The 72,089-nt window shown below is 43.7% G+C and overlaps 1 protein-coding gene and 1 long non-coding RNA gene across 2 annotated transcripts; one reads left to right on the top strand and one right to left on the bottom strand.

Annotated features, from left to right (window-relative positions):
- Positions 1–4,449: 4,449 nt before the first annotated feature.
- SOX9 (SRY-box transcription factor 9) lies at positions 4,450–9,701 on the bottom strand. Its single transcript, XM_063961146.1, has 3 exons — positions 9,085–9,701; positions 7,725–7,978; positions 4,450–6,728 (listed from the first exon to the last, which is right to left on the bottom strand). The coding sequence occupies exons 1-3, from the start codon at positions 9,513–9,515 to the stop codon at positions 5,965–5,967; spliced, it is 1,449 nt and encodes a 482-aa protein (XP_063817216.1). The 5' UTR covers positions 9,516–9,701; the 3' UTR covers positions 4,450–5,964.
- Positions 9,702–13,780: 4,079 nt separating this feature from the next.
- LOC135057985 (uncharacterized) lies at positions 13,781–52,129 on the top strand. The gene is made up of 3 exons (XR_010244509.1): positions 13,781–13,864; positions 32,448–32,641; positions 52,043–52,129. It is a non-coding gene; the product is annotated as an uncharacterized LOC135057985 (long non-coding RNA).
- Positions 52,130–72,089: the final 19,960 nt, after the last annotated feature.

The raw sequence follows: 72,089 nt of genomic DNA, 5'->3' as shown, positions 1-72,089 counted from the left end.
CCTCTTTCCTCTTGTTATCTAAGCCCTCGTCTCGACACATTTCACTCGCAGCTCTCCCCTACTCAATGACCATCTTTAACCTGCTAGTAAAGGCTCATCTCCATCTATGGCCACCAGCCTCTAGTAGTACGATGATCACTCCCTCAATACTTACATCTTAGCTGTATTATGTCATGAGAATGTGTGGTGCTCTATGTTATCTGTACTCTATTTCTGTTATTTATTTACTGTAATGCTAAGTTTTGTCTCCCTGTACTGTCTATTGTACGGCGCTGCGAAACACATGTGGTGCCTTATAAATAAAATTTAATAATAATATATATATATATAAAAATATATGCAATTACAATAAACCTAACTTTGCCTAATAATTTGCATTCACTACATAATTTAACTGCTATGTTTCATGATGTCCTGCCATGGATGGGGATGGCAGCCCTCAGTTCAGAAACAATCATCTTGGCAGTTGGTTATTAGGACCATCACCTAGATTATCAGAAGACATTTAGAATTAGATACCAAATAAAACATTATTTTTCTTTTTACACGGTAGTACAGTATACATATATGCGATTACCTACACACAGTGCAGGAAGCTCAATTGTGAGTAGATGCAATATTCAATACAATGCAAATTGTTAATCCGCTGGAAAGAAGTGACATAATTAAGGCATGAGGTTCAAAGTGTACAGGAAGTTTATTTTAGTAATGGACAGAGATACTGGTGGATACAGTTATTTTGAAAAAAGATGTCATTCCTCAATGATTAGCCTAATATTCTCCATTGTCGCTATTTTGCTTGTGATTTTAAAATGAAAGTAGAACTTGCAGATGTAGTATGAAAATGGTCTTCTAAACTCATTTCTCTCTAAAGTCTATAGAGGCTTTAGAAAAACTTTTGCCACACCACCAATAGTATTGTGCATTTGTAATAAAACAAGCCAACAATGTTTTATTCATGTTACAGAGAACATCTCTCATTTGAGATAATTAGCTGATTAAGGATACATAGTGGTTAGCCGTACTGCCACACAACACTGAAGTTGTGAGTTCAGTACCAATATGTGTGGAGTTTGTATGTACTTGTGTTTGCATGGGGTTCTTCTGGGTGTGCTGTTCTCCTCCCAGACCATCTTCCCTGGATCCCTATCACCCACAAGGCAGACAATGGGGTCTATGTACTAAGCCTTGGAGGGAGATAACAAAAGTGGAAGAGAGAAAGAACCAGCCAATCAGCTCCTAACAGCCATGTTACAGGCTGTGCTTGAAAAATGACAGGAGCTGGTTGGCTGGTACTTTATCTCCGTCCACTTTATCCCTCTCCAAGGTTTAGAACCTAGACTGTAATATGTGATCTAGGAAGCAAATGCTTTTCTATACTGCTGCAGACACTACTTCAAGTGTGTGTGTGTGTGTGTGTGTGTGTGTGTGTGTTGTGTGTGTGGTTTTTTTTTTTTTTAAATGGACCATATCAAATAATGTCTGTCAAATTTCACAGACAATTTCTGTAAACTCCAATTTCCATTATTTTTGTTTTTAAACTACTTCGAAAAATGTATATGTTGTTAATTACAGCTTAGCACCAGGCTTCTAATTTTTTGTAAAAAAAAAAAAACCATGAAGAAAAACAAAAATAATGTTTTTCTGCCATTTGATTCTACTTTCAGTCAACCCACATTTGTTTCGAATAACCATCCATAAATCATACGGTGAGGTCCTCTTCCTGTTACTGGCAGCGGCCGTCTGCGCATTTGCATTGGGGATTCGCATTCAGAAAGACTTTTACATCCCAACATCTGTAATCCTAAAATCAGGACCCCATGCACACCTTCGGACAGAAAAGGGGACGTGGTCTCATGGGGATGGGACATAGCATTGCAGCACGCTTACATTTTCATCACTCTTGGAAGTGCTGCCAAGCTGCCCCTAGAGACTCTCCCTGCACTGTGTACATGCCGACATCTATTGAGTGGTTGTGTGCTGGCTCCCCTCCTAACCCCGCCCCTTCCCCCAAAGGAACACTGTGGCTTGTGGGTGGGACAGTAGAATAGTCCCCTAAAAGCAGGACAGCTGGGAGATATAGGTAATGTGGGAGATATAGGTTATGTCTGATTGTTAAATGGCGCCTTGAATTAAGTACTAATTACATTACCTGAGCAAAGACATGGATCTCCTTAAACCTGGACTGTTAGGGTTCCTTGAGATGAGCTTGGGAAACACTAATAAGATGCGAATTTTGTGGAAAAGTATCTTACACATCACATTCGTGAATATAATGTAAATACATACTTACGTACATCAGCCAGGGAACGCAGAGGAGAGCAGCATTTCCGATCCTTCTGATGTCTCTATCACAATATAAGAAGTCAAGGGATTACTGTGGAAGAGATAGAGTTCTGCTATAAAAACTGGTGATAAGTGTACAGTCTTGACAAGCCTTCCCTCCTCTGCTGTGACAATTCCCGCCCAGACTTTGCAGCACGTTCCTGTCACATGTGCATTGCAGCAGCACCAGACTGCACCTCATTACTGTGCAGCATAACGTGTGTGAGAGCACTATGGAAAATAATGTGTCATGTAGAGCAACCATAAGTTCCTCATAGTGAGGGTTTTTTCTTCTGCTACTACATAACAAACGTCGATTACAGGGTTAAAAGTGTCACATGACCTCTCCTGGCCAATGGCGGAATGACAATGCAAGGAGCATTAGCATGTGGCAGACTATTACAGCTCTGCCAATATAACAATATTGTCAGTGTAATGCTATCCTGCAGACATGTTCATTTTCCTCTAGATACTTCCAGCGGCATAACATATAGGACATTGACAACAAGTCATAGAATATAGATTCATTCAGCAGTGTTTTGCATGTGGACAATAAGATAGAGTACTGCTCTGATGCCAACCTGAATATACCAACCTTCTTTCTTCTTGCATGTAATATAATATCAGTGGGCATTGTATCTGCATTATTTCTATTCAAATAAATTGCTCCTTGAAAGACAATGTCTTATAATTCTCCCATTGTTTTATCCATTATAGAAATAAAATGTAATTTGTAAACCTTTTGCGAAGTTTTGTGTAAAAATGTTGCTTTGTAGCGTCAGGCAAATTTTGTGCTTTGTGATTATTTTGCAGCTAGGTGGCGCTGTTTTACATCAATCTGCATTTTTGAAGAAAACCTTTAAAAAAAATGCGTATTGACTGGATACATTGGCCCTTTGAAATGATATTAAAATTAAATTGTAATTGGCTATTTCACACCAATGATAGAGTGGTCCTGAGAAAAAGGTGTGATTTTCCTTTGGATCCTAAGGGATTCTTTAAGGTATAGTGCCACTACCAGCTCTCATTTTGCCCTTTTCAGAAAGAATAGACCCAAGTTTAGGCAGTTATTGGAAAATAGGTCAGAAACATTGCAGAGTATGCAAGAATGTAAATCGAGAGATAAGCAACCTGTCACACTCCAGCTTTTATGGGACTACATGTTCCATCATGCCCTTTTTAAATGAAAGGAAGACATGGTATTTTGAGATCTGTAATTTAAGAAAACTGATAGCTCTAGTAAAATATTAAAGAAAAAATACCTTTGTGACTCTTTAATTGCAGCCATTGCATCCATGTGTGAGAGTGTTCTACACAACTTGCTGGGGTTAGAGGTTTCACAAATCCTGTCCTAGAAGCTTGTAGGTGCTCAGGCACAAACTAAACTGTACTTGTAGTTACAAATGTGAATGCAGCCTGTCAATGAATCGGTAACCAAGCAAAAAGCATGAATGAGATGTTGCTGCTATACCTTTGTAGTCAGTTCTACCTGTAAAGTCACTGGTTCATGAATATTATTAAGTATACAAAATGTCTGCCTTCCTTTTGTACAGGCAACAAGGGCCTAATTCATGTTTGAATGGAAATGCAAGAAAGCAGCTGTGCAATTCCATGTAATTAAAATGCAGCAGGAGGCATCTGTAGAAGATTTGCGAGATCCGAGTGCTGCGTCTGAGGACGCAGCCTCTGATCACCATTAGTTGCGATTCACAATGTTTTTAGGAACCAGTCAGCCTGTGTAAGCTAAAGCTTGCTCAGGCTGGCCACCGGATCTGGACACCTGGGTCCATTAAGTCTGCGTTCGATCACACCTTCAAAACCGGCGACACTCCCCCTCCTTCCCCCGTTTTGAAGAATGATGCTACGTGCCGCCCCACCTCCACCCCCATACACTGCAGTGTGTCAATCATGCTGCAGCTGACAGGGAGCTGCGAGCGATATCGCAAGACCACATGCACAGATAGGGTCTGGTACCTGCACAGACCCCACGCCATAAGATTTTTCCATCGGGTTTATGTACAAATCTGAATTAGGTCCCAAGTACACATACACTCTCCAGGTTGCTCCAACGTATTGCACAAGCCATTTTCTTTAAATTACAAATGCAAGTATTCACCAATTCACTTTAGTACATTGTATTATATTTATTGCAAAACCATAATACATAAAAGGATAAGTTTCACAAAAAGACAGAAAATAGAAAAAACAAAAATTGCACAAAAAATAATGAACAAAATGATACACAGACTTCCAAAGTCAGTGTTGTACACTCTTATTTAACTTAAAATAATTTTTTTAAGGCCTGCTTTTTGTAATGAAGACATTCTTTGTGGAGTGCTCTATGAAATCGCATTTACAAATAAAATTACATTTTGCAAACAAAATTTTCATCTTTTTTTAGCAAAAGTTAAAAATCATTTGCCAAAGTCAAACTGCATTTTTTGTCAAAATAGTTATTACTGTATTGTGACTAGACTAATTTTTCTGTGCATCAATTTTCTAGATGATAATGGGAAAAAAAAACGGTTTAAACATACATGGCTGTTTCCATGTTTGAAGAATTACAAAACTTGTTTAGTGTTATCACAGTTCTTAAAACCTTAACAGAATTGAAAAATAAAAATTGCTCAGGGAATTAATTGGAAAATGTAACTCAATAAATGCTTTGCTATTTTTATGCAGATTAGAGCATCTGATATGTTTGCAATTAGACAAAAAGGAGGAATTTACAACACAAAAGAAGCTGGAAATATCAAATAAAATCCATAATTTAACAAAAAGCGTATTTTCCAAAAGATGGAATCAGCAGCATGCTAATATATATCTTTTTTGTACAAAAGACATTTTAAAAGTTTGGGAGTCTTAATGTAGCATTTTGTTTTCAATATTATTTTATTATAAAATAAATAATTTAAGAATGTGACATCTGTTGCAAAATCTGCAAAAGGCAAAATTTCAAACCAACCAGTTGGTTGCTGGTGATCATTAAAATTTGCAGAGGGCACTTGTGTCTAGGTTGGCACAAACTGTTTTAGGCAACATGTGAATTATCTTAGACCAGAATTTTTAGTTATTGGCACTTGGGAATAAATGTTGAAATACAATTCCTACGTCAAGGCAACTCACAACAGTAAATCCAATTATAACCCAACTGTCTGGCTGAATTATGGCTAAAAACGTACTGCTCAATAGTTAAACAAACATTGTATAAGGCTAAACGTTTTATTTTTTTTACAAAAATATTTTTTCAATTGCATTAAAAGATGAATGTAAGACTAGCTGAGCAGTTGTAGGAAAAATTCTTACAATGTGTCTTTTTCTAAAATATAAATGTATAAACTCCCATATAAAGGAAATAGAACATACACAGTACATACTAAAATATATCAGATTGAGACTAGTCCTCACAGAGGATAAATAATTACAAAGTCTCTTCAAGAATCAAGTCGCTGGTATCTAAAGTATCTTCTTTCTTCATCTGTGTATACAGGTGGCAAGAATTTACTATTTAGAAGCATTGTACCCATTCTTGCCGGCTTCCAGCAGAGGGCGATCAGCCTCACATATGTCATGGGCACTACTTGACTTGTGGTGGATTATGAACAGTCTATTGAAAGTCATTAGCCTATAGTTGTTTCTCTATGGCCTGGTTAGCTGTGTGTAGACAGGTTGCTCCCAGTGTTGTGGACTGTGTGTCTGGGGAATAGATGGGACCCCCGTCGTGTCTGCAATGGGAGTGTACATGGGACGCTGGCTTGGGTTCATGTAGCTGAATGTTGAGTACAGGCTTGAGCTCTGGCCAGCGGCATGACTGTAGTAGGAATTAGAGCCCTGGTGCTCGGTGTAGTCGTACTGTGAGCGTGTGATGGTAGGATATGAAGAGCTGTAGTGTTGGAGGTTGAAGGAGCTGTAATTGAGCTGCTGTGGAGAGTGCTGCTGCTGCTGCTCACTGTAATGACTTGGGCTAAGCTGCTCGGTTTTGATGTGTGTCCTCTGCTGGGACTGGCTCTGCTCACTGCTTAGAGTTGACAATGTGTGCTGTTGCTGGGGCTGTTGCGGCTGCTGTTGAGGCTGTTGCTTGGGCATCCAAGTGTGTCCAGCACCTGCGGCGGCGCTGTTTGTATTGCTGATGCCATAACTGCCTGTGTAAGTCACCTGCGTGGAGGCGACTCCTGGATGGCCGTTGGGTGGCAGGTATTGGTCAAACTCATTGACATCAAAGGTTTCAATGTTGGAGATCACCTCACTGCTTAGCTCTCCGATATCCACATCACGGAAATCAATGTGAGGGGGTTGGCGGCCGCTCTCCTGTAGGGGGCGACCTTCACGTTTAAGATCTGGCTTCCCAGGCTGCACATCTGTTTTAGGAGTAGTTGGTGGAGTTGGTGGACCCTGGGACTGACCTGCACCAAAAGGGAACAGAAATGTTATTATTTAACTTATAGCATGTTAATATAATCATAAAAACCATAAACTGCATAGTATATTTAACTATGCTTAGGTATAGCTAACACTTTATGCACCAAGTTTTTAAATGTGTATCACACTTTTTCAATATGTAAGCCAATAGATGAAGACCATAGGGTTAAATAAAGTTCCAGTATATTATAAGAGTGTTTTATACACTTTATATCTCAGCTCCCTAAAGCCCACAAGAGTCTTATAAGCAGGTGCCATATAACTACACTGATAAGACTCATAATTATTAACTCCAGATTTGTACAGTCAGGTTATTGTAACAGGCGCTGGGCAGACACTGTTCTTGACTTCAAATCTACGGATCTACTGAAAATAGGGCAGATTAAAATTACACTTAAGCACCCAACAATGTTACTAAACATATGGCATCTGACATTTTAACTGATCCATGATTAAACTACAGAGAACCATTATACAATTAACAAACAATCCTATTTATTATGAAAGGTGTATGTCATGTATACAGCACAAGCATCCTCATACAGCATAGGCAACAGAAATATGTCAATGGGGGATATTCAAATGTTTGAAAAGTCAGTTGGGTGTCTGTTTTTTCCTATCTAATACACAGGAAAAAACAGACACCCAGCTGACTTTTCAAACATTTGAGTTCCCCCATATATGTCTATGCAGACGGTCAATGCATCATTCACTGTTTTTGCATTCACTTTACAGCTGCCATTTGTACAAAGAAAATTCATATTGAAGACTACTTTTTAAAAATGGAGCAAAATGAATTTCAGCCAGTTATAAGATACAGCACTGACTTTTGCCCAGAAATGCTCAGAAAACTATACTATATAATTATATAATCATTTTACCATTACACTGAGGTACGGTAGTAGATTAGAAATAGATTAAACTGGCAGCATTTTAGATTTTGCAGATCAATACTACAAGAACGTGAGTAATCTCAGTACCTGAGTGTTCCCCTGGGGAGTGGACTTCACTCATACTGGAGGCAGAGTGCGGAGAGTCAGCCTGCAGAGCTTTGAAGATTGCATTTGGTGAGATGTGGGTCTGCTCAGAGCCATCCTCCTGCTCAGACTGGCCGTTCTTCACTGACTTTCTCCGGCGTGGCTGGTACTTATAATCTGGGTGATCTTTCTTGTGCTGAATTCTCAGTCTCTCAGCTTCCTCCACAAAAGGGCGCTTTTCACTCTCATTCAGAAGCCTAAAAAATGCAAAACAAAAGTTAGACTTCTTATGTACAGTATACAGTGTGTGAAAGAGAAAAGGTAAGATATTAAAAACACTGCTGCTCATCTTTAAATTACACATGTTGCGCTACACACTAACATATCAAATTTACACATACAGCACCATGAACAAATGCTTAGAATTCAGATCTACATGTGAAATCAAAACTTCACCTAAACCCAAAAGCTGCAAAATAGTTACGTAAAACAGTCTATTGCCTCGTTCTATACTGGTGAATATGAATTGTCCCGAAAGGGGTTAATGCAAAGGTCCGGGCCAGTCTTGCCAGCCTTTGCAGATAATTTGCCTATTTGCTGGATGGGCAGAATCGTTGAGCAGAAACATAGAGCATGAGTCTAACATACAGGACAATCATATAATGATAGAATTAGCCCCCTTGGTGTGGGGCAGGAGGAGAGACCTCAGGCTGTACATTGCCTCCACCTCAGCCCCCCTGCAGCCACAGACACAGCAAGCTGCCCCACAAGGGATTACACATCACACTGTTACAAGGCAGCTCATGCGTTAGAAATAACCATTCACACCTAATTACACTCAACACTATAATATATTAAGCAGAGAGCCTACATGTGTCACCTAAGGGCTGCATCTGTAGAGCTAGCTAACAACATTAGTTATGTCCAAAGCGCTCTGCAAACTGAGCATGGCAAAAGAAGAGTTAAAAAAACAACCCAAAAGAGATAAAAAACAAAGAGCTACTGTGGTACCCTGTGTAACAGCATGATGTGTCCCCAAGAGGGAATAATGTGCATTTAGGAAATCTGCAAAGAGCCAGGATCAGCCACAGGTAGTATTAACCTGGTGACAATATATACCTGGTACTGGCACCCACAGCACATCACATAGGAACTAGCATTCCCTCCACACAAAGCGCACAATCCATCTGCTACAGCACTGGCAGCCAGCTGGCCACAGGACATCATAATAATAACAAAAACAATAATAACAATAGTAATAATAATAATAGTGGCAGCAGCAGCGCGGTGGGGGGCGGCACTCCGCAGGTGGGATCCCGGCAGCAGCACTAGCGGCAGCGCTATGAGGGTGAGCGGCACTTACCTCCACAGCTTGCCCAGGGTCTTGCTGAGCTCGGCGTTGTGCAGGTGCGGGTACTGGTCCGCCAGCTTTCTCCGCGCCGCCTGCGCCCACACCATGAACGCGTTCATCGGCCGCTTGACGTGCGGCTTGCTCTTGCTGGATCCGTTCACCCGCACGGGCATGGGCACCAGCGTCCAGTCATATCCCTTCAGCACCTGGCTGACCGCCTCTCTGATGCACACGGGGAACTTCTCGTCCTCCGTCTCCTTCTTCATGTCCGGGTCCCCCTTGGGGAAGGTGTTCTCCTGCGGTCTGGTGTTCTCCGTGTCCGAGCTCGAGCCGGAGGGGCAGGGGGAGCCCGCAGAGTCCTCGGACATGGAGGGGCTGGGGGCCCCGGACAGGCACTTCTCTTGCTCTTCTGTCATCTTCATGAAGGGGTCCAGGAGATTCATGCGCGGACTGGGCAAGGGGCGCCAAGGAGAATCTCTGTATGTATGTGTATATAGGGGGTGGCACAGCTACCAGTCTCCTGTACACTATGCAGCATATGGCACCGTCTCCCCGGCTCCGTACACGTAGCTCCCCGCACACTGCTGCCTGCTGCCCACACACCCGTCACTAGACTAGACTCTACTCCGCTCCGCTCTATAAGACTGAATAAATAGCAGCGCTCTGACTCGTCTCAGCCAATCCCCAGCAGGCAGCCCGGAGCTGATTGGCCTCAGCGCTCAGTGGGCGGTGTCTTGTCCTGTTCCAGAGCAGAAGAAAGAAGAAGCGCAGAAAGTGAGAGTGGGAATTCTACTGCGGCGCAGCCTCGTCGTTATCATCTGCCGCAGCGCAATTAGCGTGACCGCTAGCAACGCAGTCAATGTTGTCTGCAACAGCCCAGTGCTAGATGCAGCGCGGCCAGTGTTTTATCAGTGTTGTCTGCAGCAGCAGCAGCACGTTCTGCTGCCTGTGTGTGGCTATGCCCTCATTATCACCATAGGCATGCATGTAGCTATTCGTGCAGAACGCAGATGTCACATCCTTGGAGAGTGATAAATAGCACGGTGATAAAGTACCAGCCAATCAGCTCCTAACTTCCATGTTACAGGCTGTGTTTGAAAAATGACAGGAGCTGGCTGGCTGGTACTTTATCACCGTGCAATTTATCACTCTCCAAGGCTTGATAAATCTGGGCCATAGATACAGGGCAGAACTATGCAATTGTATGGAACTCAAATCTGTGTCTGTACTCCGCAATCACCGTATTAGATAGTGCAAAGAACACGGCTTTGGTGCTTGCATGCTCTGATATGGTATAAAAGGCTTGCACACTAATGTCCCTTGTGTCCCTTCCCTGGAAACGTGCGCCTTATTCCAGGGATACAAATAGCTGCCTAGAGACAGACAGCACAGATGGACACGTTATAAATGTTACATTATAGCTACCAGTATCTAGTCGTACACTTACACATTGGTTTGTGCTGCTGAGCCTACAAGAAGGGTGATAAAGATACCAGATTTCCCCCCACTTCGTTGTTGTAAATCCATCATTTTGCGCCAGTAATTGGCAGGGAGTGTACTATACGTTCTAACTAATCACTTAAAAATTATACTATTGTGTGAGTGAAACTGTAACATACTACAAATACATTTGCACATCTTTAATATCAGGGTTGTAGTTGCAATTCTACATTGTACCCAGAGGGGGCACCAAAGCACCAGAAACCCAAACCCATCATTCTCTCCCCGAATCACAGTTTGTGGGGGGAGAGGAAAGTGGTGACTTTTTTAGCCACATTGAGCAGCATTAATAAGCGTTGCATAGTAACCCTGCAGAGAATAGGTAGCAATGTTTGACCACTGATTGCTGCTAATTACACCTATCTTCGGCAAATAACGAGGCCACCTCAGCTAAGCTACCTTTCTAATGCAAGTATGGCTTATCAGAGGACGGGGATTACTTATCTACAATGTGTTTATTTACACCGCTCGGTCCTACAGGAGTTAATGAAAAAATACATCATGGGACTATGAAGTTTAAACGCAATTTCTAATCCGTACATGTTCGCCTTTACATTACTTTTTTTTTTTGCGGTGCAACAATTTTTAATATTTAATCAATTTCAGTAGTTAGTAATAAAAGAAAAAATGATATCTGTATAATACAATAAAAGTTTGCAGTAATAATATTTTATTACGATGCTTCTCATAAGATATAAATTTAAATACATTTATATACAATTTAAATACAGAACAGCATTGTAATGCCAGTCCCGAATGTTTCCACCAAGTTAACAGAGACGTGCGGACATGCCAAGCAGTGAGGGCTGAGCGCACACATCGCTGGCCGCATCGGGGTCGTTTGTTTCCACCTTGTACGACTATTCGACTTGTGATTACGAAAAGACAATATTTTCCTGATCGTCTGCATTAATGATTATATTGCGGCTACAAAATTACACGTTAAACCACTGCTCTGAAACGAAAATAAATAGGTAGCTTTATCTCATCACCATTACGGTGGCAATATTGTTATACAATTCTCAGGTTCTCCGCAATAAACTTTTTAGAACAAACAAAAAAAATCTGATAACATCGTTTAAGATTAATTCATAGTTTAAAGTACATTTATTAAAGGAGAAATAGGAACGCAAATACATTTAAAACTGAGAAACAGGACAGTGTATATATGCAATGTTACATAAAATAACACAAAGTTATCCTGTTATTTATCTAACAATATCATAATTGGCAGAGCACACAAATGTTATGGCCAACAAAATTGTTATGATGCTCAGATAATTACAAATGACAACAATAAAAGCTTGACTGAAGAAAGCAATGTTCAGTGTTTTAGCTTCACAGAGATATAACTGCCTCACTATTTAATATATATATATATATATATATATATATATATAACTTAATGATATCGCACATAATTGTGTAATAATTCGTAATAATTAACAATATCTCTCAGATTTTCAGAATAAAAAAAGAAAAACGATCTACAGAAATCCGTACTGAGAGCAGCACTAATGACTGCAAAGTGTTACTAGTAGAAAATGCTGTAGGGCAGGCATTCCCAACCACGGTCCTCAAGGCACACTAACAGTGCAGGTTTTAGTGATGTCCAGGCTTCAGCACAGGTGACTTAATTAGTAGCTGTTATTTTGATTTAACCATCAGTGCTGCAGCCTGGATATCACTAAAACCTGCACTGTTGGTGTGCCTTGAGGACCGTGGTTGGGAATGCCTGCTGTAGGGTTCACCAAAATCGAATACGTGCTACACACACTGTAGACACAATGTACCCACACTCTGTACACACAATGTATGCACAATATGTACACACTATATACACTCGCAATTTTTATCACTGACGTTATTTTTTTTCTTATTTGATGCTATTTTCTGAAGATATTTTTACATTATTTCAGCAGTAAAATACACTTGTGTAACATTAATATTAAACAATACTTTAAAACATTACCTGAGATGTATTATTTATGATTCATAATGCAATACTTATTATATTTACCCGAGTATATCTATATCTTTTGTAATATGTTTGGCAGTGGATTTTATTATCTCATGGTTTTTGTTTGTTTTTTGTTTGTTTGTTTGTTCTTTGTTTTCGTTTGCTTGTAACTTTTTATGTGATAAGCTAAAGGTAAAATTGGACTAGTAAAATAAAACTTTATTGAGCCGGAGTTCTCATTGGCCAGGGAAAAGTTGAGTGAATAGGAGCTATCTGTGGAAAGGAGTAAGGGTTCTCTGTGAATAGGTAAATTATTAAGGAGCAGGGGATTTTTTGGGATAGGTAAATATTAGTGAGCAAGGGTTCTTTTGAGATAAGTAAAATATTAGTGAGCAAGGGTTCTTTTGAGATAAGTAAAATATTAGTGAGCAAGGGTTCTATTGAGATACGTAAATAGTGAGCAGGGGTTCTCTTAGGATTGGTAAAATATTAGTGAGCAGTGGTTCTCTTAGGATAGTTAAAATATTAGTGAGCAGGGGTTCTCTGTGGATAGTTAAAATATTAGTGAGCAGGGGTTCTCTGTGAATAGCTAAAATATTAGTGAGCAGGGGTTTTCTGTGAATAGGTAAAATATTAGTGAGCAGGGGTTTTCTGTGAATAGGTAAAATATTAGTGAGTAGGGGTTCTCTGTGGATAGGTAAAATATTAGTGAGCAGGGATTATCTGTGGATAGATAAAATATTAGTGAGAAAGGGTTCTCTGTGGATAGGTAAAATATTATAGACCAGGGGATAGTTAAGAGTTAAGTGTGCAAGAGTTATCTGTGGAAAGGTGAAGGTTTAGTGAATATGGGTTATCAGTGGAAATGAAAGAGTTAAGTGAGTAAGTGGAAGTGTAAAAGTTAAATGGGTAGTAGATGTTTCTATGTAAAAGATTAGTGAGCAAAGGTTCTCGCTGAGTGACAGTAAAACACATTTTCCCCTTTCTCATCACCTAGCAAATATTTGCCATGTACTACAATGTAAATTTGTAATATAGGAGTTACAGTATATATAGTCAGGAGAAAATCTTAGGAGCCAAGGTTGCTTAGCGTTGCCCCCGGCTGCCTGTCAGTCATCAGAAAGAAGCGTGTATTTGCTGTATTTTGTGTGTTCTGTGTATGACGTTGGTGTAAATATTATTTCAGCGCAATATTCCCAATAGATGCAATAGCAAGGATTGGGAGAGTATCTCTTTGCTTCCAAAACACAGAGAACAAAAAGCTAGTCAGGGCTGCAAACTGCAGTATACAAGGAGGCTGTGGCTGTCAGAGGAACGTCCCCTGGATCTCAGGTTTGATGCAAGTATTTACACTGACAACATATGCGCCCTGTAGGGCTCTCCAAGCCAATGCGCCAGCCTTCTAACGACAGTCAAGTGTGTGTGTCTGTGTCACAAGGGAGATTAATAAGGCTTCTCAGAAGAGGCTTTAGCTAAAACAGATACACAGAGGATCAAGGATGCATGAAAGGTTTAAAAGGGATCTATTTGCCTTTGAATGAAGGATTTCCTTGCCCTGGACACGTTGCTCTCTGCTGATGTTTTCCTATCAAGCTTGTTTTGTAAATACTGTAGCAACTTGTGACCTATACCTAGGTCCTAGTCCAATGGTAAATACACAGCCAACCCGATCACAAAAGATTAGCTTTATATCTAATTGACAGGCTTGTTTATAAACTCTATTCATGTAATATCAGAATTTCTTATCAATTTATAGCCAGTTCTAATTAATTATATGTATCCTGGATACTTTTATAGCCTGGATTTATATTATTATACAGAACCCATTAGTTTGGTTTTGCTTCTGTCAATCATACAGTAGTACATATATTACACTTGTGTTTGAGTGTCATTCTGGACTGGAGCAGTATATGACTTATAGTTGGATAGCTTTATAGTAAAAATTTGCTGTTTTGTAAATTATAGTGGCTTTAATAGACTTATTTTTTAAATTTGCTAAATGATTGATCATTATCATTCCATATATGTAATTTAGTAATAGGTAAAACATCTATGCAGTGTTTCCCAACTGCTGGACCATAGGATAGATAGCTCTCATATATATTTGACCCTTGGTCCAGCAGTTGGGAAACACAAATGAAGATAAGAAAATGAGCAGAAAAGATGCAACACTCTTTCATTAACTACTACTAAATTATAAAATACAAAGGATTGATCTCATATGGTCTAAACTTGCTAAAATCATAATATATCACACCCATGTAAAAATGGAACAGAACTAGAGTAACATCACCAGCCTACAGGCATGATTAATGGTTTCTGAACTTACAATGTATGTTTCTCATGAATACTTCAGGCATAGTCTTAGGATACAATTAACCTGGTCAATTTAAATGACAGTTAACTGTTTCAATACAATGTCAAATATGGGCAACACAGTATGTGTGTAAAGGGATTGGGTATGCATGACCGGCGGTCTCCTGACAGCGTCACATAACTACATCCAGTGTAAAGGTCCATTTGTCTACAGTAGGTTGTACTATCATAGTCAAATCATGATTAATGAGCCTTGAGAACAGCACTCTTAAACAACACCCATGTGTAAAAGGCCAAAGGACATTGGGTAAACTATTACAAACTTAATGGAACATATACAGTATGTATATATATATATATATATATATATATAAATCCTGTTAAGCATCCATTTTTCTTACAATCCCCTTGTTCAGTGTTGTCTGTGATATTTTATGAGGATAGCGGTTTGTATGTTTTAAGTACAGGTTTGCAAATCAGTTACCATTGAACTATACTACTGAGTTTCCAGAAATTTCCAGAGTAGCAGAAGGCCTTAAAATGATCTGTTTTTCTTCTTTATCTTACATCTTTCCATCTACCATCCATCTATCCACTCCAAAACAATTTCTGCTTAGAATTTGCTTTACGCATGTATATCTGTCTTGATATTCAACGACGTGCTATCTGTTGTGTTTTTCCCAGTCTCAAGAAGATTAATAAACTATTGCTAAAACTCAAATTTAGAATTGTGAATCAAATAAATGTTCTTCCATGCCACTGATAAAATAATAGCTTGGAATTTCATAATACAAGTGTACAAAGCACAGAATTATTTATAGCACATTCCTCTTTTGTCCTTGCAAACAGTCCATATCTGTGTGTGGACAAAGTAACATATCTTACCTTCACCTATTAACATATTAACTTTTCTGTAGGCAACTTATTCAATGCTAAATGATTTATTATCATGTTCATTTGCAGGGCTCTAGTAAAATTTTTCAAAGTCATCAATCCATGTATCTATACAGTATATATACATATATATATATATATATATATATATATATAATTACACACACACACACACACACACACACACACACACACACACACACACACACACTTACTTTATATATTTCAGGTGTATCTGAGAAATGTCACAGCATAACTTCATAAACATAGACTTTTTCTTGTACATGAATGTTACATGGTAGCTTTCTGCTGTTTATCCGTATATTGCTATAATAAAATTGGGAAGACTATTCACTTTGTGACATATGGGACAAGTGAATTACAATAATGTGTGGACTCATTATTTAAATCTTTTCTTATTAACTTCAATAGCAACCTGTTTTGTTGGATATATTCTGTGTACCACTTATTGTCTGATGATGACAGGCAGTTCTGAAATGTCTCCTGATTATGTGACACTCAGGGCCGGCGACAGGGGGGGTCAAAGGGGACACCTGTACTGGGCCCCAAGGATCAGAGGGGCCCCAAGTATATGTCACTTAGTGTCCAGCAGGGAAACATCATGGAGTTATTGGGGAGAGACAGACCGTGGTGTGTGTGGGGGAGGAAGGAGAGATATACATATTTATATCTCTGTATACTGTAGATAAATAAAAATAGATATACTTATTTAATAACAGTTTATTATATAGCGCAGCAAATTCCGTCGCTCTGAGGGGGCCCCAGAGATATCACTGTACCGGGCCCCAAGATGTCTGTTGCCGGCCCTGGTGACACTGGGTGGTGTTATTCTATTCTTACGTAGAGATGATACAATATATTGCACTGCAGAGCAATATGGCAATATGGCATTCATAAAATATGAATGAATGACTGAATGATTTACCTGATTTATCTACACTTACTAATTCCCCAGCCTATTTCCGCTCTTGATGACACTGACTATAGTCTCTGCTTAACATACATAATATGAGATTAACATCAGTCTGTATATATCTGCTTCTGATGGGAACTTGTGTATTTGTAATCTGTTTTGTCCACCCCATAAAGCAATTGGTAAGTACAGTAGACATTATAGGCCAAAGGGGTAGACTTAGTAAACATTCTGAGGGTGCGTACACACTATGCAATATCGCATATGATCCGGCTGATATCCATTGGTTCGTTGCGATATTGTATAGTGTTTACTATCGATACAGGATACGATGCTCCCACGAGTTGTATCCTGCATCGCACATCGGACCTGCATGCAGGTCCGACATGCGATATTGCTTATGAGGGCAATGCTGAGAAATGAAGCATGGCCCACTCCTCCCCCGTCGCAGCCGACATCGGCAAGTGTGTTTGCACTTGCCAGTGGGGGTAATTCAGAGTTGATCGCAGCAGCAAATTTGTTAGCAGTTGGGCAAAACAATGTGCACTGCAGGTGTGGCAGATATAACATTTGCAGAGAGAGTTAGATTTGGGTGGGGTACTTTGTTTCTGTGCAGGGTAAATACTGGCTGCTTTATTTTTACACTGCAATTTAGATTTCAGTTTGAACACGCCCCACCCAAATCTAACTCTCTCTGCACATGTTATATCTGCCCCCCCCCCCCCTGCAGTGCACATGGTTTTTCCCAACTGCTAACAAATTTGGTGCTGCGATCAACTCTGAATTAGGCCCAATGTCGGGGGCACCATCGCAGGCTATGTCGCATCACGCGAACATCGTTCTGATGTGTACACAGCCTAAAACTGACAAGTGCCCTTAGCAACCATCTATCATTTTCTAGAATCCTAACATCTGATTGGTTACCTTGGACAGCACCTCCACTCTTCATTTTTAGAAGTGTTAGTAAATCTATCCATAAATGTTAATAGGCTCATAGAGTTCTTTATAGGACTCTACAGGTCATTTTCAGACACAAGTTACCATTAAACTTGTTATTTTGAACCACAGGTATACAACACTGTGCACATACAAAGTAAACCATAGCAACAATCAGCAATCAGGTTTGCTTAATTTAGTGCAAATTACGCAATAAACTCAAATATTTACTATATACTATTGTACATGTGTGGGTTTTTTTGTTTTGTTTTTACGACAGCCAACAACAATATTATTGTTAGAAAGTTGATGCTCTGTAACTTCTCAGTAAATATTTCTCCCTAATTAAAGCCCATTATTTACATGTGAATATGTGAAATTTAGTATTATAGCAACATACAGTACCTTGCAGTTGCATAGTGTGAACACTATCTCCAATTACCATAGGAATCAATGATCTTTACTGACCACTTGTGATTTCATGCACTTTTGTCACACAACAGAAAGAGGATCACAAAATTGTAATGTAGTAGTGCAAACTAAAGCATGATTTCAGAATAATGTCACACTCTATTTCCTTAGGTGCCTTGCAGTTCTTGCATCCAAGGTAGTGATGTTTCTCCAGTAGACAGTGTACTTGATAAGATGTATTGAACAAGATTTAAAACCGAATATTTATCGTGTTAGTCATGTTCATTTCAGGAGCCAGAAATATTTCAGAAACATGCGGTTTTCATGTATAATATTAGTATTATTACTCATGCAGTGCCTATGTTTTCTCCTATGTGACCAATATGCTACAATTAGCAGTAATTGCACTACAGTAATTGTAAAGCACTGACATGTTATGCAGCACAGAAATATAATTAAATGATACATTCAAATCTGGTAAAGGGACTGTGAGAGCTTACAATGTACAATAAACAGAAGATAAGAAAGACACAAGGTTTATAAAACAAGGTAGTAAGTAAGTTACTTTGTCATGGACAGAAACTATAGATAATAAAAGTTGTGTGTATGCATTGTTATAACAGAATTGGGACAATGTTAGTAAATAAATCTAAGCATCAATCTATATCTTATATATTTCTAAACTCTGATTGACGGTACTAGTTTTCAAAATTTACAGTTACAATGCGTCTTAGTGTGTCTGTATGATTTCTATAATATTACTATAGAAGAATAGAATATAAAAAAGACAACATACTGTAGGATTAATGGAGGCAAATATTACAAATAAAACTTTCATGTGTTGTTTCTAATAATGGTTTGGTCCTGGGGATAACATTGTCAATCACATGGTCTGGGATGAGGAAAAATGAATAACCCGAATGCATGTTTCAGATATATTATTTTATGCACTGGATTTTTATTTTTTGCAGGTTGAGTCTCCCATATCCGAAGATCTGATATTCCGAAATCCAATATTTTTTGAGCATGACTGAGATAGTGACGTCTTTGGGGGTAATTCCAAGTTGATTGCAGCAGGATTTTTGATAGCAATTGGGCAAAGCCATGTGCACTGCAGGGGAGGCAGATATAACATGTGCAGAGAGAGTTAGATTTGGGTGGGGTGTGTTTAATCCGCAATCTAATTTGCAGTGTAAAAATAAAGCAGCCAGTATTTACCCTGCACAGAAATAAAATAACCCACCCAAATCTAACTCTCTCTGCACATGTTATATCTGCCTCCCCTGCAGTGCACATGGTTTTGCCCAATTGCTATCAAAAATCCTGCTGCGATCAACTTGGAATTACCCCCTTTGCTCTTTGAAGTTTCAATGTACAGGTAGTAATGGAGGAAAGAAAAGTACTCTATTGCCGGGGGCTCAAACCCACTATTAAGTATAAAACTTAGCTTTTAATAAATGTCAAATAAGATAAACATCTGTGTGCAACACCATTTTACTATGTTTATTATGTCTTTGCATTTATCTGTGTGTAATTTTTATTTGTCTGTTTTGTAGGGAAGTTATACACCCTTTCTTATTTGACACTATTTATTAAAAGCTAAGTTTTAATCTTAATAGTGGGTTTGTGCCCCCGGCAAGAGAGTACATTTCTTTTCTCCATTACTACCTATACTCAAACTTTACTAGTAGGGGAGCACCTCCATGTTACAGAATTATTATTCCTTGATTAGGATCTATTTATCCTTATTCAGAGCTACCTACTACACATTTTCTTTCTTCTACACTTTGTTATTGAACCAGTGCTCAAGTCCCTATCCTCCCTCCCTTTACCCTGCACACTAAACATGTTTCAATGTACACAAACTTTGTTTCATGCAAAGAGTGGTGGGGGTCACAACAGAACAGAGGTGGCAGGTCGGATAGAGTGGAGGTCCAATAAACTAGGATATTATAAATGAACAGCACATTTTTTTCCCAGTATATGATGTTTAAATAATTAAGAGAACTTGTTATTCTTTATATCTAAATAAAGGTAACAATTACTACTGATAGCCCTGCTGATAAACTGTAAAGGAGGTGGGATTTTAAATAGCTTAAGGCTAGACTTTTGCTTTGGTCTCCTGTAGTGTGTAGGTGGTTTTAACAAAAGGCACACAAGGCTTGTGCCTAGGGGCAACAAAGATTAAGAAGTGGTTATTTCTGCACAATGCATATAGTAAGGTTTTTATGTCTCAACTACAAAAGATGAATTTAGGGCTTGAGGACAAAATAAAATCAACTTAGTGTTTGACTAGTGTGAGGAATTATTTAGGTAGTTGAGGCTTAGGTTAGGAAAACATTTTTTTTAAATTTATATAGCACATAAACTTTTACACAGAGATATACAGTATACAGAAGCTCCTAATGAAGTATACTGTCTAGTTTTGAATGCCCTTGGATACAGGGAGGTGAAATGAGTTGTCAGGTTTACAAGGAGCTGACAACAGGATTTCAACTTGTAAGATTATAGTTTAATTGTTATACAGTCTGTGTTCTTAGTACATATCCCTATTGTTTATCTAAAGATTAGTTCTGTAGAGCAGGATAATGGGGTCTATTTACTAAGCATTGGAGAGAGATAAAGTGGAGAGATACATATAGGTAGATGTATTAACTGTTGTTATGGTATCTGCGCACAATATGTGCGCTGATAACACATCTCCCCAATGTATAAAAGAGGAGTGTGTGGCAAATTATAAGGACGCTACGCGCTTATCATTATCAGCACTGCTATCTTTAAGACAGCGTGCCAATGTGCCGTCCAATGTATGAATGGTTAGTGGCTCTGACTGTTCCAACAACTGCAGCTATCGATTTCAACAGCTACAACTGTCATTGCCTGGCATGTAGCACCAAGGCCGGATTAAGCTCTCAGGGGGCCCAGGGCACCAAAGATGGGGGAGGGGCCCCTACTAGCAACCCCCCCCCCCCTCCACCGCAACAAGGCCAGTCACCGGCAACAGGAGCTGCAGCGGGGTGGAGAAAAGACTCCCGGCTGCCGGGGAGGAAGGATTCCACTCTGCCAGCGGGTGTGTGATGTCCACATGCACTGTGCGTGCGGCTGCCTCCCCCCTCCTCTCGGGCAGCACGGATCAGGGACTGATCCAGGCAGCAATCCCCAGCCTCTGCCATTGCCAGGAGAGCTGATGCTGGTGGCGGAGGCTGTAGAGCAGCACCAGAGCGGAGCAGAGCAGCTCCGTCTGGGGGGGCCCTTATAACAGGGGGGCCCAGGGTACTGACCCCCTGCCCCGCCCCTTAATACGGCTATCCACAGCACTGTCCCTGCCTGTTGGCTCTGCCAGCTAGAGCTTGTGCTTAACAAAATCAATAAAGTTTTTGTTTTCAAGAAGCCCCGGGTGCCGGTGAGGGATTAATTACCGGCGCAAACTCCATGCAGCGCCGGTCCGAGAAAGCAGCTACAACTGACAGAGGGAGAGTGCACTTGACCAAAGATGTGTTAACACTCTCCCCTTCAGCAAATCTCCTGTTAATACATGCCGCCCGTATTTGGACTTGCTTCACCACACTAAATAAGTGAAGCAGGTCTAGTCAATTCAAGGGAAAAACACCAACTTTCATTCATCTCCCCAATAGTATCAGTCAATCAGCTCCTGCCATGTAAGAGTGTTTGCAAAATACAGAAGCTGGTTGACTGGTACTTTTTATCTCTCTCCAAGGCTTTGTAAATAGACCCCAACAGAGCCCTATAAAGACAGAGAATAAAGAATACAAAGTTAGTTTTAAAACTCATATTATGGTACATATTAAGCATAATGCAATAGGATGTCTGATCTCACTTTGTTTTCTTACAGACAGGCACAAATCTCACTTGTTTTCATAATAACTATCAGTATATTTACTATTGGTTGACTGCACCATGTTGATATATAAACCTTTTCAAGTGTATTATGCTTCATCACTAGACTTCTCTGACTTATTATGATTAATATACATGGGTATTTTTGCTGCATACCGGAAAGCCTGTAAGTACATTCAGTAACAGATGACAGAGAGAGAAGTAGGGCATACACTGTCTCCTCTTCTTCCTAACTTACTGACTGTTCAGCAATCACCTATATATCTTGCAGGGTTTGGGTTATGCTTAGATTGACTCATATGTAATTGATGACACAAATGCTTGAACCTTGCAGTCATAACTATCTAATAATCATTAAAAGATGCAGATAACAAGATGTCAAATTGTGTTAACCTAGGAGTGCAACCAGGGTAAAAGCTATTCACTATGGCCTGTGAAGGGGTTATCACAGCTAATTATATTCTCCCTTTAGTGGGAGATGTACTAAGCAGTGAAAAAAGTGGAGAAGTGAGCCAGTGGAGAATTTGCCCATGGCAACCAATCAGCTGCTCTGTATACTTTTATAGTATGCAAATTATAAATGTTAAGTCAATGCTGATTGGTTGCCATGGGCAACTTCTCCACTTTTATCACTGCTTAGTACATCTCCCTCTGCAGGTGTCTTCACTCTGTCTTGTCAATGGCAAGAAACATTGAATTTGTCCAATTCTGCCCTCCCAGTTTTGTCAAATGACTCCTTCCGACAGTGTGATGAACTGACCAGATCCCTATGTTACTGATATTTCTGCTTGCTACTTTTAGAACAAACTCTGGAAAAAAGAGAACTCTGGAGTAAGAAAAGGGAAGGATGCTATTTTATTTTGCTCTTTGTAATATGTCATTTATATATACACACTGCTGATACCATCATGTCTGGTGTAACATGACAAGGTGGTAAGTGCAGCAGGAACACAATACTCTTACCACGAGCCCCATCTAAGCCCTATTTTTTTTTCTAGCTGATCCACCCTCCAAGCCCTCCGTTCTGCAATGGATCAAACATTGGGTTAAGAAGGATGGCACATGCACCGACTGCAGGGATGTTGGCCCTGGATGTCAGGCATCTGAATAAGTAATAGGGATAGTCAGCAGCATCAAATTGTTTCATTTTGCCACCATTATTACATCCCTAACCATGGCATGTAAGCATCATTTATAAACCATTCAATGGTTTGAGCCATTGATTGTACACGCACACGCCTGTGCAAATGAGAGAGCTAGCATGTGCATGGGCAGAGGAGGTTTGCAGCTGATTATGTGTTTCTGCTTGTGGTATATGACTAGGTTGGCCAATCCCGGGCCATTTTTTAAATCCCGACGATCCCGATCCTGGGATTGGCCACCCTATATATGACATCACCAGATATCAGAACGAAGCAAGTGATGGTGGTGACCACCGTAATCATGCAACTGTGTGCCAAAATGAGCTTGTTATATTCAGTTGTGACATCAGATCTCAACAATTATAAACTTATTTTGCACACTATTATGTAGCTTTATTAATGCCTAATATCAGCAGGGTATCTACAAAATATATAAAAGTCCATAATTTTCAGGGCCTGTCCCAAGTTTAGAATATCTGTCCCTGGTTTTTGTTACCGGCCGACTGCATAATACAATTCCTGTCATTTTGTATACTGAATGCAATTCTCACTATCCATTGAAATTCTTTGGCCTTTATATATGTGTGCCTAATATTTTTGAACAGGAACATATACAAAACATACTGTATAAGGAACAAGGAATTGTGTAATGGAATGTACATATACTCCATGCTAACCATTATTTCCTAATGACATGGAGAAGACATTCTAGTTGTTTAAGAATAAACATTAAACACAGAAACAGAGAATTTGCAGATAAGAACCGCTTGGCCCATCTAGCCTGCTTTTTTTTTTATCCTTTAGGTAGCCTCAACTCTATATGATCCTTAGTTCTTTGTAAGGATATCCATATGCCTATCCCAAGCATGTTCAAATTGCTCTACTGCCTCAGCCTCTACCACCTCTGACAGGAGGCTATTCCACCTATCCACTACCCTTTCTGTGAAGTCATTTTTCCTTAAATTTCTTCTGAACCTACTTTTTTCTGTTGCTTCAGGTCCGAATTAACACACAGAATTAGAAAAATCCTTACTACAATGTTTGGACAAATCTTTGTTGCGTGTTACATGTTTCTTTAGTTGTTGATTTTTAATATACAACTTGATAGAAATAATGAAATTGAATAGAGAGGAAAGCAACTGAAAACCTGCACCACAGGGAAATTCAGAGCACTGGGAAGCTGCATATATAACAAGGCAGAAAATTACAGTGTCCGATGTTTCAGAGCAGGTAGGGGATGGGCACATCGGGTGTGTGCATGGGTGGTACCTGCCACATAATTCTATGTTTTTCTGTTTTATTTTAAAGTGATTTATGTCTTTATACGATATGTAAAAATAAAGCAGTTTGCTCCGAATTTCCAGCCAATATATACTTTTTACAATATTTCATATTTTTACTGGCATCCTGTTTGTCCATGCTTGGTGTAATTTGCTTATAATAAAAGATGTAACAGTGGTCTGTTGCGAGTTTCTGCTATAATAATATAAATAATACAGATGGCTGTAATATTTTTCAACTGGTCTCTGACTCCCCAAATAAAACCTGTGATTAGTTGTGCTTTGTTGTATGTAAATCAATTTGCTTCCAAATTCCAATAAAAAGGTGACAGATTCTAGTGTTTGCTGATGGGTCAATAAGTTGTTGTGTAGTTTGTTCCATGTCTTTGGGATCAGCTTTACACTCGTAATTCTGGTTAGGCAGTGATCAGTCTCGGCTACAAGGCTCAAGCTGAGCACAATGCTGGCTTGACCCCAGATCAATGCAGCAGGAAAAAATATAATGTTTAGTTATTTTTCCTAGTTGCTTTAGTTGGTTTTAAATCTGCCTCAACCAATCATTCTTATCAGAATCCATGTTTATTATAATTATTCTGATTAGCAGTGCATGGTACCATAGAGTGTGCCCCTGCACTCTCTGTGTGGAACTACAAGTCTCAGCTTGATAGCGCCTCTCATTTTGTTTGGAATTAGGGTGACTGATCACCCAGTGGACAGCGCACAGTCTATGTAGTACGTGAGCCTGTGCCGCAATGTTCATACCAGCTTGACTAGTCATACTGTATATACTTTAACTCACAAATTATGCGTGTGTGAGTACTTATGGCAATGATCTGATCTAATAATGGGGTAAACTCTTCTCAGCAGCAGTATATTGTAGCTCACTGGAGGGATGAAGTATCAGGTATGAGTTCCAGGAAAAATGTCATGTTACTTACCAGTGTTCTATATAGTATTGCAATCAGAAATATTACACAGACAGAATAGTTGATGCACATGTATAGGACAGGGTGGTCTTCAGTATGCCGACTGTCGGGATCCCGGCGCACAGTATACCGGCGCTGGAATCCCGACAACCGGCATACCGACACTTTTTCTCCCTCGTGGGGGTCCACGACCCCCCTGGAGGGAGAATAAAATAGCGTGGTGTGCTTAGCGCGCCACCGTGCCCGCAGCGTAGCGAGCGCAGCAAGCCCGCAAGGGGCTCATTTGTGCTCGCCACGCTGTCGGTATGCTGGCAGTCGGGCTCCCGGCGCCGGTATGCTGGTCGCCGGGAGCCCGGCTGCCGGCATACCATACTACACCCATAGAACAGAGACGTGCGTTGAGGTAAATGGCTGAGGAGGCACTGGCTAGTACCAGAGCTAGATTTACACACAATATATGAGCGAAAGGGTGCATGTGGGCATTATACACAGGTGTAGCAGTATATACATGTGGGCATTATACACAGTATACATTATATACTGCTGGACATTTGGTGAATTTTGATCAGAGCTGTGCAGACAAGGTAGGCAGGAGAGTCACTGCCTCACCTGCCATAGACTTTTTACTCCAGAGATTTCACTATATAAATCATTAGAATAATAAAAAGACGATATTTCTAATATATACTTTATATTTTTTATATACTTTATATAGTCAAAACTCTGGTTTCAATATAAGTATGACAGTAAAGGCTCTGCCTCGCCTTCCTCACTCCACCGCACGCCACTGGTATAGGGACCTTTGTATTAAACTGAAAACAACCCTTTCTCTGGCATTTTCACTGGAGAAAAGACTTCTATTTACTAGGCCTTGGATAGAGATAAAGTCAACAGAGGTAAAGTACCAGCCAATCTGCTCCTAACTAACATTTCAGAGGCTGGTTTTAAAAAATGACAGTTAGGAGCTGGTTGGCTGGTACTTTATCTCCGGTGACTTTATCTCCATCCAAGGCTTAGTAAATAGACCCCAAAGGGCCTTATTCAGGTTTGTTAGCAAACAAAAACAAAATTAGCAATTGGGCAAAACCATGGCCCTCATTCCGAGTTGTTCGCTCGCTAGCTGCTTTTAGCAGCATTGCACACGCTAAGCCGCCGCCCTCTGGGAGTGTATCTTAGCTTAGCAGAATTGCGAACGAAAGATTTGCAAAATTGCGAATAGAAATTTCTTAGCAGTTTCTGAGTAGCTCGACACTTACTCAGCCATTGCGATCAGTTCAGTCAGTTTCGTTCCTGGTTTGACGTCACAAACACACCCAGCGTCACTTCCCCATTTCTCCAGCCACTCCCGCGTTTTTCCCAGAAGCGGCAGCGTTTTTTCACACACACCCATAAAACGGCCAGTTTCCGCCCAGAAACACCCACTTCCTGTCAATCACACTCCGATCACCAGAACGAAGAAAAATCCTCGTAATGCCGTGAGTAAAATACCTAACTTTTGAGTAAAATAACTAAGCGCGTGCGCTCTGCGAACATTGCGCATGCGCAGTAAGCGACTAATCGCAATATAGCGAAATTCGGCAACGAGCGAACAACTCGGAATGAGGGCCCATATGCAGTGCATGTAGGGCAGATGTAACATGTGCTGAGAGATTTAGATTTGGGTGGGGTGTTTTCAAACTGAAATCTAAATTGCAGTGCACATGCTTTTACCCAATTGCTAACTTTTTGGGTTTGAAGAACCCCCTAAATTATCCAAAGGTTAACACTGGAGAAATCAAATATCTCTATAGATAGACGCTTACGGCAGTTAATCAAGCAACTAAAAGCTTTGCTGTTTGTCATTGGATTATGCTATCTTGATATGGCATTACCATATAACCAGCAGAGCAGGAAAGGTTCTGCTTCATACTTTGTGCTACTGTGGCCTGGCCATGGATGCGCTTTTCAGTAAATCGCCTCTACCGGTAATTTAGATGTAATTACAGGAATATATCTTCTGTCCAGTTGCTGCTGCCAGAGATCCAAAGCTGTAGTAAAATGATGCCGTCTTGACAAGGCTTCCGGTAAAGGAGAGAAAACCACATCTGTTTTGTGCAATTAAAATGCTTTGAGGCTAAAAAAAACCCAAAACGCTAAGGATGGCATAATTTTACTACAGGTTTGGATCTCTTCCAGTGGCAACTTGACAGGAGAGCTTATTCCTGTAATCACATCTAAATCACGTCTAAATAATACTCTGAAATGTGCACACTGAAAGCAAGGTTGGATCAAAGGGCCTGATTCAGAGAAGACGCAGTGACGATGTTTGCAAAGTTGAGCGATTGTTTGCTAATGTGCATGGCCGTAGACAGCTTCCAGTGCCGTGTGCCAGGTTCCAGTACTTTTTGGGCCATGGCCCAATCACCGGAGGTGTGGCTTTGCCCCCTTAGAAAAAAAGGGGTCAAAAGTATTTACAGAGGTTGAGCAGGGGGGGCTGGGCTGAAAGAGAGGCTGCTGCATAATGGTAAGAGGAAGGGAGTGGGGTGGGTGCGCAGGCCCCTGCCTGGCTCCTCCAACAAGCCGAGCCTGAGTACTGTATTTAGGACTGTTGTTTGTAGTAGCAACCTACATTATAAGCGTTAACCTGCACTTTATCTGTGGATCATGCCACCACAACAAAATTATATTGTTCAGGAGCTTCTATAGATTGTTTGATGGGATGTAGCTGGCATCCTGACAATCAGAATGCCGACAGACAGAAGGCCGGCATCGAAATCCTGACACCACTCAGAAACCCGGTGGTCACAATCCCGAACGTAAGTATGAGAGGAAGTCTTAGGGTTAGTTTGCGGGAGGAAAGGTTTGGGTTAGGCACTAAGGTTAGGGTTAGGCTGCAGGAAAGGAGGGTTAGGGTTAGGCTGTAGGAAGGGAGGGTTAGGCTGCGGGAGGGAAGATTTGGGTTAGACAGTAAGGTTAGGGTTAGGCTGCAGGAAGAGAGGGTTAGGGTTAGGCTGCAGAAGAGGGAAGGGAAGGTTTAGGCTGCAGGAGGGAAGGTTTGGGTTAGGCAGCAGGAAGGGAAGGTTAGGCTGTAGGAAGGGAGGGTTAGGCTGCGGGAGGGAAGGTTTGGGTTAGACAGTAAGGTTAGGGTTAGGCTGCAGGAAGGGAGGGTTAGGGTTAGGCTGCAGAAGAGGGAAGGGAAGGTTTAGGCTGCAGGAGGGAAGGTTTGGGTTAGGCAGCAGGAAGGGAAGGTTAGGCTGTGGGAAGGGAGGATTAGGCTGCGGGAGGGAAGGTTTGGGTTAGACAGTAAGGTTAGGGTTAGGCTGCAGGAAGAGAGGGTTAGGGTTAGGCTGCAGAAGAGGGAAGGGAAGGTTTAGGCTGCAGGAGGGAAGGTTTGGGTTAGGCAGTAAGGTTAGGGTTAAGCTGCAGGATGGGAGGGTTAGGCTGTGGGAGGGAGGATTAGGGTAGGCAGCAGGAAGGGAAGGTTAGGCTGTGGGAAGGGAGGATTAGGCTGCGGGAGGGAAGGTTTGGGTTAGACAGTAAGGTTAGGGTTAAGCTGCAGGATGGGAGGGTTAGGCTGTGGGAGGGAGGATTAGGGTAGGCTGCAGGAGGGGAGGTTAGGGTAAGGCTGTGGCTAGGGAGGGTTAGGGTTAGGGGGAGGGCAGGGGGCAGGGATAGCCTACTTACCAAAACGTGCTGGGATTTTTACAGTCAGGATGCCACTGTCGGTATTCTGACTGTCAGCATCCTGACTGTAGGGATCCCGTACCCAACCCTGTTTGATGAAATTAACATGCAGTATATTATAGGAGATTTATTATTGCAGATTAATGCTTTGCATTAGCCTATTATCTATTTTATTGTATATTTGATCATTTAATTCATGTAAGGTTGTCTGGGTAGTGTAGATTGTTGCAATATATCTACTGTATCGATATGTTTTAATTAATACATTTTATATATAGATGGTCTAATAAATGTGAATATTTTTATTGACTTGTTTGTTGGATCTATGCAGAGGTAACAGACATGGGGCCTAATTCAGACCTGATCGGTGCTGTGCGTTTTCGCACAGCAGCGATCAGGTCTGAACTGCGCATGTGCCGGCGCCGTATTGCGCCGGCACATGCCAGACAGCCGACAGCTGTCTTAGCCCTGCGATTGCCTCTGCCTGATTGACAGACAGAGGCCAACGCCGGGTGGGAGGGGGTGGGCTTGCGGCATTTGACCGCTGTTTAGGGGGCATGGTTTGGGCAATACAGGCGTGCCCGCACCGTTTGGAGGGCGGGCCACAGTGGCTGCGTGACGTCACACACAGCCGCTGCGACGCTCACAGCGATGGGTAGCTCCTTGCCAGCGCGCAGGAGCTGTCCTGGTGGCAGCTACTCTTCAAGTACAAAAGCATCGCCGCTGTGCGATCTGTGTATCTGCACTGTGGGGGCATATGTATCTGCACTGTGGGGGCGTATGAGGCACTGTGGGGGCATGGGTATCTGCACTGTGGGGGCATATGTATCTGCACTGTGGGGGCATATGTATCTGCACTGTGGGGGCGTATGAGGCACTGTGGGGGCATGGGTATCTGCACTGTGGGGGCATATGTATCTGCACTGTGGGGGCATATGTATCTGCACTCTGGGGGCGTATGAGGCACTGTGGGGGCATGGGTATCTGCACTGTGGGGGCATATGTATCTGCACTGTGGGGTCATATGAGGCACTGTGGGGGCATGTGTATCTGCACTGGGGGCATATCTGGCACTGTGGGGGCATGTGTATCTGCACTTGAGCATATCTGCACTTGGGCATATCTGGCACTGTGTGGGCATATCTGGCACTGTATGGGCATGTGTATCTGCACTGGGGGCATATCTGGCACTGGGGGATATCTGGCACTGTGTGGGCATATCTGGCACTGTATGGGCATGTGTATCTGCACTGACGGCATATCTGGCACTGGGGATATCTGGCACTGTGTGGGCATACCTGGCACTGGGGGCATATCTGGCACTGTGGGAGGCACTGTGGGGACATGTGTATCTGCATCGGGGGCATATCTGGCACTGTGGGGGCATATCTGGCACTGTGGGGACATATGTATCTTGCACTGTAAGGACATGTGTATGTGGCACTGGGGGCATATCTGGCACTGTGTGGGCATATCTGGCACTGGATGGGCATGTATATCTGCACTGGGGGCATATCTGGCACTGGGGGATATCTGGCACTGTGTGGGCATATCTGGCACTGTATGGGCATGTGTATCTGCACTGGGGGCATATCTGGCACTGTGTGGGCATATCTGGCACTGTATGGGCATGTGTATCTGCGCTGGGGACATATCTGGCACTGGGGGATATCTGGCACTGTATGGGCATGTGTATCTGCACTGGGGGCATATCTGGCACTGGGGGATATCTGGCACTGTGTGGGCATATCTGGCACTGGAGGAGGCACTGTGGGGACATGTGTATCTGCATCGGGGGTATATCTGGCACTGTGGGGGCATATCTGGCACTGTGGGGACATGTGCATCTGGCACTGGGGGCGTATATGTATCTGGCACTGGGGGCGTATATTTATCTGGCACTGTGGTGGCACCCATTTTTTGGCATTTTTATATGTATGTGGCACTGTACTGGGGCATTATATGTATGTAGCACTGTACAACATGACTAAACAGGGTTATGACACAAGGTCACACTCCTACAAACGTCAGGTGTGTGCACAAAAATGGGGCGTGGCTTTTTGAAAACTAGGCAACACCCCCATTTTTGCACGCGCGCCTTCGGCGCGTGCATGATAGTGGTTCTTGCACTTGCCTATGGATCTTTTCTGGCTCTTTGCCTCCGACTGGTTGGCCACCCCTAGTCTAATGTGTATATGACAATCTACTCAGGGACACAAAAAATAGAAATTAAGTGCACACACAAAAGGTTTATCTTGTACAAGGGGAGAGCTAAACTAGCTTAACTTACACAATGTGGGCAGTGGTTTAACCAGCAAATAAGGTATAGACGCCTTCTCCGAATTCTGCGCGCACCTCCTAAGGTCGCAAGAAGAAATCAGCAGAAACACATTGCAAAAGCCTTGATTAGGTTGTCGACAGCGACTGGGAAAGCACACAAGTAAATTGAATTCACCCATAAGACTACTGACAATGAATATAAATAAATATATATATATATATATATATATATATATATATATAATTATTACACATCCAAACTTCTGCTTACACATATATTTTCCCAAAAAACATATACATACATAATACTGTGTTATATTGTACACAAACTTGCAAGTTTATTTGTACCTACAGTTAAATCTTAGATTTTATTTAATTTATAATTTTGTTGCCTTTGGCAGAAACATCATCATGTATTACCTGTCCCTCCAGTAGTTAAGGGGTTAAAGCAATATTAATCTGTCAGACTGAAATTGTACATGACGCTTCCTATCTCCCCGCAGACAAATAAATGAATCTGTCTGCGTAATCTAAAACTGCCCGCTTATGTTTTCCAAAAAAACAGCTCAGATCACACTCGGCACCAGCAGAGAGCGAGACTGCACAGTTTGGGTTTCAAAGAAAACTCACATTCCCGCTACCTGTTTGTGCAGATTCCCTGGTAATGTACAGAGAACATAATTGTTTATTTGGAAAAGTAAAGTTGTGGAAATGTAGTTGTGTAGAGTGTAATGTGGTCAGCGCATGTTTGCACGAGCTACCTGTGTTTACTTAATAGGTTTCAGATGTCACAGCACAAAAGAGGCTTATATATATATATATATATATATATATGCGTGTGTGTGTGTGTGTGTGTGTGTATATACACTCTATCTATCTATCTATCTATCTATCTATCTATCTATCTATCTATCTATCTATCTATCTATCTATCTATCTATCCATCCATCTATCTATCTATCTATCTATCTATCTATCTATCTATCTATCTATCTATCTATCTATACACTGTATATATATATATATATATATATATATATATATATAAAACTCACTCTCTCTCTCTCTATATATATATATATATATATATATATAGTTATATATATATATTATATATCTATACATGTATCTATATCTCAACGGATGTCTGTTATTTCTCGGTGGAACTAATTTCACAAAGAGAGTAGTGCCACCTAATATTGGGATGTGTATTATATATTGTACACATTGATCACGAAATTCCTTTGTAAACAATATTTGCAATTTTTCCTTCAGGGATTAACACAAGAAGATGCTTGGGGCTACTAACTCGTGAGCAAGCCATGTAAAGCTGCCTGTGGGAGAAGCAGCTGGTCCTGAGATTTACGCTTGCAGCACTCAGCGTTTGCCCCTGATCATCATAGTGAAGCAGGCGCTTACAAGAAACTGCAGGCACTTGAATGGAAAAGGAAAATTGTTGGGGATAAAAGGTATTTATGTTTTATAAACATAGTCTCACCTGCGCCACATACCGGTAGATTCTCTGCCTCAATTAAGTTCCTCTGCAGAGCAGTCACTTTAAGTTGGGTCTGCTGCATAACTTGGGCATGATTGGAACACCGACTTTCAGTGCGCTGAGTGTCAAGCTTATGCTTTGTTCTTTATTGCTCCTCTCCCTAATGTCACATCGAGAGCATACATACTTCAGTTTCCTTCTAGATCGCTAAGCTATACAATAGAGAAAGCACAATCCAAATTCATCCAGTAGTTTTTGCGTGATACTGGAATGAATAGACAGACAGACAAATAGACAAAAATTCTGATTTTTTCCCCCGTATCCATAGTTCTTAAACAGTCCCTAGAAGTATATTTCTCAAATAAAATTGATATGTACAGACACAGCCCTTACGGTTTTATCATATCTATCTATCTATCTATCTATCTATCTATCTATCTATCTATCTATCTATCTATCTATCTATCTATCTATCTATCTATCTATCTATCTATCTATCTATCTATCTGTCTATCTGTCTGTCTGTCTGTCAAAATGACGAAACAACATAACATTAATGTCAGCTGTGTGCGCCTGAACAGAACAACTCTTGAATTGCTCCATCGGACGCCATCTAGTGGTGAATTCCTCCCATAGAGATGAGGAGCAACATTAGCCTTTTATTATATAGGATACATCTATCTATTTACAGTGTGCAGTGTGTGTGGTGCACATGGTCCCCCGGGTTCCAGGGGGGCCCACACTGCACACCTTGCACCCATTTTTTAAATACCTCTCTGGAGGTGAGCACTAGACTCTGGGACATCGCTAGGGTCCATAGTGCCCAGAGTCTACAGCGCTGCTGGTTAGAGAGGAGGAGGCCCAGGCGGAGTCTGCACACGGGCCTCCTCCTCCTCTCTAGAAGCACCCTTTGTAGGAACTGTGTGTTGAAACATGGGAGGTCATTCCGAGTTGTTCGCTCTCAAGGCGATTTTAGCAGAGTTGCTCACGCTAAGCCGCCGCCTACTGGGAGTGAATCTTAGCATCTTAAAATTGCGAACGAAGTATTCGCAATATTGCGATTACACACCTCGTAGCAGTTTCTGAGTAGCTTCAGACTTACTCGGCATCTGCGATCAGTTCAGTGCTTGTCGTTCCTGGTTTGACGTCACAAACACTCCCAGCGTTCGCCCAGACACTCCTCCGTTTCTCCGGCCACTCCTGCATTTTTTCCGGAAACGGTAGCGTTTTTTCCCACACGCCCATAAAACGGCCTGTTTCCGCCCAGTAACACCCATTTCCTGTCAATCACATTACGATCGCCAGACCGATGAAAAAGCCGTGAGTAAAATTACTAAGTGCATAGCAAATTTACTTGGCGCAGTCGCAGTGCGGACATTGCGCATGCGCATTAAGCGGAAAATCGCTGCGATGCGAAGATTTTTACCGAGCGAACAACTCGGAATGAGGGCCATTATTTTACATATCTTCATGAGATCTCTCCCTTCATGGGATGCAGTCTCCATCTGGGCCCCCTTCTCTCAGCAGGGCACTAGTCTCTGGGCACTACGGTCACTAGGAGACCCTAACACTGTGCACTCAGAGTCTAGTCCACATGCACAGGTCTCCAGGAAAATAGCACAGCTGCCATTCTCCCAGTGATTTCTCTACTGCACATGCGTAAAATGCCAGGAAAATGGTTACCATTTTCCTGGTGGTTTCTGCCGTGCTGCTTCTACTGGTGCGGGACTCCAAAGGGTAAGAATTGAAAAAATGGGTGCAGGGTGTGCAAAAAAGAGGATGGCACAGCCTGTTGATACCATGTGCATCATCAACTTGGTAAGGCAATGTGCATGATTATGTTAAATGTCATCACAGCCAGTGGCATATTTACAAAAGAGCCATTGCGTCTTGTGCTCCAATGTATTCTGCCGACAGTGCCATCTTTAAGTGACATGTTCATAAAGCTGGTGCCGGCTATAGTAAAGATTCTGGTACTGTGCTAGAGCTTATGATATCTTCTGTACGTGCACCAACCTCCCAAAAATATCACTGGGAGGTATAAAGGGGCTCAAAGTATGGATTAATGCCTTTAAACATACCCAGGGTTGTTGAGAACAGATATGGAAAAAAAATATTATTACCGCACTGTCACAAATGCTGCCGGAATAGGATTGTCAGTCCCAATATTGCACTGCAATAGAATATAGAATGAAAAAGGATCCAGTGCTAAATATTAAGATGGGATGGATATTATCAGTTTCATATATATTTTAAACTGTTGTTGAGAACATGCCTGGTTACTGGGCTGTGTGGCCACAAGAAGAATCCGTAACCCCCCCACCCCCACTACCATGTGCAGGGGGAGGGAGACTTGGGGGCGGTCAGGGCCGGCCCTAACCAATATGATGCCCTAGGCAAGATTTTGGCTGGTGCCCCCTAGCACCACCACTGGTTGCACCTCTTTCCCAGCACCATCACCCCTCACCCATAGCAGTCCTTATTTAGGTGTTTGTACCCCCTATATTTTAAATAGGAACAGTTTGCACATTTGGCGCACAGCCCAAAAAGGGTGTGTTTTTGCTGGCAAGGGGCATGGCCACACAATAGTAACCCCAATTCCAATTACGCCACACAGTACTTCAACTTTATTCACATTTGATCATGCGATAGTGTCCATAATTCACACTACATCCCACAGTAGTATCACTTTACCTTATAAATGTTACTCCTCACAGTAGAGCCCCTTATTCACATTACATCGCACTGAATTGCTCCTTATTCACATTACATGACACTGAATTGCTCCTTATTCACATTCCATACAGTAATGCCCCTTACACATTATTAATGTCCTTATAAACATAATGTGCCTTACACATTATGACAACCTTTATTAATGCCCTTTTACACATAATGTCCCTTACACATAAGCCGCACATTATTAATGCCCTTGTACACATAATGACACACATAGTGCCCCCTACACATTTGCTGCACATTATTAGTGCCCCTATGCACATAATGACACACATACAGTAGTACCCTGTTACACATATGCCGCACATTATTAATGCCCTTATACACATAATGACACACATAGTGCCCCCTAGATATTTGCTGCACATTATTAGTGCCCCTATGCACATAATGACACACATACAGTAGTATCCTGTTACACATATGCCACACATTATTAATGCCCTTATAAACATAATGACACACATAGTGCCCCCTACACATATGTTGCACATTATTAATACATTTTTACATTACACACATAATGCTACTTACACATATTCCGAACACTACTGTACAACCAACCCACTCACATGCACACAGCACTCACACTGCCACTAACACTGTGACCTCTGCCTCTGCTTGGATACAGATGTGTCCTCATAAATCTTGCCTCAATGCTAACGTCGGGCACCTTTTTTTTTTATAAAAATGCATCTTATTTGCATTACTATGTGGCTAGGATGCACAAGCAGCTTCTGCTGGTTAAAATGATATGCAGCATGCCTATATACTGTGTGAGACTGTGGCTGTATCTGCAGAATATAGGCATGCTGCATATCATTTTAATCAGCAGAAGCTGCTGATGCCCCTATGCATATCAAATGCCCTAGGCAATTGCCTAGTTTGCCTATAGCTATGGCCGGCTCTGGGGGCGGTGATCTTTGCATTCGCTGCCCCCCACATCATGCACAGGGTGGGATGTACCAAGTACTTGCGGTACATTCCGCCACACAACGCATTGCTACTCATCACATATGTACTAACATATGCACTTAGTAACGCAGAGGACAGCTATCCCAATAACAGCTATTCTCGGCGAATTAGGGCCTTCCAGGTTTTGGCCAGGGAGTTCCTCTGCGCATGCAGATTGGATCCCTCTCACATCACAATGCAGAAAGAAGCCCATAGGCTCCTATGAGGTAACGGGCATTACCCCTCGGTGCAGAGCCCCTCAATGCAGGGCTTAGTACATATGGAAAATACGGCAAATGCCTGCAAACGGTTTGGGGGGTTTTGGCCACATTTCCACTATAGTACATATGGGCCATAGAGAAAGAGAGGGAGAAAGAGAAAGAGAGAGTCTTTTTGGAGCCCTGCAGCCCAGCCCATGCTGCTGGGGAGTGAGGCTGCTGCCGTTGATAGGTAAGAAGTGTTTTGGCCTTTGGGGGTGGGGGGTGGACCTGGGCCCATCCAACAAGCCCAGATTCAGGTTAGGAAATACCACCGCACCTCTAAATGCCACTGATCAGACCCCTTCCCACTTAGGGGTATTGCCGAATGAGTACTACACCAGTTGGTGTAGCATATATTACATACATTTGCACTATGTATCTTTTAATGTGGGCCAGATACATTAAGGTGATGTAGGCACGACTGCGAATATATGCTGACTGAGAAATTGATGCACACACATCTGGGAAAGCCGTATGCATAGGCAGGTGCAAATATTGAATAATGGTGATGATGGGCACTGACACTAGTGAACCATTTGTGAGCATGTTTAAGCAATTTTTTTTTTTTTTTCCCCTTTACTTACACAAGGTTCCTGAGGCTATATATACACTAGAGTGCGGGTATTCTAGAAGATAATAGCTAGAATATGATTGGTTGCTGTAGCCAACATCTCCACTCAGGCCCGGCGCTACTCACTCAGCAAAGGGATGCAGAGTAGTTAGGCGCCAGGCTGGAGAGGCGCTCCCCCTGATCTGCATCCCCGCTGCTGTGCCTAGCCTCCCTACTGCTGCTGGCTGCTGTTCCTGTCACTGCATGACAGGTAGCGGAGCTGGCAGCTTAAAGCCTCCTCTCCCCCTCCTGTGACAATGGCAGTGACTGAACGGCTGAAAATGGAATGGAGCTACACGGGTGCGGGGAGGCGGAACTACACGGGTCCAGCAGACTGCAGTGCCACGGAGGAGGACATGCTGCTCCAGATCCTGCCAGCCAGGGAGAGTAAGTGAGGAAGTCTGTGTGTGTGTGTGTATGTATGTATGTATGCATGTATGTATGATGTATGTGTGTGTATTTATGTATGTGCATGTGTGAATGGGAGGGGGTGTGAATAAACCGCACTTCTGTGGGCGTTATGTGTAAGCTGCGCTACTACTGGGGTGTTACATGTAAGCTGCGCTACTACTGGGTTCATTATGTGTAAGCAGAGCTACTACTAGGGGTGTTACATGTAAGCTGCGCTACTACTGGAGCATTATGTGTAAGTGGTGCTACTACTGGGGTCGTTATGTGTAAGCTGCGTTACTACTGGGGCATTACATGTAAGTGGCACTACTACTGGGGGTGTTATGTGTAAGCTGAGCTCTTACTGGGAATGTTCAGTGTAAGCTGCGCTACTACTGGGGGCATTACGTGTTAGCTGCGCTTCTACTAGGGCATTATGTGTATGCTGCGCTACTACTGAGTTTATTACGTGTAAGCGGTGCTACTACTTGGGTCATTATGTGTAAGCGGTGCTACTACTGGGATCATTATGTGTAAGCGGCGCTACTACTGGGGCGTTATGTGTAAGCTGTGCTACAAATGGGGCTTTATGTGTAAGCAGCGCCACTACTGGGGGCGTTTTAAATGGGGGTACTATTGTGTGGCCATGCCCCTTCCTTGTGAGACCACACCCCTTTTTTGATGCACGCTGTCCCTTTGTAAAGTATGGGAGGGCGCAAATGAATAGTTTGCAGGGGGGTGCCGAACACTCTAGCACCGGCCCTGTCTCCTCGTCTAAAAACCCACTCTTTGGTAAATATACTCCCTGCTGTCTTAAAGCAGTCTTAAGAGTGTGTACATTTATTTGACCATGTTTTATCAGAAGAAAACTGGTCGCATCTGGTTTTATATGCAGTTTAATATTAGAGATGAGCGGGTTCGGTTTCTCTGAATCCGAACCCGCCAGAACTTCATGTTTTTTTTCACGGGTCCGAGCGACTCGGATCTTCCCGCCTTGCTCGGTTAACCCGAGCGCGCCCGAACGTCATCATGACGCTGTCGGATTCTCGCGAGGCTCGGATTCTATCGCGAGACTCGGATTCTATATAAGGAGCCGCGCGTCGTCGCCATTTTCACACGTGCATTGAGATTGATAGGGAGAGGACGTGGCTGGCGTCCTCTCCATTTAGATTATAAGAGACTGAGAGAGATTTACTGGAGCTGACTAGGAGGAGTACTGTTACTGTAGAAGTGTAGAGACTGAGTGGAGAGAGTTTACTAGTGAGGACAGTGCAGTTTACTTTATAATCCGTTCTCTGCCTGAAAAAAGCGATACACAGCACACAGTGACTCAGTCACATACCATATCTGTGTGCACTGCTCAGGCTCAGGCCAGTGTGCTGCATCATCTATTATCTATATATAATATTATATATATCTGTCTGACTGCTCAGCTCACACAGCTTATAATTGTGGGGGAGACTGGGGAGCACTACTGCAGTGCCAGTTATAGGTTATAGCAGGAGCCAGGAGTACATAATATATTATATAGTGAGTGACCACCAGACACACAGTGCAGTTTATTTAATATATCCGTTCTCTGCCTGAAAAAAGCGATACACACAGTGACTCAGTCAGTCACATACCATATCTGTGTGCACTGCTCAGGCTCAGGCCAGTGTGCTGCATCATCTATATATATTATATATCTGTCTGACTGCTCAGCTCACACAGCTTATAATTGTGGGGGAGACTGGGGAGCACTACTGCAGTGCCAGTTATAGGTTATAGCAGGAGCCAGGAGTACATAATATTATATTAAAATTAAACAGTGCACACTTTTGCTGCAGGAGTGCCACTGCCAGTGTGACTAGTGACCAGTGACCTGACCACCAGTATATATAATATTAGTAGTATACTATCTCTTTATCAACCAGTCTATATTAGCAGCAGACACAGTACAGTGCGGTAGTTCACGGCTGTGGCTACCTCTGTGTCGGCACTCGGCAGCCCGTCCATAATTGTATATACCACCTAACCGTGGTTTTTTTTTCTTTCTTTATACATACATACTAGTTACGAGTATACTATCTCTTTATCAACCAGTCTATATATTAGCAGCAGACACAGTACAGTGCGGTAGTTCACGGCTGTGGCTACCTCTGTGTCGGCACTCGGCAGCCCGTCCATAATTGTATATACCACCTAACCGTGGTTTTTTTTTCTTTCTTTATACATACATACTAGTTACGAGTATACTATCTCTTTATCAACCAGTCTATATTAGCAGCAGACACAGTACAGTGCGGTAGTTCACGGCTGTGGCTACCTCTGTGTCGGCACTCGGCAGCCCGTCCATAATTGTATATACCACCTAACCGTGTTTTTTTTTTCTTTCTTTATACATACATACTAGTTACGAGTATACTATCTCTTTATCAACCAGTCTATATATTAGCAGCAGACACAGTACAGTGCGGTAGTTCACGGCTGTGGCTACCTCTGTGTCGGCACTCGGCAGCCCGTCCATAATTGTATATACCACCTAACCGTGGTTTTTTTTTCTTTCTTTATACATACATACTAGTTACGAGTATACTATCTCTTTATCAACCAGTCTATATATTAGCAGCAGACACAGTACAGTGCGGTAGTTCACGGCTGTGGCTACCTCTGTGTCGGCACTCGGCAGCCCGTCCATAATTGTATATACCACCTAACCGTGGTTTTTTTTTCTTTCTTTATACATACATACTAGTTACGAGTATACTATCTCTTTATCAACCAGTCTATATATTAGCAGCAGACACAGTACAGTGCGGTAGTTCACGGCTGTGGCTACCTCTGTGTCGGCACTCGGCAGCCCGTCCATAATTGTATATACCACCTAACCGTGGTTTTTTTTTCTTTCTTTATACATACATACTAGTTACGAGTATACTATCTCTTTATCAACCAGTCTATATATTAGCAGCAGACACAGTACAGTGCGGTAGTTCACGGCTGTGGCTACCTCTGTGTCGGCACTCGGCAGCCCGTCCATAATTGTATATACCACCTAACCGTGGTTTTTTTTTCTTTCTTTATACATACATACTAGTTACGAGTATACTATCTCTTTATCAACCAGTCTATATATTAGCAGCAGACACAGTACAGTGCGGTAGTTCACGGCTGTGGCTACCTCTGTGTCGGCACTCGGCAGCCCGTCCATAATTGTATACTAGTATCCAATCCATCCATCTCCATTGTTTACCTGAGGTGCCTTTTAGTTGTGCCTATTAAAATATGGAGAACAAAAATGTTGAGGTTCCAAAATTAGGGAAAGATCAAGATCCACTTCCACCTCGTGCTGAAGCTGCTGCCACTAGTCATGGCCGAGACGATGAAATGCCAGCAACGTCGTCTGCCAAGGCCGATGCCCAATGTCATAGTACAGAGCATGTCAAATCCAAAACACCAAATATCAGTAAAAAAAGGACTCCAAAACCTAAAATAAAATTGTCGGAGGAGAAGCGTAAACTTGCCAATATGCCATTTACCACACGGAGTGGCAAGGAACGGCTGAGGCCCTGGCCTATGTTCATGGCTAGTGGTTCAGCTTCACATGAGGATGGAAGCACTCAGCCTCTCGCTAGAAAAATGAAAAGACTCAAGCTGGCAAAAGCAGCACAGCAAAGAACTGTGCATTCTTCGAAATCCCAAATCCACAAGGAGAGTCCAATTGTGTCGGTTGCGATGCCTGACCTTCCCAACACTGGACGTGAAGAGCATGCGCCTTCCACCATTTGCACGCCCCCTGCAAGTGCTGGAAGGAGCACCCGCAGTCCAGTTCCTGATAGTCAGATTGAAGATGTCAGTGTTGAAGTACACCAGGATGAGGAGGATATGGGTGTTGCTGGCGCTGGGGAGGAAATTGACCAGGAGGATTCTGATGGTGAGGTGGTTTGTTTAAGTCAGGCACCCGGGGAGACACCTGTTGTCCGTGGGAGGAATATGGCCGTTGACATGCCAGGTGAAAATACCAAAAAAATCAGCTCTTCGGTGTGGAGGTATTTCACCAGAAATGCGGACAACAGGTGTCAAGCCGTGTGTTCCCTTTGTCAAGCTGTAATAAGTAGGGGTAAGGACGTTAACCACCTCGGAACATCCTCCCTTATACGTCACCTGCAGCGCATTCATAATAAGTCAGTGACAAGTTCAAAAACTTTGGGTGACAGCGGAAGCAGTCCACTGACCAGTAAATCCCTTCCTCTTGTAACCAAGCTCACGCAAACCACCCCACCAACTCCCTCAGTGACAATTTCCTCCTTCCCCAGGAATGCCAATAGTCCTGCAGGCCATGTCACTGGCAATTCTGACGAGTCCTCTCCTGCCTGGGATTCCTCCGATGCATCCTTGCGTGTAACGCCTACTGCTGCTGGCGCTGCTGTTGTTGCCGCTGGGAGTCGATGGTCATCCCAGAGGGGAAGTCGTAAGCCCACTTGTACTACTTCCAGTAAGCAATTGACTGTTCAACAGTCCTTTGCGAGGAAGATGAAATATCACAGCAGTCATCCTACTACAAAGCGGATAACTGAGTCCTTGACAACTATGTTGGTGTTAGACGTGCGTCCGGTATCCGCCGTTAGTTCACAGGGAACTAGACAATTTATTGAGGCAGTGTGCCCCCGTTACCAAATACCATCTAGGTTCCACTTCTCTAGGCAGGCGATACCGAGAATGTACACGGACGTCAGAAAAAGACTCACCAGTGTCCTAAAAAATGCAGTTGTACCCAATGTCCACTTAACCACGGACATGTGGACAAGTGGAGCAGGGCAGGGTCAGGACTATATGACTGTGACAGCCCACTGGGTAGATGTATGGACTCCCGCCGCAAGAACAGCAGCGGCGGCACCAGTAGCAGCATCTCGCAAATGCCAACTCTTTCCTAGGCAGGCTACGCTTTGTATCACCGCTTTCCAGAATACGCACACAGCTGAAAACCTCTTACGGCAACTGAGGAAGATCATCGCGGAATGGCTTACCCCAATTGGACTCTCCTGTGGATTTGTGGCATCGGACAACGCCAGCAATATTGTGTGTGCATTAAATATGGGCAAATTCCAGCACGTCCCATGTTTTGCACATACCTTGAATTTGGTGGTGCAGAATTTTTTAAAAAACGACAGGGGCGTGCAAGAGATGCTGTCGGTGGCCAGAAAAATTGCGGGACACTTTCGGCGTACAGGCACCACGTACAGAAGACTGGAGCACCACCAAAAACTACTGAACCTGCCCTGCCATCATCTGAAGCAAGAAGTGGTAACGAGGTGGAATTCAACCCTCTATATGCTTCAGAGGTTGGAGGAGCAGCAAAAGGCCATTCAAGCCTATACAATTGAGCACGATATAGGAGGTGGAATGCACCTGTCTCAAGTGCAGTGGAGAATGATTTCAACGTTGTGCAAGGTTCTGATGCCCTTTGAACTTGCCACACGTGAAGTCAGTTCAGACACTGCCAGCCTGAGTCAGGTCATTCCCCTCATCAGGCTTTTGCAGAAGAAGCTGGAGGCATTGAAGAAGGAGCTAAAAGGGAGCGATTCCGCTAGGCATGTGGGACTTGTGGATGCAGCCCTTAATTCGCTTAACAAGGATTCACGGGTGGTCAATCTGTTGAAATCAGAGCACTACATTTTGGCCACCGTGCTCGATCCTAGATTTAAAGCCTACCTTGGATCTCTCTTTCCGGCAGACACAGGTCTGCTGGGGTTGAAAGACCTGCTGGTGACAAAATTGTCAAGTCAAGCGGAACGCGACCTGTCAACATCTCCTCCTTCACATTCTCCCGCAACTGGGGGTGCGAGGAAAAGGCTCAGAATTCCGAGCCCACCCGCTGGCGGTGATGCAGGGCAGTCTGGAGCGACTGCTGATGCTGACATCTGGTCCGGACTGAAGGACCTGACAACGATTACGGACATGTCGTCTACTGTCACTGCATATGATTCTCTCAACATTGATAGAATGGTGGAGGATTATATGAGTGACCGCATCCAAGTAGGCACGTCACACAGTCCGTACTTATACTGGCAGGAAAAAGAGGCAATTTGGAGGCCCTTGCACAAACTGGCTTTATTCTACCTAAGTTGCCCTCCCACAAGTGTGTACTCCGAAAGAGTGTTTAGTGCCGCCGCTCACCTTGTCAGCAATCGGCGTACGAGGTTACATGCAGAAAATGTGGAGAAGATGATGTTCATTAAAATGAATTATAATCAATTCCTCCGCGGAGACATTGACCAGCAGCAATTGCCTCCACAAAGTACACAGGGAGCTGAGATGGTGGATTCCAGTGGGGACGAATTGATAATCTGTGAGGAGGGGGATGTACACGGTGATATATCGGAGGGTGAAGATGAGGTGGACATCTTGCCTCTGTAGAGCCAGTTTGTGCAAGGAGAGATTAATTGCTTCTTTTTTGGGGGGGGTCCAAACCAACCCGTCATATCAGTCACAGTCGTGTGGCAGACCCTGTCACTGAAATGATGGGTTGGTTAAAGTGTGCATGTCCTGTTTTGTTTATACAACATAAGGGTGGGTGGGAGGGCCCAAGGACAATTCCATCTTGCACCTCTTTTTTCTTTTCTTTTTCTTTGCATCATGTGCTGATTGGGGAGGGTTTTTTGGAAGGGACATCCTGCGTGACACTGCAGTGCCACTCCTAGATGGGCCCGGTGTTTGTGTCGGCCACTAGGGTCGCTAATCTTACTCACACAGCTACCTCATTGCGCCTCTTTTTTTCTTTGCGTCATGTGCTGTTTGGGGAGGGTTTTTTGGAAGGGACATCCTGCGTGACACTGCAGTGCCACTCCTAGATGGGCCCGGTGTTTGTGTCGGCCACTAGGGTCGCTAATCTTACTCACACAGCTACCTCATTGCGCCTCTTTTTTTCTTTGCGTCATGTGCTGTTTGGGGAGGGTTTTTTGGAAGGGCCATCCTGCGTGACACTGCAGTGCCACTCCTAGATGGGCCCGGTGTTTGTGTCGGCCACTAGGGTCGCTAATCTTACTCACACAGCTACCTCATTGCGCCTCTTTTTTTCTTTGCGTCATGTGCTGTTTGGGGAGGGTTTTTTGGAAGGGACATCCTGCGTGACACTGCAGTGCCACTCCTAGATGGGCCCGGTGTTTGTGTCGGCCACTAGGGTCGCTTATCTTACTCACACAGCGACCTCGGTGCAAATTTTAGGACTAAAAATAATATTGTGAGGTGTGAGGTATTCAGAATAGACTGAAAATGAGTGTAAATTATGGTTTTTGAGGTTAATAATACTTTGGGATCAAAATGACCCCCAAATTCTATGATTTAAGCTGTTTTTTAGTGTTTTTTGAAAAAAACACCCGAATCCAAAACACACCCGAATCCGACAAAAAAAATTCGGTGAGGTTTTGCCAAAACGCGTTCGAACCCAAAACACGGCCGCGGAACCGAACCCAAAACCAAAACACAAAACTCGAAAAATTTCAGGCGCTCATCTCTATTTAATATACATCAGATGCAATGGTACAATATCGGACAAAAAAAATGAAGCGTGTACACACTGCCTGCCGTTCTGTCCGATACTTCTGCCATGCTTCTCTGGCAGTAGTGCTGCCTTTGTGTCTTTTCAGCATATATTTCAGACACCTGACTTTTTGTCGATTGCAAGTTAGATTGTAAAAGTGTGTATGCACGAATCAGCACTCTGAATGGGACTTCCAAGTTGTGGATTAATAACATCATTTGGGATGGGGAGATGATTTAAGGTTTCCAAAAAATAAAGAAATGTGTGGGGTCCCCCCCACAAAGGCATAACCAGCAACAGGCTCTTTGAGCTGACCCATATTTAATGAACTAGCACTGGGCTCTTGGAGTTGACACTAGTTCTAATATACGAGTAACAAAATGAGTAGGGGTCCCCCATATTTTTATAAAGAGCACCAGACTCCACTAACAGGGGGGTAATGCCACAGACAGGAGATACACTTGATGGGTTACCCCTGGCCATAGCATTCAGTCCCCCTAACTAGTCAGCCCAGGCTGGGGATTCCTGGTTAAGTGGGGACCCCCCAATACAGGGGTCCACCTTCTCCAGGGCACCCAAGGCCAAGGCTGAAGCCCGGGGATATCCCTAGCACCCCGGCACAGTGGGTGTTGAGTTGATAGTCCATTAGTGAAGGAATAATATTATCTTTTACAGGAGGACTACAGGTCTGAGCAGGCCACCCCTGCATGCTGGTACTTGGAGAACCACATGTACCAGCAGGTGAGGCATTAAGGGCCCGCTGGTACCTATTGTCCCCCTGTAAATGAAATATTAAAATAAAGACAGGACGCTGAATGTTTTAGTATTTTATTATACAGCATCTTCACCTGGGGGCAGTGGCCTTTAAGCTCTCTTATATTGGCGCCGCCTCCCCCAAGAATTCCCCCGGTGTCTTTACCTGGAGTATGATGGCCTTTAAGCTCTTTTGCATCGCCACCACCTATCCAGGACTTCCACAGCATTTTATATCTTCAGGAGCTCTTCAGCGCTCCTCCTGCACCGATGGACTGCCTCCTCGTGCTGGCTAATATTAGCCAGTATTAGGGGGCAGCAGAGATGACGTGGCGAGCCACGATTGGCTGGCTGCAGCCATCTTGAATTTTCAAAAATAATGCTGCGGCACCATTTTTGACATGAGCAACGGCGCTGCTGGTATTCTGCATGCCGCCTGCTGCTGAACTCTACAAAGGTGAAGTGTCCTGTCCCGCCACCTTGCTCATTACATGCCGCTGTGTGCTGCGGGCAACCGCTGCCCGCAGCACACAGCCGCCCGGACAGAGAGGAGAGGAGCGCAGCGGTACGGGGGAGAAGGAGGTGGAGGAGGGAGCCGCAGAAGCGCTTTACTACTGGTTGAGGCGCTGCTGCTGCTGTCCCTCTGCTTCACTATAGGCTGTCTTCCGAGAACAGCCTATAGTGAAGCAGAGGGGCAGCAGCGCCTCCACCAATAACACAGCGCTGCTGCGGCTCCCTCCTCCACCTCCCTACTCCTCCTTCTCTCCTGCCCGGGAATCGTGACCAGAAGCTGCACCGAGGAGCCTGAGCCAGCGGAGAGGGTAAGTATAATTCTTCTTTCTTTCTTTCTTTCTTTCTTTCTTTCTTTCTTTCTTTCTTTCTTTCTTTCTTTCTTTCTTTCTTTCTTTCTTTCTTTCTTTCTTTCCCTGTACAAAGAGGGGGACTGCCTGCCGCAATGTGTAAAAATGGGGGACTGCCTGCCGCAAAGTGTAAAAAGGGGGAATCTGCTTGCCGAAATGTGTAAAAAGGGGGAATCTGCTTGCCGCAATGTGTAAAAAGGGGGAATCTGCTTGCCGCAATTTGTAAAAAGGGGGAATCTGCCTGCCGCAATGTGTAAAAAGGGGGAATCTGCCTGACGTAATGTGTAAAAAGGGGGAATCTGCCTGACGCAATGTGTAAAAAGGGGGAATCTGCCTGCCGTGATGTGTAAAAAGGGGGAATCTGTCTGCCGTGATGTGTAACAAGGGCACACTGTCTGCCGTAATGTGTAAAAAGGGGACGCTGTCTGCCGTTATGTGTAAAAAGGGCACGCTGTCTGCCGTTATGTGTAAAAAGTGTACGCTGTCTGCCGCTATGTTTAACAAGGGAACGCTGTCTGCCGTTATGTGTAAAAAGTGTACGCTGTCTGCCGCTATGTGTAACAAGGGCACGCTGTCTGCCGTTATGTGTAAAAAGGGGACGCTGTCTGCCGTTATGTGTAAAAAGTGCATGCTGTCTGCCGCTATGTGTAAAAAGGGCACGCTGTCTGCCATTATGTGTAAAAAGGGGGACGCTGTCTGCCGTAATGTGTAAAAAGGGGACACTGTCTGTTGTAATGTGTAAAAAGAGGAATCTGTCCACCGTAAGGTGTAAAAGGGGCTCTACCTGGCAGGGCCGGCTCTCGGCATGTTCGAATAGAGCGGCCGAGCAGGGCGCCACCCTTAATGGGCGCCGCGTGCTGGCGCCACCATATTCGAACATGGAGCCGGCCCTGCTCTGCAGCATCGTGTGACTTGAGTGCGCTATACGCGCTGAGCGGCGCCGGTGTCTAACGTCAGTATAATTCTTCTTTCTTTCTTTCTTTCTTTCTTTCTTTCTTTCTTTCTTTCTTTCCATGTACAAAGAGGGGGACTGCCTGCCGCAATGTGTAAAAATGGGGGACTGCCTGCCGCAAAGTGTAAAAAGGGGGAATCTGCTTGCCGAAATGTGTAAAAAGGGGGAATCTGCTTGCCGCAATGTGTAAAAAGGGGGAATCTGCTTGCCGCAATGTGTAAAAAGGGGGAATCTGCCTGCCGCAATGTGTAAAAAGGGGGAATCTGCCTGACGTAATGTGTAAAAAGGGGGAATCTGCCTGACGCAATGTGTAAAAAGGGGGAATCTGCCTGACGTGATGTGTAAAAAGGGGGAATCTGTCTGCCGTGATGTGTAACAAGGGCACACTGTCTGCCGTAATGTGTAAAAAGGGGACGCTGTCTGCCGTTATGTGTAAAAAGTGTACGCTGTCTGCCATTATGTGTAAAAAGTGTATGCTGTCTGCCGCTATGTTTAACAAGGGCACGCTGTCTGCCGTTATGTGTAAAAAGTGTACGCTGTCTGCCGCTATGTGTAACAAGGGCACGCTGTCTGCCGTTATGTGTAAAAAGGGGACGCTGTCTGCCGTTATGTGTAAAAAGTGCATGCTGTCTGCCGCTATGTGTAAAAAGGGCACGCTGTCTGCCATTATGTGTAAAAAGGGGGACGCTGTCTGCCGTAATGTGTAAAAAGGGGACACTGTCTGTTGTAATGTGTAAAAAGAGGAATCTGTCCACCGTAAGGTGTAAAAGGGGCTCTACCTGGCAGGGCCGGCTCTAGGCATGTTCGAATAGAGGGCCAAGCAGGGCGCCACCCTTAATGGGCGCTGCGTGCTGGCGCCGCCATATTCGAACATGGAGCCGGCCCTGCTCTGCAGCATCGTGTGACTTGAGTGCGCTATACGCGCTGAGCGGCGCCGGTGTCTAACGTCAGACGCCGGCACCGCGCAGCGCGCACAGCGCACTCAAGCGCCTTGGACTTGGAGGCTTCCTGGCCGCCCGCCCGCCAGCACCCCCGCACCCCCGCACCCGGACCTGCACTGCCACACCCGGACAGCAGTACTCCTCCCCCTCCAACGACGCAGGTATTTTGGGGGGGGGGGGGGGCGGCTGAGTGAATCATTTATGGATGGCACTGTGGGGGCATTTATCTGGCACTGTGGGGGCGTTTATCTGGCACTGTGGGGACATTTATCTGGCACTGTGGCACTGGCGGCATTTATCTGGCACTGTGGGGGCATTTACCTGGCACTGTGGGGACATTTATCTGGCACTGGGGGCATTTATCTGGCACTGTGGGGACATTTATCTGGCACTGTGGCACTGTGGGCATTTATCTGGCACTGTGGGGGCATTTACCTGGCACTGTGGGGACATTTATCTGGCACTGTGGGGGCATTTATCTGGCAGTGTGGGGACATTTATCTGGCACTGTGGGCATTTACCTGGCACTGTGGGGACATTTATCTGGCACTGGGGGCATTTATCTGGCACTGTGGCTGTGGGGGCATTTATCTGGCACTGTGGGGGCATTTATCTGGCACTGTGGGCATTTATCTGGCACTGTGGGGACATTTATCTGGCACTGTGGCACTGGGGGCATTTATCTGGCACTGTGGGGGCATTTACCTGGCACTGTGGGGACATTTATCTGGCACTGGGGGCATTTATCTGGCATTGTGGGGACATTTATCTGGCACTGTGGGGGCATTTATCTGGCAGTGTGGGGACATTTATCTGGCACTGTGGGCATTTACCTGGCACTGTGGGGACATTTATCTGGCGCTGGGGGCATTTATCTGGCACTGTGGCTGTGGGGCCATTTATCTGGCACTGTGGGGGCATTTATCTGGCACTGTGGGCATTTATCTGACACTGTGGGGGCATTTATCTGGCACTGTGGGGCATTTATCTGGCACTGTGGGGGCATTTATCTGGCACTGTGGGGGCATTTATCTGGCACTATGGGGACATTTTGGCACTGTGGGGGCATTTATCTGGCACTGTGGGGGCATTTATCTGGCACTGTGGGGACATTTATGTAGTACTGTGGGGGCATTTATGTAGCACTCTGGGGGCATTTATGAAGCACTGTGGGGGCATTTATCTGGCACTGTGGGGACATTTATCTGGCACTGTGGGGGCATTTATCTAGCACTGTGGGGGCTTTTCTGTATCTACATATCTGGAACTGTGTGGCCATTTATATATCTGGCATTGCTGGGGGGCATGTCATGTGTTGCTGGCACTGCTGGGGGGCATGTCATGTGTAGCTGGCACGGCTGGGGAGCATATCATGTAGTGTTCCCGCTAGGCGCCTGTGGCTAGGCAAAGTGTCTAACGTGCTCTGCCTGGTGCAAAGTGTCTAACGTGCTCTGCCTGGCGCAAAGTGTCTAACGTGCTCTGCCTGGCGCAAAGTGTCTAACGTGCTCTGCCTGGCGCAAAGTGTCTAACGTGCTCTGCCTGGCGCAAAGTGTCTAATGTGCTCTGCCTGGCGCAAAGTGTCTAACGTGCTCTGCCTGGCGCAAAGTGTCTAGGAGGTTCTACCTGGTGCAGTGTGTATTAACTGCACTACTGTGTGATGTAATGCGAATTGCCACTATTATGTGGCCACGCACCTTCCCCACGAAGCAACGCCCCTAAATTTTTGCTGCGCGCCTTCGGCGCGCACTGTCCATGCTTTACCATATAGGTAGATGAGCACCAAGCATTACAGTATGTACATCATTTTGCCCTCCTAACTTAAAAATGTGCCCTCCCTGCCCTAAAAAGTGAACACTATCGTTTAGCTGGCACTGCTGGGGGGCAGATCATGTCTATCTGGCACTGCACATTGTGTATCTGGCACTATACTGGAGACATTATGTGTATCTGACACTATACTGGAGACATTGTGTGTAAGGAACACTACTGTGGCTGTTATGTGTAAGGCTGCTAATTGTGTGCGTAGAGGGGGGGTGAAAACATATTTATTTATAGTCTAATAATATAAAGTTATGAGGCCACGCCCACTTTCCAAGAGGCCACACCCACTTTTCCTGGAGCACACGCCTTTGGCGCGCGCATAATGGGGGGGGGGGCGCTTTTACATGTTTTCGCTCAGGGTGCTAGTAGACCTGGAGCCGGCCCTGCTACCTGTTGTAGTGGTGCTACTGTGCCGCGTAATTTGAAGAATGGAGACTACTGTGCACCGTTTTATGAATTGGTATTATCTTCTGGCCACACCTCTTCCCCACGAAGCCACGCCAATATGTATTTTTGCACGCGCCTACGGCGCGCACTGCCCCTGTTTTGCATGCAGGGGTGGGGCTCCGATGCCGTTTCTTGCACACAGTGCTAAAATGTCTACTTGCGGCATTGTTGCTAGGTATCCATTTCTCTGACCCTGAGCAGGTCCCCCTCACCAGATCCTCTCCAGGGGTGAGGGGGTGGACTTGGATGGGATGGGGGGGCCCAAAGCATTTTGTCGCACCTGGGCCCACCGCTCGCTAGTTCTGCCACTGCCTGGAGAAGTGATAAAGCAGTGATAAGTTCAAGGTGATAACGCACCAGCCAATCAGCTCCAATATGTAAATTGCCAACTAGGAGCTGATTGGCTGGTGCATTATCACCTTCCACTTATCACTGCTTTATCACTTCTCCAGGCTTAATACATCTGTCTCTCAGTGCTGCAATAGAGCTAGTTCTGCTCAGAGAGATGCCAGTCTGTCCTGGCTGTATGTTCATTTATTATTTCTTGAGAGGTTTTCAAATAAGATACACAGTGACATGCACTAAATAGCAGACACATACTATTTTCCAGCATTCCCTTCCAAAGCTACTCTATAATTTCCAGCCTTCTGGAGCCCCCTGACTCAAGAAGTGGAAGAATATGGGAGGTGGGTTGGTGACTTCTGGAACTTGTAAAAATGTTTGTTTTGGTTCTGTCCAGCCAACTTTGCTGATCCAGAACCCACCCTTACTCAGAGTCATTTGGAAATCTTATCTGCCAGGCTCAGGTTCATTTGAAACTATGATTTATTTTAAAAATATTGAGGACTGCTCCCGGATCAGTTCAGTTTGCTGAGGGCGGGGGTGGTTTATTTATGTAGGCCTTATTTATTTAAAAACTTCACCTTTCTGCGCCACTGCATAATAAACACAATTCCAGCTTATTTAACAGAGACAGGGCAACTGGCATAGAGTAATATCTGTTGATACAGCCCAAAGCTTAACTCCTGTGTGTCTGTGGGTAGATGGGGAACTTTGCTGTGTTTCCCCCCTCATGCATGGATGGCTTAGTTGACCTTGATTTCCCCCTTATTATATTTATTTACAGTCCCTGAAGCAGCCAGGAAGAATAAAATAGCAGCTAATCTTTTGAGGAGCCTGGAATTCTAAGATCAACTGAAAAATCTGCAGATAAGGAAACTAAAATTCCAAATGTGTAATATATGTAAAGTGATATTAGACTATAATTAAAAGGAATTGCATTAAAATGATCCAGGCAATCTTCTGTTTTACAAGTAGTAGTCTACACGTGTCTTAAGCTTAGCAGTAAGATGCTATTTAAAGAGAGCTTACGTATTTTTGTCCTTCTCCCGTGTCAATAGTCAGGGCTGCAATTAGTGGGGTAGGGGAAATGTGCCCCCGGGCGCCAGATTTGAAGACGGTCGTAGACAAAATGTGACTTGAAAACAGGTGTTTACAGTTGCACCCAGCACGGCTATTTTACAGTCCAGGAATTTTGGTGAGACTGCCCCCCCCCCTCCTAAAATGGCCAATGCAATTGATGCAGACATTCTTTTTAGTGGAACCCATTACCCCAACAAGGTCCTATCCAGCTCTTACACAGTACAAGACAGCTTTTATTTAACACAGCGGGCTCTATTTTACGGCACCTTCTCAGATTTGTGGAAAGACCCATTGGCATTCACATTGCACGTGTGGCCGGCCGGGCACTAGGGGACTAGTTTCGGCCCTGCAATACTCAATATAAATAGATGATAGCAGTGAAACTGTAGCATCTGATTCTGACACATGAAATAAAATATTAAACAAAAATGTAAATTGTGCCAGCCAGGCTTCACCTGGCCACCTATACTGAGATATTGGCATTGATGTCTGGCATTTGGCACTGTACAGCTAGGTGTGGCTGCAAAACAATTCTGATGCTTTATAAGGTTAGGATCGATATGCCGGCATTCGGGATGTCGGCAGTCAGAATACTGACTGCGGCATCCCAATGTTTAGAATCCTGACAGGGGAAGGTAAGTATACTTACCTTCCCTAAATGGACCTCTAACCCTCCCTTCTAGTAGCCTAAACCTAACCCTCCCCTGTCTGCTGCCTAACCCTAACCCCCCCCTTTCCACCCCGACCTGCAGCCTAATCCTAACACTCCCACCGCAACCTAAACCTAACCCCTTCCCGGCACACGATCGTTTGGGGTCCATGCAGACGGGATTCCGGTGGCGGGCTTGTGACCCTATACGGGATGTTGGTGTTGGCATCCGAGTAGTGTTGGGAACCTGACGGAGGTATTTTGACTAGTGATGTGCACCGGACATTTTTCGGGTTTTGTGTTTTGGTTTTGGATTCGGTTCCGCGGCCGTGTTTTGGATTCGGACGCGTTTTGGCAAAACCTCCCTGAAAATTTTTTGTCGGATTCGGGTGTTTTTTTACAAAAAACCCTCAAAAACAGCTTAAATCATAGAATTTGGGGGTCATTTTGATCCCATAGTATTATTAACCTCAATAACCATAATTTCCACTCATTTTCAGTCTATTCTGAACACCTCACACCTCACAATATTATTTTTAGTCCTAAAATTTGCACCGAGGTCGCTGGATGACTAAGCTAAGCGACCCAAGTGGCCGACACAAACACCTGGCCCATCTAGGAGTGGCACTGCAGTGTCAGACAGGATGGCACTTCAAAAAAATACTCCTCAAACAGCACATGATGCAAAGAAAAAAAGAGGTGCACCAAGGTCGCTGGATGGCTAAGCTAAGCGACACAAGTGGCCGACACAAACACCTGGCCAATCTAGGAGTGGCACTGCAGTGTCAGGCAGGATGGCACTTCAAAAAAATAGTCCCCAAACAGCACATGATGCAAAGAAAAATGAAAGTAAAAAGAGGTGCAAGATGGAATTGTCCTTGGGCCCTCCCACCCTCCCTTATGTTGTATAAACAGGACATGCACACTTTAACAAACCCATCATTTCAGCGACAGGGTCTGCCACACAACTGTGACTGAAATGACTGGTTGGTTTGGGCCCCCACCAAAAAAGAAGCAATCAATCTCTCCTTGCACAAACTGGCTCTACAGAGGCAAGATGTCCACCTCCTCCTCATCGTCCGATTCCTCACCCCTTTCACTGTGTACATCCCCCTCCTCACAGATTATTAATTCGTCCCCACTGGAATCCACCATCTCAGGTCCCTGTTTACTTTCTGGAGGCAATTGCTGGTGAATGTCTCCACGGAGGAATTGATTATAATTAATTTTGATGAACATCATCTTCTCCACATTTTCTGGAAGTAACCTCGTACGCCGATTGCTGACAAGGTGAGCGGCTGCACTAAACACTCTTTCGGAGTACACACTGGAGGGTGGGCAACTTACGTAAAATAAAGCCAGTTTCTGCAAGGGCCTCCAAATTGCCTCTTTTTCCTGCCAGTATACGTACGGACTGTCTGACGTGCCTACTTGGATGCGGTCACTCATATAATCCTCCACCATTCTTTCAATAGTGAGAGAATCATATGCAGTAACAGTAGACGACATGTCAGTAATCGTTGGCAGGTCCTTCAGTCCGGACCAGATGTCAGCACTTGCTCCAGACTGCCCTGCATCACCGCCAGCGGGTGGGCTTGGAATTCTTAGCCTTTTCCTCGCTCCCCCAGTTGCGGGAGAATGTGAAGGAGGAGCTGTTGATGGGTCACGTTCCGCTTGACTTGACAATTTTCTCACCAGCAGGTCTTTGAACCTCTGCAGACTTGTGTCTGCCAGAAAGAGAGATCCAACGTAGGTTTTAAATCTAGGATCGAGCACTGTGGCCAAAATGTAGTGCTCTGATTTCAACAGATTGACCACCCGTGAATCTTGGTTAAGCGAATTAAGGGCTCCATCCACAAGTCCCACATGCCTAGCGGAATTGCTCTGTTTTAGCTCCTCCTTCAATGTCTCAAGCTTCTTCTGCAAAAGCCTGATGAGGGGAATGACCTGACTCAGGCTGGCAGTGTCTGAACTGACTTCACGTGTGGCAAGTTCAAAGGGTTGCAGAACCTTGCACAACGTTGAAATCATTCTCCACTGCGCTTGAGTCAGGTGCATTCCCCCTCCTTTGCCTATATCGTAGGCAGATGTATAGGCTTGAATGACCTTTTGCTGCTCCTCCATCCTCTGAAGCATATAGAGGGTTGAATTCCACCTCGTTACCACCTCTTGCTTCAGATGATGGCAGGGCAGGTTCAGGACTGTTTGCTGGTGCTCCAGTCTTTGGCACGCGGTGGCTGAATGCCGAAAGTGGCCCGCAATTCTTCGGGCCACCGACAGCATCTCTTGCACGCCCCTGTCGTTTTTTAAATAATTCTGCACTACCAAATTCAATGTATGTGCAAAACATGGGACGTGCTGGAATTTGCCCAGATGTAATGCACGCACAATATTGCTGGCGTTGTCCGATGTCACAAATCCCCAGGAGAGTCCATTTGGGGTAAGCCATTCTGCGATGATGTTCCTCAGTTTCCGTAAGAGGTTGTCAGCTGTGTGCCTCTTCTGCAAAGCGGTGATACAAAGCGTAGCCTGCCTAGGAACGAGTTGGCGTTTGCGAGATGCTGCTACTGGTGCCGCCGCTGCTGTTCTTGCTGCGGGAGGCAATACATCTACCCAGTGGAATGTCACAGTCATATAGTCCTGAGTCTGCCCTGCTCCACTTGTCCACATGTCCTTGGTTAAGTGGACATTGGGTACAACTGCATTTTTTAGGACACTGGTGACTCTTTTTCTGAGGTCTGTGTACATTTTCGGTATCGCCTGCCTAGAGAAATGGAACCTAGATGGTATTTGTTACTGGGGACACAGTACCTCAATCAAGTCTGTAGTTGCCTGTGAATTAACGGTGGATAACGGAAACACGTTTCTCACCGCCCAGGCTGCTAAGGCCTGAGTTATCCGCTTTGCAGCAGGATGACTGCTGTGATATTTCATCTTCCTCGCAAAGGACTGTTGGACAGTCAATTGCTTACTGGAAGTAGTACAAGTGGTCTTCCGACTTCCCTTCTGGGATGACGATCGACTCCCAGCAGCAACAACAGCAGCGCCAGCAGCAGGAGGCGTTACACTCAAGGATGCATCGGAGGAATCCCAGGCAGGAGAGGACTCGTCAGACTTGACAGTGACATGGCCTGCAGGACTATTGGCTTTCCTGTGTAAGGAGGAAATTGACACTGAGGGAGTTGGTGGTGTGGTTTGCAGGAGCTTGGTTACAAGAGGAAGGGATTTAGTGGTCAGTGGACTGCTTCCGCTGTCATCCAAAGTTTTTGAACTTGTCACTGACTTATGATGAATGCGCTGCAGGTGACGTATAAGGGAGGATATTCCGAGGTGGTTAACGTCCTTACCCCTACTTATTACAGCTTGACAAAGGCAACACATGGCTTGACACCTGTTGTCCGCATTTGTGTTAAAATAATTCCACACCGAAGAGGTGATTTTTTTTGTAATTTAACCAGGCATGTCAATGGCCATATTCGTCCCACGGACAACAGGTGTCTCCCCGGGTGCCTGACTTAAACAAACCACCTCACCATCAGAATCCTCCTTGTCAATTTCCTCCTCAGCGCCAGCAACACCCATATCCTCATCCTGGTGTACTTCAACAGTGACATCTTCAATTTGACTATCAGGAACTGGACTGCGGGTGCTCCTTCCAGCACTTGCAGGGGGCGTGCAAATGGTGGAAGGCGCCACCTCTTCCCGTCCAGTGTTGGGAAGGTCAGGCATCGCACCCGACACAATTGGACTCTCCTTGGGGATTTGTGATTTAGAAGAACGCACAGTTCTTTGCTGTGCTTTTGCCAGCTTAAGTCTTTTCATTTTTCTAGCGAGAGGATGAGTGCTTCCATCCTCATGTGAAGCTGAACCACTAGCCATGAACATAGGCCAGGGCCTCAGCCGTTCCTTGCCACTCCGTGTCGTAAATGGCATATTGGCAAGTTTACGCTTCTCCTCAGACGCTTTTAATTTAGATTTTTGGGTCATTTTACTGAACTTTTGTGTTTTAGATTTTACATGCTCTCTACTATGACATTGGGCATCGGCCTTGGCAGACGACGTTGATGGCATTTCATCGTCTCGGCCATGACTAGTGGCAGCAGCTTCAGCACGAGGCGGAAGTGGATCTTGATCTTTCCCTATTTTACCTTCCACATTTTTGTTCTCCATTTTTTAATGTGTGGAATTATATGCCAGTATCAATAGCAATGGCCTACTACTATATATACTGCGCACAACTGAAATGCACCACAGGTATGGATGGATAGTATACTTGACGACACAGAGGTAGGTAGAGCAGTGACCTACTGTACCGTACTGCTATATATTATATACTGGTGGTCAGCAAACTGTTGAAAACTGAAATGCACCACAGGTATGGATGGATAGTATACTTGACGACACAGAGGTAGGTAGAGCAGTGGCCTACTGTACCGTACTGCTATATATTATATACTGGTGGTCAGCAAACTGTGCAAAACTGAAATGCACCACAGGTATGGATGGATAGTATACTTGACGACACAGAGGTAGGTAGAGTAGTGGCCTACTGTACCGTACTGCTATATATTATATACTGGTGGTCAGCAAACTGTGCAAAACTGAAATGCACCACAGGTATGGATGGATAGTATGCTTGACGACACAGAGGTAGGTAGAGCAGTTGCCTTCTGTACCGTACTCCTATATATTATATACTGGTTGTCAGCAAAATTATGCCCTACTATATACTACAATGCAGCACAGATATGGAGCATTTTTCAGGCAGAGAACGTATAATACTGGTGGTCACTGGTCAGCAAAACTCTGCACTGTACTCCTCCTGTATAATACTGCTGGTCCCCAGTCCCCACAATAAAGCAGTGTGAGCACAGATATATGCAGCACACTGAGCACAGATATGGAGCGTTTTTCAGGCAGAGAACGTATAATACTGGTGGTCACTGGTCAGCAAAACTCTGCACTGTACTCCTCCTATATAATACTGCTGGTCCCCAGTCCCCACAATAAAGCAGTGTGAGCACAGATATATGCAGCACACTGAGCACAGATATGGAGCGTTTTGCAGGCAGAGAACGTATAATACTGGTGGTCACTAGTCAGCAAAACTCTGCACTGTACTCCTCCTATATAATACTGCTGGTCCCCAGTCCCCACAATAAAGCAGTGTGAGCACAGATATATGCAGCACACTGAGCACAGATATGGAGCGTTTTTCAGGCAGAGAACGTATAATACTGGTGGTCACTGGTCAGCAAAACTCTGTACTGTACTCCTCCTATATAATACTGCTGGTCCCCAGTCCCCACAATAAAGCAGTGTGAGCACAGATATATGCAGCACACTGAGCACAGATATGGAGCGTTTTTCAGGCAGACAACGTATACTGGTGGTCACTGGTCAGCAAAACTCTGCACTGTACTCCTCCTATATAATACTGCTGGTCCCCAGTCCCCACAATAAAGCAGTGTGAGCACAGATATATGCAGCACACTGAGCACAGATATAAAGCGTTTTTCAGGCAGACAACGTATACTGGTGGTCACTGGTCAGCAAAACTCTGCACTGTACTCCTCCTATATAATACTGCTGGTCCCCAGTCCCCACAATAAAGCAGTGTGAGCACAGATATATGCAGCACACTGAGCACAGATATGGAGCGTTTTTCAGGCAGACAACGTATAATACTGGTGGTCACTGGTCAGCAAATCTCTGCACTGTACTCCTCCTATAATACTGCTGGTCCCCAGAATAAAGATATTTGCACTGCAGCCCCCTGAAACAAAGTGAGAGGACGCCAGCCACGTCCTCTTACTATCATTTGCAATGCACGAGTGAAAAATGGCGGCGACGCGCGGCTCCTTATATTGAATCCGAATCTCGCGAAAATCCGACAGCGGGATGATGACGTTCGGGCGCGCTCGGGTTAACCGAGCAAGGCGGGAGGATCCGAGTCTGCCTCGGACCCGTGTAAAAAGGGTGAAGTTCGGGGGGGGTTCGGATTCCGAGGAACCGAACCCGCTCATCACTAATTTTGACTGCCTAGATCCCCTTCATAATCATATTGGAAAACTATTGGATCATTATTGAGTGTGTGTTAGTAAATTTGGTTGGTGGATTAGTGCAATTGGCTGGAGTAGAAGAGATAGGGCTTCTCAGCCAGTGAATACAATACTTTACATTTGATACAGACTGCTGCTTTAGCCAGTGATCGGCACAATAAAGGGAGGTGTCAGCTTCAGTTAGTACAGTCTATAAAAAGACAGTTAAAAGCTGTTAGTTGCTATGGGCAGCGCCTCCATTTTATCTCTCTCTGAGATTTGATACATCTCCCCCCCTAAAAGAGAGTTTCAGCAGTTGTGAGCAGGAGGTGACATGTCATTGGTGGCTGCCACTCATAACCAACCATGTGGAAGCTTCTCTGTCACTTAATCCCCCCTGTCTTTAGCTGATCCCTATAAAAAGCACTGGCCGGTATCTAAAGCAAATGGAATATACACTTAGTAATAAATAAAACTATATTCACTAGAACAACTTCATTGGTTAAACCAGTGGTTCCCAACCTTTTTTAAATCACGGGTCCAAAAGTATCAGAATTATTTTTACGGCACCCCTAGGCCAAAAGTTTTTTATACTGAGAAATGTAAAAAGAAATATTAAATTAAGTATACTGTGTTTATATGTCATCCTTAGGTTCTGTATGGTGAGGGGTAGGATTTGCTTCTGCTTGTCCAAGTATTTTATGATTGGCAGCCACCAGCACTGGTTTTGCCTACTACATTGACCATAAAAAATTTGAATTGGTCATGGACCACCAATCCAAGGCACCTCTGCAAGTGTCCTGAGGCACCTCAGGGTGCCACGGCACACAGTTTGAGAACCACCGGGTTAAACATACTCATATGGAACATAACCACAAAGGGCCATCAAGAGCTGAATGATGCCTGGGTACTGGGCGAGGGGGATGGACAAACCCAGGAGGCATGACCCTTCCCCCACCCAAAAAAAAAGAAAAGAAAAAGAAAGATAAATTATTATGCATGTGACCACAAAGGGGGGCAGTGTCTCCCTTGGCAGCTTACCCAGGCCCATCCAACAGCATGGGCCATCAATAACCCCACCTCTAGGCGCCTCTGGTCTTGGTACTACTATGAAGCAGTTAATTGTCAATTCTTTAAAAGCAGCCTTGTTAATGTGAAAACATTGCTTTTAGTCACAAATAGAATTGTCATTTAATTTGTAGGTATAATAACATTGTATTGTAACCACTTTTACAATAACACATGAGTATAATAATGTGGCATTTGATATTTTGCTATTGTGATGTGTATTCATGAGATTAGATAACATCGCCTGCTTGAGAAGTGCTGTATAACAAGCTTCAATCTTTAACATAACAGGTGAGATATTGGGATGTACACTAATGGGAAAATACGGTAAAAATCCAGTTTTCAGGGATTTACTGCATTTCCCGTATGCACTAATTCCCGGGTGGGCTTCTCTCCACATTGGATGCTGTCAGAGGAATCCGATCAGATCCCTCCCACTTGCCGCATATCTGCGCATGTGCAGATGGACTCCCGGGTCATAAAACCGGAAGTCTAGGGAAGGGAGCACATTGCAAAGGACAGCTCTTATTGGAAGAGCTGTCTTTTGCAATACCAATCGCATATGTTAGTGCATATGCGATTGGTATCGGTGCAATGTCCATGCGATGTACACCACAAGGTTAGTACATACTGCCCATTGGGGCAGATGTATTAACCTGGAGAAGGCATAAGGAAGTGATAAACCAGTGATGAGTGCAAGGTGATAAACACACCGGCAATCAGCTCCAATATGCATATTGACAGTTAGGAGCTGATTGGCTGGTGCCTTTATCACCTTGCACATATCACTGGTTTATCACTTCCTTATGCCATCTCCAGGTTAATACATCTACCCCCAATGTACTTGTATTAGCAGCCCTTAATTCACATCAGAACATCCCAGTTTTAACCTTGTAAAGAGGACATGTGGATGTGTTGCAGAGTCTACTGTGCTGCGGAGAGTGGTACCACACGGGCCCCGCCCCCCTCACTCAACCCGCCCCTGGTCACTAGTCATCATCATTCGAAGTGTACTTGTCAGTATGATAAATCATGAAGAGATTAGTCACACAAGAAACGTCTTTACTTATCAATAAGAAAAACAGATTAGTAAAACAAAGTAAAATAAATACAACTCAAACTTTACATAAACCTGACACTACTGCCCACTTTGGATAGAAAATTACTAATTTTGCAAACTACTAAGTTATTGAATCTCTAATTTAGAATTTCTTAACCAATATCTCCTCTAGATTCTAATACCCTTCTATGGAGTCGATAGGATACAATGATGTGTCAAGTAAAAATACTGTCAGCTTTGGAGAATGTGCCAGTAACCCTGCTCCTTGCTACTGTAGTAATTTGGATGTATTAAACCGCCTCTAGCATGCTGGGAAAATTGGTGGCGTTATTAGTATTAGCGTCTCCCAGCCCCATTACAACCTTTGCACTAACAGACAAAAGCATGCCAGATATAGGTTTGTAAGGCATTTACATTTTATGTTATGTGTTTTGTACAGTGTATATACAGTTATGTGACAGACAGTGGGATGAGTGCATGTATCCAGTTCCTCCCCAGCATACATCTGTGACCTCTCACCCTCTGCGATGTGCCTCTGACCTACACCTTTCCCTTTCTCTGTTAACCACATCTCAGAACATTAATAACTCAGTGGAAATGATGCTAAGGAATCATCAATATTCAAAATACTGGGAATATCGCCAGTCATCCCAATATTCTTTTTATGGTTAGGAATCACCTTCATTTTTATGAAGAAAAACGATATATAACTATATAAAGCAGCTAAAACACTGAAACCAAAACAAATATCCTCAAGCCTGAGCATTTGTAAATAATGGGGTTTTAGGCAGATAAAAAGGCATGATTGATCCTAAAACTGAGGTGAATCAATCCCTGATAGTATTGATATCATCTAGGCATATACTGTAGGCACTGATAGTATTGATATCATCTAGGCATATACGCCAAAACTGGGAGGGCGAGAACCAACTGAGAGTCCCAAGGCAGCCTGCTGCCATCGCTTCAGAAAAAAAATACTTTTGTTATCTAGAACTGTGAGACCCAGGCCTAAGACAACATTAAGTTATTTCTTGTAAGTCCCTATCATTTCTCCTTACTAAAACTAACCACGTTCTCTACATCAATATATATATTTTTTTTGCTAATTATTTTATACTGCATTACAAATCATTTGAGGTATTTACAAGTCCTTGTAGAGGGCCAAGGGCTGGGCCCCTCCAACAAAGCAAGGCCTTGGCAATTAAGACCCGTACCACCTCTAATTTATTTATTACCAGTTATTTATACAGTGCACACATATTCCGCAGCGCTTTACAGAGAATATTTGGCCATTCACATCAGTCCTTGCCCCAGCTGAGCTTACAATCTATATTCCCTACCACATGTACACACACACACATTTAGGCCAGGGTTAATGTTGTTGGGAGCCAATTAACCTACCAGTATATTATCGGATTGCGAGAGGAAACCAGAGTACCCGAAGGAAACCCAAGCAAGTACGGGGAGAATATACAAACTCCACACAGATAGGGCCATGGTGGGATTTGAACCCACCATGACCTCAGTGCTTTGAGGCAGTAATGCTAACCATTACACCATCCGTGATGCCCTATATATATATATATATATATATATATATATATATATATATATATAATTTTTTTCCCATGTCCTTGAAGATTTCATTTAACTGTATAATTGATTTTTCAATGATTTAGAGAATGTCTTATGCTATTGTATTTGTCACAATTCCATGCATTCATCATAATGAGACAGGTGTAATGGTTAATTTTCCTAGCTTGCTGCTCCTACTTCTGTTTCTAGCTGTGTTTGCAAAGTGCATTTTTCTTCCTATGGCTGTTTTTTCATCTATACAATTTAATGATATAAAGGTGGCCATGAAAATAAGTAGTATAAATTGTAGAGATGTGCGGGTTCAGATTTACTTGGTTCTAAAACGGTACAAATAACGCAAGTTCAGATTTATTCAGATTTTTCTTATTGGCTATCTAAAATGTGACTCCTGAGAGCCAATAAGATGCTGTTTTGAGATACGGATAAATCTGGAAAAATACAAACCCACACAGCTCAAATAAATTATATTTAAAAACATAATAGAAAGGATAAAAACAAATAAGTAAAAAACACACTTGATCTGAGATCACCATATGATAAATAATACTAAAACGTTCTGTGATAGGGATCAGTAATATCTATGACAGACTTCTTGCAAGCCTGACATTCCAAGGATAGAATAGTGTATAGGTAATGAGATGTACATCAGGATCTGCAATCCCTATTTTTTTCCCTAAGACTATACCCTGTCCATGAGCTTACATTCCGCAGCACTGTACGAGCTATGGGCAGGGGCGGATTGGGAACAAAAAGCGGCCCTGGGAAAATTTGCACTAGTGGCCCCACATGGGCAGCACCAGAGGTGTAAGGTCTAGCCATGGGCCATGGCAGCAGCACCCTTCCCCAAAACTTTCCAGATAGTGGGCATGTCCAGCATCAAGGGGGAAGTTAAAAATAAATAAAATTAAATATTATGAGCACATTGTATAATACACCTTCAGAATTTAGGAAACTATATCATTCTTTAGAAAGATATATTTTCTTGCTTATTACGCCAACCGTTTCCCAATCACTATTCACTCAATCTTATATGTCAGCTAAGCAGGCAGACAGAGCATACACTAGATCATCTGCAATCACAGGCTAAGTGGCAAAGTAATTTTCATATATGCAAATTATTTAGCATCTTATTCATTATGTCTATAAAAAGGACCACATGTCCTCAAACAAAACAGGCCCCACAGGTGCGCCGGCCCACCGGGAATCTTCCCTGTGAACCCTATGGCCAATCCGCCTCTGGCTATGGGCATACATTACTTTTCTATAAATGCCACTGTAGTAATTGCTATTTTCAAAAATGCCTGTATGCACCAAAGCAGGAGGTGAGCGTATCCATCAGGATTTCGGAGGATTCAAAAAGTTTTAAACTGTTTTTGACTACACCAGTCATTTCTAATAGGATTACAGTGATATTCGGTTTTTATAGTGTACTCTATACAGATACAAATCTTAATCTGAGTCTGTTTAAGGAACTAATAGGACATCAATTTATTTGTCGCCTTAGGCAACAAAACAGCTAGCTCTCTCCTGGCCATAACAAATAACTAATTACTGCTGTAGCACTGGAAATTGGGAAACCTGCATTGTGTGCCTGCAGGTGGGCCCACTGGGACGTGAACTATGCAATCAACTTTATAAGTCAAGAAGAAAGGCAAAAACACTGTTAAAAAAATAGAAATATAAAGAGTAAGGTATCAGAGAATCCAGATTGCACAGTTGCAGTTATTCAATAGACAAGCTAATACATAGGAGAAAAGAGCTGGTGAAGGGATTTTACATATATTCTCTCTGCGAGCCTATAACTGTGACTCAGATGTTGTCATCCTCACAGATGGATTGTGTGACTGACTGTTTCATTGATCGCGACTATGAGATTATTGGAAATATGGCTGTGTAAGCCTTCCCTTATTAAGCCTTCCCTTATTATCATATAGGGATAAAGTTTAGCGGAAAGGTAGTTCGCTTCCTATGTGTTCTATCAAATGTGTTCTGTACGCCTTAATTCACATAGGGATTTAAGCCTTTTTACCACCTAAAAATAGCAAAGGTAAAGTTACACTTATACTTTTTTTACGTAAATAATAATAAACAGGGACAGTTTTCTGCTCTGGACACCAAGTCACAGAGAACTGTACCACTCCAGCAAATGTCTCCACCAGTACTCCTGTCCATGAATTGCATGCAGTGCTCACAGTCACCAAGTGTACGGTATATATTACTATTTATATCTAATATCAGCAAATAATGACAAATGGAAAATATATATAAAAATAACATTTATATAAATACATCATATATACAATTATACACATGTGTACACATATACAAAAAGAAAAGACGCACACTAGAGATAAAGCAGATTATATGTCAGGGACATGTGAATTGTAGGAAAACATTTATGTGAACCGAAGAACTGATTGTGTCTGGACTATGCAGCCTGTCTCATCTGACAGGTTTACATTTTCTGCTCCAAATATACTCCTAGTATTCAATTCATTCTCAGACGTATGTTTATCCCAAGCATCTAGTCTTTACCATCTCTGCTGGGAGTCCATTCCAAGCAAAAACTACACTTTTGGGGACTAAATTTTACTTTTTGATGACTTTTTTCAGCTTGAAACATCACAGTATCTCTAACGATCATACATAAGGTCTTTCTTGGCAAAACACCACTGTACTCCCTTCTGAATGAGCCTTCATCAAACCTCAATAAACCAGAAGTAAAGCAGGGAAATGTAACATTATTATGGACTTACCCTGAACTCAGCATTCCCAGTACCCCTAAGGTCTTTTTGAGGAGCCTGAACTAATAGCAGGACTGGGTAATGGTAGATCCAAGGAGAGCTTGCTAGGGCTCCCTGTCACACTGACCTGCACTGTGCGCTGATATACTGTACTCTGCTGCTCATATACAGTTAACATGAAGCAAAATATTGTTGAAAGTCATTTTGCCTGCCTACTCTTATCTGCGTTAGAAGGGTAACCGCTTTGTGCTGCCTTGGCAAAGTCTGAATGCAGGTATTGTTACTGTGCAGTATAGCCCAGGAGAGGAACAAAGGCATGAATCTGCTTTCCTGGTATTCCTCAGCTGAGTTGGCGTGCCTGGAGAAGAAGGATTCTTTATTTTACTTATTAGCAGGATGCGAGTGAAGTGATAGGAAGGCTGTGCTGCTTTATACATAGTGAATCACCTTCTACAGTGTGTGGTGGCCTATTCCGAGAGTTTGATACACAGAATGCATTGCTCTTGAGTGTTAAATAAACTTCAGTCGAAACTCTGATATTCTGCAGATTGAGTGTGGCACCTGTGTGACAAGGCCTGCATATCAAAATGGAATATGAGAGGGTTGGGCAGTTACAATTTTCCTTATAATTCATGAAAGTGTAATACAGTAGCTACAGGACACTGACAGTGCAACATACATTAATGTATGATTAGACCTATGGCTGACTTATCAAAGGGCAAAAGCTATATGGATATAGCATAATGGGTGTTTTTGTGGGCACTAGAACTTGTTTCAGCTCTGCCCTATACATTAAAGGCCTTATTACAGTTAAGCATAAATGTAATTGGAAAATGCGTCCAGAATTTTTTTTGCAGTTTTGCAACCCATTCTGAGAAGGACACATACCCAATGTATCAAATACAGTTCCCTGCCAATGCACGTGCCATGATAGGATGTACCAGGAATATCATAGGAAGTGTGTTTCCACTGGGAGTACAAAAGATGCTTAGAATCTCAGTACACAATGTATACACGTTGCAGTGTAGATAATAAGTCTACAAGTTGCTTGGAGCATGTGAAGCGCTCATCAAAACATGACACACATATAAGTTTTATTTTTTTTATTCTGTGCACTAATATCTTGCTTTTAAATCACAGTTGCAGCAGTTTAACTGCATTTGCATAAATTAATAAATGAATGTGTTTTAGAGGAATTTGACCAATCAAACACAGTTTGCAGCTGTCAGCAGAGGCGTCACTAGGGTTGGTGTCACCTGGTGTGGTAACTCATGGTGTCACCCCCCATGGACCTCCTCCCATATCACACCACACGGAATCCTTAGAAATGTTTTTGTAATAGTTTTATTTGTAAATCATAATTCCTGTATATCACTGAATGCGATGGCAATAGTAGTGATATAGGTGGTCATTCCGAGTTGTTCGCTCGTTGCTGTTTTTTGCAACGCAGCGATTAGGTGGAAAATGCGCATGCACATGGTACGCAGCGCGCATGCGCTAAGTTATTTAACACAAAACTTAGTAGATTTGCTGGTGTTCGTGCGGCGCTTTTCAGTCGCTCTGCTGATCGGTGAGTGATTGACAGGAAAGGGGCGTTTCTGGGTGGTAACTGAGCGTTTTCAAGGAGTGTGCTAAAAAACGCAGGCGTGCCAGGGTAAAACGCAGGAGTGGCTGGAGAAACGGGGGAGTGGCTGGCCGAACGCAGGGTGTGTTTGTGACATCAATCCAGGAACTAAACGGACTGAGGTGATCGCAATCTAGGAGTAGGTCTGGAGCTACTCAGCAACTGCATGAATTTTTTTAGTAGCACTTTTGCTACTCTTTCGTTCGCTATTCTGCTAAGCTAAGATACACTCCCAGATGGCAGCGGCCTAGCGTGTGCAATGCTGCTAAAAGCAGCTAGCGAGAGAACAACTCGGAATGAAAGCCATAGGACCCCATTCAGGTTGGTTTGCATATTCTGCTAAAAAGCAGAATCTGCAATCGTTTCTGCAGCATGCTGGGGTCCGTCCAGCATGCTAATTGGCATCCAGTGATGCAATCTGAATTATTTTGCGATCACATCGCTGAAGCAGAAACGAAAGATGACCCCCTGCAGATACAGTTAGGCTGCATATGCAGGCGATGCACCGACATTTTTCAGGTTGCAGTGGGTGCGTGTGATGTCACGTAGCCGCCCCAAAAAAGCTCTGACCCCCTTTCGCAACCACGCCCCTCTACGCCGGGCCCCAATGCCCGCCGCTGTCAATGAAAGTGCAGTCGTTCAGGGATGCGACTGCACTTTGATTGCACGCGCACTTTGATTGCATGCTCACTGTCACCATGGCGCATTTTAGCAAAAATCGCTTGATTGCGATTATTGCTAAAATTAAATGCGACCAGAATTAGGTCCATAATTGAGTATGAGCCGAAATTCACATTATAGCACACGGTATGAGCCGAAATTCACATTATAGAACACAGAATGAGATGAAATTCACATTATAGCACACAGAATGAGCCGAAATTCACATTATAGCACACAGAATGAGCCGAAATTCACATTATAGAACACAGAATGAGATGAAATTCACATTATAGCACACAGAATGAGCCGAAATTCACATTATACCACACAGAATGAGCCGAAATTCACATTGTAGCACATATTTTTCGGGGTGATCTGCCGTCACATATTAGCTGGATGTATGATCTCCTGGCCTTGCCTAATAGCGATGCACTATGTCTGGCCCCAGGTGAAGTGCACTCCTGACTCATAGGACCGATTTGTGCGCTCCCGCGCATGCGTACTAGTGCCTATTCTCACTGTCCCCCACACCTGACATGTTTTTTTTCCTTTCCGGCATTACCTCTCCTCCAGCGCATGCACAGTAGGCCGCCTTCTGTGCTGGCGTAGTGTGTTGTGCGTTTCCTGCGAAAGGCACGCCGGGAGTATGTGACGGCGCCGTCCACATCTCCCAGCGTGCCCTGCCATAGTATTTCAGGATTTCAATCCATGACGATGTAGTGTGTAACTACTAACTAATGGTATCCTTTGTGACTGTGGTCCCAGCTCTCTTGAGGTCATTGACCAGGTCCCCCGTGTAGTTCTGGGCTGATTCCTCACCTTTCTCAAGATCAATGATATCCCACGAGGTGAGATCTTGCATGGAGCCCCAGGTTGAGGGAGATTGTCAGTGATCTTGTATTTCTTCCATTTTTTAATAATTGCACCAACAGTTGATCTCTTCTCACCAAGCTGCTTGCCTATTGTCGAGTAGCTCATCCCAGCCTTGTGCAGCTCTACAATTTTGCCCCTGGTGTCCTTAGACAGCTCTCTGGTCTTGGCCATGGTGGAGAGGTAGCAGTCTGACTGTTTAAGGGTGTGGACAGGTGTCTTTTATACAGATAACCAGTTCAAACAGGTGCCATTAATACAAGTGATGAGTGGAGGATAGAAGAGCTTCTTAAAAAAGAAGTAACAGGTCTGTGAGAGCCAGAAATCTTGCTGCTTGGTAGGTGTCCAAATATTTATTGGGACAGTTGGGAGGTATGCTATATGCTGGGTCACCTCAGTCTGCCCCCTGTTCTATCACCCCCTGGTACCAGTACAGAGTCTGCAACTACGTGGGTCCATGGAGGAGCAGCGTGCATGCAGCCTGTGATCCGCAGCAGCAGGAAATGGTGCCTTTCGGCCTCTGGTCCGCCTATCCGGGAAGCCCCGCCCCTGTAATGGCGCGCAGTCCCACTAAGTTGTTTATACTGACTGAAGTAATATACACTGTACACACAATGCCTACTGACAGTGAGCACCCTGTGGAGCCTAAAGCCCTGCTGAGCCAGTGTAGTCCGTGGCGGGCACCACAGCTCGTGGCCCGTGACTGCCACGTGACATGCCGCCAAACCGCACTGGGACCCGCTAACCTGGACCCTGGTGTTAACACTCACCGCACCTGCGACTTTTTGGCAACTGTTTGAGGGTGGAGGCTAGCTGCTGGAGTGGACACACACAGTATGGTGTGTGAAACAGCACCTCAGGAGCTCAGTGTCCTGTCAGCTGGGATTACGAAGCATTAACCCTCAGGAGGTTGGTTCGGCCCCCCTCTAAGTCCCACGAAGCAGGTAGACTGGTTGCCAACTAGTACTACCTGAAAATAAATAACTAAAATAAAAAATAAAGGAAACTCTCTGGAGCTCCAGAGAAATGCACCCGGCTCCTTGGGCACATTTTTCTAAACGGAGTCTGGTAGGAGGGGCATAGAGGGGAGGAGCCAGCACACACATACAGACACTAAAGGTTTTAAAGTGCCAGGCTCCAGTGGACCCGATCTATACTCCATGGTACTAAAGTACAGTTCCCCAGTATCCACTAGGACATAAGAGAAATTATGTGTATCTCTGTCCAGAACCTAGCGGTACATTTACTAAGAGAACACATAGCATGATGATAATGAAGCTCCCGCTTCACCTATTATTGTGCCAAATTAAGAACAAGCGCTCTGAAGTTGGTGAACAATAAGTCACCCCATTGGAGAATCATGTTGAAATGCTTAGCACGCCTTTACTGTTGTTTATACTTGCATGATATCTGGAGATGTCACCCGTTACTTTGAAAAAGACAAAAAAAAACCTTCATGTGAGGCAAAGCAGGTATCGGCAGCTTCAAGTGGCATAACCAGTGCCAGATTAAGATCCACATGGGCCTGGAGCTGAAATTTATGAAGGGCCTATTTTATGCTGCCGCAGAGGATGTGAAAACGCAGTGGGGGTGTGACTAGTAATGTGGGGGGACTGGTTGATGTTGTGAGGGTGTGATCTGTACAGGAGGAGTGGCCTGTGTCATGTGGTGTGTGACTAGCAATACACAAAGAGAGGGTTAAAGCGCTTGCTGGTCATATAAGAGAGAAGAGTGGTCACATTAAAAATCACACATTTATTTGAACAATAAAATAAAATAAAAATGATTTAAAAAGTACAATAAGAGTAAAAATTAGAGAACACAATGTGTGTTAAATCTCATGAAAAGCTGTGCCCCTCTCGATCTCAATGAGAGTTGGTGGGAAACATTCAAACCTGTTCCAATATACAGTCCCCTAGTATTAAACTCAAAGTGTCCCGTTAGTAATCCATCGTGTATATATTTACCACCAGCAGTTATCCAAGGTGTTTTAAGCGGTTGGCATCCGCAAGAGGCTGTCCCTTGTATGGCTGTGTAAAAGTTCCACGGTGGAGAGATGTCCTTCTAACGGGATCCACAATTGAAGGCAGTGATGGGGACCTGGTCCAGGTGAGAGTTCCTCAGGAGATGGAGTGATGAACACTGGGCACGCACAGCAGCAATCACCAACGCGTTTCGTTGCGTTCACGCAACTTTTTCAAGGTATGGAACTGCTTTGTTATATGGGGAGGTCTGAGAGGTATGGAAAGGGCATGTGTGGAGGTCAGATGGGCATAGAAAGGGCATGTCGGGATGTCTGAGGTGCACAGAAAGGGCATGTGGGGGGGTCTGAGTGTCAAGTAAGGGACATTTGTTGCACTTCAGAACTAAGTGTTTGTGTGTATGTTGGGTACATCGTAGCACATCATATGCCTTCTCTGGGTGCCACACAACTCCTTTGCCCCCACTAGACTGTGATGGCTAGGGGCAAATGGTGGGTGGGTTAGTCGGGTGGATGGCGCTACCTGTTATATTTGCACTAGGCCCTACTATTCCTGATGGAAGCCCTGCTTAGCGGCACAGGGGCCACATAGGCAATGTATGAGCTTTATAGATAGTCAGTGCTGTCTTGTTATTTAAAATTGATAATAACAGATTTTTGGCATCAGTACAATACAGTCCACTGTCCAGTATATATATGAATGGTCATTTCAGTCCTGTTGGGGAATCTCCCAAAATCCAAGGCATGAAAAGGTTGCTAACTAGTGCCACTTTGCCTGTAACTTTCACAGTGTGTACCCTGTTTGTGAACTTAAGATCAGGACAGAAAGAATTTTATGGTATTTACCTTTGTGGTGGAAAAGTTTGTTACACTTACGTTAAAAAACACAGGGACTTTGGGGTCTATTTACTAAGCATTGGAGAGAGATAAACCGGAGAGCTAATTAGTTGGTACTTTATTTCTGTCCATTTTATCTCTATCCAAGGCTTGGTAAATAGACGCTCTAGTTATTTTAATTTGAGTAACCACTACAAAAACTATTGGAATACTTGATAAATAAGCTCCACCCCACACCAAATATGTACCAGTGTTGGGGTTATAAGAAAGTCCTCAGAATACAAGCAGAATATACAGTTTGGGAAATGACTCAATTCATTACAGCCTCCAATAATAATTGAAACACTCCAAGACACAAACCTTTTCAATACTGACTTTTTCATGCTAATTTGGGTCTCTTCAGGTTTCATCTACAGGTGACATATTCCTCTGATCTTTGACCTCTTGCAACCTCTGTCTATACACCACGACCTGGAAGCCTGGTTCAAAGAAGGAGTTTGACATTATCTTTCAATACATTTACCCTAATTAACTCTCAATGATCATAGTGTCGTCTTCAGCCAGTCAGCCAGTCAATCACATATCCTGTCTTCCTAGACTAATTTGCACTGGTCCCAC

Source organism: Pseudophryne corroboree, chromosome 3 (genome assembly GCF_028390025.1).
Source record: "Pseudophryne corroboree isolate aPseCor3 chromosome 3, aPseCor3.hap2, whole genome shotgun sequence".
NCBI classification, from domain to species: domain Eukaryota; kingdom Metazoa; phylum Chordata; class Amphibia; order Anura; family Myobatrachidae; genus Pseudophryne; species Pseudophryne corroboree.
This window is presented reverse-complemented; position numbering and strand designations above follow the sequence as displayed.

Bases quoted from the DNA above. Each gene is read 5' to 3' on its own strand.
- SOX9 (XM_063961146.1), bottom strand. From the start codon at position 9,515: ATGAATCTCCTGGACCCCTTCATGAAGATGACAGAAGAGCAAGAGAAG. The intron at 7,979-9,084 runs GTAAGTGCCGCT...TGCATTTTTTAG, and splicing joins ACCCTGGGCAAGCTGTGGAG to GCTTCTGAATGAGAGTGAAA. The intron at 6,729-7,724 runs GTACTGAGATTA...CTTTTGGTGCAG, and splicing joins CTCCCCAGGGGAACACTCAG to GTCAGTCCCAGGGTCCACCA.